This window comes from Chrysochloris asiatica, unplaced genomic scaffold (assembly GCF_000296735.1).
Source record: "Chrysochloris asiatica unplaced genomic scaffold, ChrAsi1.0 scaffold00102, whole genome shotgun sequence".
Classification (NCBI taxonomy): domain Eukaryota; kingdom Metazoa; phylum Chordata; class Mammalia; order Afrosoricida; family Chrysochloridae; genus Chrysochloris; species Chrysochloris asiatica.
The window spans coordinates 5,931,488-5,987,264 of record NW_006408620.1 but is presented as its reverse complement, the minus strand read 5'-3'; the positions used below and the strand labels follow the sequence as shown (position 1 = coordinate 5,987,264).

Below are 55,777 nucleotides of genomic sequence, written 5' to 3'. Positions count from 1 at the left end.
TTTAGGGAAGCCTCCCTTTTGATTTTGTAATTCCAGGTCTTGGCACATTTTCTTACAAGACTTGACTTTATCTTCTTGAGCCACCCTTGGAAATCTTCTGTTCAGTTTGCTTCATCATTTCTTCCATTTATGTTAACTATTGGATATTCAAAAGAAACCTTCAAAGCCTCTTCTAACATCTACTTTGGTCTTTCATTCCTGCCTTTTCAGTGATCTTTGCCTTTTTTTCATATATGATGTCCTCGATGTCACCGAACACTGGCTGGTCTTCTGCCGTTAGTGTTCCATGCATCAAATCTAATCTCAAGGTGGGATAGACTCAAGATTATACTTTGGCTCTGGTGAACTTCCTGTTTTGTTTTCTTTCGCTTCAACTTCAACTTACACATGAACAATTGATAGTCTGTTCCACAGTCAGCCCCTGGCCTTGTTCTGACTGAGGATATTGAGTTTTTCCATCATCTCTTTTCAGAAATACAGTCAATTTTATTCTTGTGCTTTCCATCCAGTGAGGTACATGTGTATGGTCGCCATTTGTTATTTTTTTTTTAAAAAGCTATTTCCAATGAATAAGTTGTATAAAATTCTATCTTGTGATTCCCAGCATTGTTTCTATCACCAAAGCCTTATTTTCCCACTATTAAGACTTCTTAAGAATCCTGGTCTTGGCTATTAACCACAAAATTGGTGGTTCAAACCCACCAACCACTCTGAAGGAGGAAGATGAGGCTGTCTGCTCCTGTAAAGATTTATAGCCTCCGAAATTCTAAGGATCATTTCTACCCTGTCCTCCAGGGTCACTGTGAGTCGGAATCAACCAGATGGCAGTGGACGAGTTGTATCCTTCTTTGTCTCCACCTTTCGCATTCCACTCACTAGTAACTATCAATACATCTTGATCACGTATTTGGTAAAAAAAAAAAAAAAGTCTTCAATTTGTACCTATGGCATGAGAGATTAGTATGTAAATTTGAACAATAGTCATATAAACTGGTTTCACTTATACTCAACCCACTGCCTTCGAGTCAGTTACAATGGTGTTGCATTCATTGTTAAAAAGAACATTTCAAGATCTATCCTAAAGTACAGCAATGTTGTTGTTAAGTGCCACCAAGTTGGTTCCAACTCATATCGACCCTGTATAGAGTTTCTGAGAAGCGACTGGTGGTTTTGAGTTGCTGACCTTGCAGTTAGCAGTCCAGTGCTTATCCTTCTATGCCACACCTGACTACACGCTATCAATGGTAGGATACTATCCATATGCCTACAGAGGTCTTCCTTGTAAGCATATGGATAGTATCCTATCACACTGAGAGCATTGTACTTCAGAATAAACCTTGATAATGTTCTTTTTGATAATGAATGCAATGTGATTTCTCTTCAGTTTGTCCTTCCTGGCATACCAGACCATGTGATTGCCTGATTGAAAATGGCCGATGCCAGTCCATTTCAGCTCATGAATGCCTAGGATATTGATCTCCAAGCGTTCCATTTCAGTTCTGACAACGTCCAATTCTTCTAAATTCATATTTGTATGTTCCACATTCCAATTATTAATGGATGTTTGCAGCTGTTTCTTCTCATTTTGAGGTGTGCTCCATCAGCAAATGAAGGTCCTGAAAACTCTACCCCATTCCTGCCATTGAAGTCAGTCGCCTTTGAGTAGGCAACTCTTCCCCACTCGTACTTTGAGTGCCTTCCAGCCACAGGCGCTCATTTTCTGAAACCTGTTCATCATGGTGACTCTGCTAGTATATGAAATACTGGTCACATAGCTTCTGGCATCACCGAAACACACAAGCCACCACGGTGTAGCAGAAAGCCCAACAGGTGGATACAACCTATAAGCTCATATAATAGATTCAAGTGAGACAGATGTTGGTATAAAGTCAGAAGTGAATCCCTTCTACCCCCAGACATTACCTTCACTCCCAATTTCCCTCCTGTAGTTTGGGGTGCCCACCTAAATCCGCCAAGCTATAGAAGCAGGAAAATTGGCTGGTATGGGCTGCCTGGGTTAGCAGAACCCTGCTTGCTACAGACCCCACGACTTCCCAGAGGGTCCCCCCACTTCTGCTCCCTGGCTCCCCTCCCCCATCAGAAGCACCCCTGCCTGGGGCCCAGCCCAGTTCTCTTTCTGACAGCATCTTGAGCCCTGACTTCTGTAACCCACAGCTATGCTCAGACCTGACCCCTTTCACTTTCTGCTCTGCCTCTTCCGGCCTTGGTGGTTCCCCGACATCCCCTGCCCGCCCCCAGATAATGCCCTGCCCCCCTGGCTTGCCCCTATCGCTCCATGGCCTATCCTGCTCAGCCCAAAAGCTCACGGAGGAGGCCACATGCAGAGTATAGGGATGTCTGGGTTTGAATCCTTCCTCTGTCTCTTTCTGGTTGTGTGACTCAGTGGGTCTCTTCCTGCTGATTCTTAGGATCCTCAGCTGGAAAGGGGTGGCTACTCATCCCTCCTGGTGAGGCTGTTGGGAGCCCAACACCAGGGACCCTCTCAGGTGTCTTAGCCAAGCCCAGGATCCGGCAAATAGCAGTAGGGCAGGTATCCCCTTCTTCAGTACCAAACCCAGAGTAGGTTCCTGGCCCAGCAGGGATGCGGGTGGTCCTTGACGAGGCTGTAGGAAGGGGATACCTAAGTGAGTCTCACAAGGGAAAGAATGTTGTTAAGTCATGGAAGGTGGACCAGCACCATCCCGATGGAGAAATCAGCAGGTGCAAAGGCCTGGGGGCAAGAGTGTGGGGTTTGGAAAGAGCAGAGGGGATGGGAAAGGGAAGGAATGAGGCTGATCTGCAGGAGGAGAGATACAGGCCTCAGACCCTGCTCCACGAGCAGCGGGGAGCCGTGGAAGCAGTAAGCTCCCATGCAGACTGAGAGCTTTCTAGGTGCCCATGTCTAGCATAAGTCATGCACATAGTGGGCAAGAGGATGTAGTCAATGGATGGATGGATGGCTAGCTGATGGACAAATGGATGGATGGCTAGATGATGGCTAGATGGATGGATGGATGGATGGATGGATGGATGGATGGATAGATAGATGTTGGGTGGATGATGGATGATAGCTGGATAGATGGATAGATGATGGATAGATGGGTGGACAGATGGGTGAACTGATGGATGGATAAATGATGGATGATGGATAGATGGATGGATGGATAGATGTTGGGTAGATGATGGATGATAGATAGATAGATGGATGGATGATGGATAGATGGGTGGACAGATGGATGAATTGATAGATGGATGGACAAATGATGATGATGGACAGCTAGTTGGATGGATGGATAGATGTTGGCTAGGTGATGGATGGATGGATGGATGGTTGATGAACAGATGGGTGGATGGATGGATAGATATTGGCTAGATGATGGATGGATGAATGGATGGATGGTTGAGGGACAGATGGATGAATGGATGGATGGATGGATGGACGGCACTTCTTATTCCTCCAAAGGGCCTAGCCTTTAACAAGTGGCATACTGCATGAGGTGGTCATTGTTGTCAACTTCCTGTATCAGTAAGTTATTATTGGGTAACGAACCACCCTGGAATGAGTGGCTTAAAACAATAATGCTTACTGCTTGTGAGTCTGTGTGTCATCTGGGTGGTTCTTCTATTGTGGGCAGGGCTAGGCCAGTCTTGGCTAGGCTTGCTTTTGCATCTGTGGTCAGCTCATGGGTCTTTGCACCTGCTGTTGTCTCTGTCTGGAATGTTCTTTTCAAATCCAGAGATCAGCCAATTTACCTTCTGTACTTCTCTAGTACTCAGAGAGGCCTCTCCTGACCAAATAAAATGGCAACCCCCAGCATCCTTGCCTGCTTTATGTTTCTCCACAGCCCTGATCTTCATCGGACATATTATTTATTATGTTTACTGCTTGCAGTCTGTCCCTCCCCCTCCTAAGCTCTTCAAAGGCAGAGGACTTGATTGGTTGGTTTTAGCTGGAACCCAGTGAGTGTTAAGAAGAATGCCTAGCTCAAGAAATGTTTGTTGAGTGACTAGATATCCCTTTGAAGAAAGTGGCAGTACTGTGCCTATTTTTCAGCTGGGAGGCATGAGCTCAAAGGGAGAGAAATTTCAGACCTGGGTGTTAGTGTCAGGATTGGAGCAAAATAATCCTCACTCCCCGCCCAGACCTAACAAAACCTGTGTTGACCCCTTAAATGAAAAACAGCCCTATTCTTATCCTTCCAGTGGACAATGTCTTCCCATTTCACAAATGTGGGAACTGAGGCCTTAAAGGAGCTTCCCAAGGTCACTCTTGGTTGCTGACAAGAATAATGTGACTCCTGAGGTTAGGTCATAAAAGATCATTGCAGCTTCTAGCGTGTTCCTCTTGGATCACTTGCCCTGGAAAAAGCCACTGGCCATGTTGTGAGTGCTGTCAAGCAGCCCCATGGTCTCTCGAGAGTTCCAGGTAGCAAGGAACTGAGGCCTCCTGCCCACAGCCAGCTAAGTGAGAAGTTGTGGAAATGAATCTGCCAGCCCCAGGAAACCTTCAGATGACTGCAGCCCCAGCCATCATTTTAACTACAACCTCCTGTGAGATCCCAAATCAGAACCAGCCAACTAAGAAACTCCCAAATTCCTGACCCACGGAAATTACGTGAGATAATACATCTTTGTTGTTTTAAGCTGATACATTCATTTTTTATCATCATGTAAGAAATCAACGTAAATTGAGCAGCCTGAAACAATGCAGATTTCTTAGCTCAGTATCTGTAGACCGAAAGTTTGGATTCTCTGCTCAGGGTCTCCTTGGTCTGACATCAAGGTGCTGTCTGGGGTTACATTTCTCATCTGGAGACTGTGGAGAAGAAAAAGATCTGATTCCCAGTTCATTCTTGATCTTGGCAACATTCAGTTCCTGCAGTTGTAGAATTGAGGTCTCCGTGTCCTTATTGGATGTCAGCCAGGGACCGCTGTAGGTTCTAGATGTCACCTGTATTTCTTGACATGTGACTGGCTTCTCCATCTTCAAGCCAGGAATGGTACATCATCTAATTTTGTGTGCTTCACATCTCTGACTTCCTCTTTGGGTACCTGGTGTTGTTAAGTGCTGTTGAGTTGGTTCCAACTCATAGCGACCTTGTATAGGGTTTCAGAAGAGCAGCTGGTGAGCTTGAACCACTAACCTTGCACTTCATACTGACCTAGTGGTTGAGTACTAGCCAGAGAAAATTGTCCGTTTTTAAAGAGCTCTTGGGCTAAAGTGTGACCCATGTGACAAATCCCCCTCCCTTCAAGTCCACTTTGCCATATAATACAACCCCATCACAGGAGTAATATACGTTCTAGTCACAATCCCAGGGATCAAGGATGGTGACAAGGAACCTTTGGGGCCATTTTAGATTCTGCCTCCCACAGCCACTAAGTGCCAAGGTAATGTATCATACACAAATAAATAACTAATGAAGTATTTGGTGAGTTTTCCAAGATGGAAGTTCATGGCCTTCAGGTTTAGGAATTTCCTTTTGTAGACTTTCTTTAATCATTTCTTCCACCCATTTTCTTCCTTCTCCTTTTAATGCCTGTGAGTTAAGCGAATCCTCCAATCTTCTTCTCTTTTGCCCTCAGAGTTTCAATCTTTTTGTTTTTCTGAGAGATTCCAATGCATATGTCAACGTCTTTATTTCTGCTTCATCTTTTTAGTTCTTTTTCTCTGAATGTTTCTTTTGTAGCATCTTGTTCTTGTTTTATGGATGCAACAACTCCTATTTTTCTGAGAATTCTTTTGCTTTTGAAGATTTCTTTTCCTGCTTTGTGTTTTCTTGGAGTTCTTTTTGCCTGTTGGTTTTGATTTCTGATTTGCAGTTTGCAAGTTTCCCTCCTCCAGTGTCCAGTGATTCTTGGCCATGAGTTCATATCTAAGATCTGGGAACTAAAAAGACCTGTAGGCAGGATATGTGCAGAGGTAAGTCTCAGCCAGATGACTAGGCAGGGACCTGGCTGCTGTTAGAGGATTCCAAAGTCAGGATATGAAGTGCTTTCTCCTGGGCAAGAGAAGACCCCTGACCCCACCCAGTCTCTTACCTGGGAAGAAAGCAGGGCTGCCAGCCCCCGGGACCATACAGGGGAACACGGACTGGGGCGTCTCACTGATGGACATGTGCTTTTTCCCTTTATCCTTTCCTTCGGGACTGACGTCGCTCCCAGTTCACCCTGCTGCTCTCAAATTCAAGGTTTTGGGCACAATTTTTATTTAGATTGTATGTTCATGAGGAATGGCTGGAGGAGTGTGTCTGATGGGGATTGAAGGACCGAAAAAACAAAAACAAACCAATGAACCTGCCACCATGGAGTCGGTTCCGACTCATCAAAACCCTACAGGACCGAAGAGAACCATTCTGTAGATTTCCAAAGCTGTAAATCTTTACAGAAGCCAACTGCCACAGAGCAGCTAGTGGATTTGAATTGCCAACTTTTTGGTTAGCAGCCAAACACTTTAACCACATTGCCACCAGGCTTCCTCCAAAGGACCACCGGTTTCCCCAAACTACTTTTCGGCACTGCCTTAATGCTAGGTTGTTGGGTTGTAAAGATGAACCAGACATGTTCTGCCATTAAGAGGGAAGACCTACTATGTGTCTATACCCTGAAAGGCCTTTGGTAATTTCTGGAGATGGTTATGGTTGTCCCAATGGGAGGGAGGGGGTGTGCTACTGGTCAAGGGTGCTATTAAAGATCCTGTAATGCACAGGACAGTTCTCCAGAACAGAAACTGGTCTGACCAAATATCCATAGTGAATCCTCCACAGGGTAGAGAAACCCTACTGGAGAAGATATAGTCCCTGGCTTCCTGAACAAGGAGAAAAGGAATCGTTTTCTCAGCCCCCACTAGGTGCCAGGGACAGCATAAGCTCTTCACCAGCACCCCATTCCTGTTATGATAAACTAGAACTGTCCCATAGGGTTATCTAGGCTGTAATTGATGGAAGCACATTATTAGGTCTTCCTCCCTAGGAGGAGCCACTGCCTGGGCTCAAACTGGCAACCTTTCATTTACAGCCCAGCACTTAATCATTGTGCCCTTAGGGTTCCAAGGGATCAGAGGCTGAACCAGCCACAAGTGGCAAGACACAGGGAAACGGGACACCAGGGGCCTTTGTCAGGGGCCTAGGAGGGGAAGCCGCAAATGGCCAGCTTCCTGCCCCAGCCCCCTCATCCCTTGGGGTGGGGGTGGGGGAGAGTGGTGGTGGCCAGGGGGCAGCAGCAGCTGCCGGGTACAAGCCAGCTCAGACCTGCGGCCCTGCCTGACGTTGGCCTCCACTGAGCCATGTGATGACACCAGGCCACAAGAAAGAAGTTTCAACAAGCGTTATCGCTTCCTGGAACTCAGAGTCGGCTCCTTCCCCGAAGACCGGCTGTGCCTGGTGGGGCGGGCGGTGAGCGCAGGGGACCAGGCTGCCATCTCGTCTGCCGCCCGCAGCTGCCACCTCTCCCTTCGGTCGACTACCTGGAAACACTCCACCCTCCGGCCCACAGCACCCCACGACCACTTGGGCAGGAGACCTGAGGGCGCCGTCCTTCTACCGGCTCTGGGATGCTCATTGAGTGCGTTTGGGTTTGGTCCGGATTTCCTCAGGATTACTCCCAGAAATGAGTTCTGGGGTGGCGCTGTGAGCTAATGCGTCAGACTGCAAAGTCGTTTGAACTGCAAGGTCGGTGGTTCAAGCTCACCAGTTTCTCCTTGTAAACCCTATACAGGGTCGCTATGGGTCGGAACCGACTTTACGGCACTTAACAACAACAACCCCCAGAAAAACGGACACAAACCTCCAATCCTGTCCCATCTGGATCACCAGACAGGATCACGTCATAGGGGGCACAGATTTCTGTCTTTTGCTGGGCTGGGCCCTGAAAATCCATAGAGTTGGGGGAAATCCCATATTTTTGTTTGCTTTGAGGTTTTGTTGTTGGGTGGGAGGCAGGTAGTGGGTGCTAGTGAAGTCCAGAAACTTGGGGTTCTCGGTTGCCATCATCTCTGGGTGGCAGTGATGACTGTGTATAGAATAAGTCACTTTCTGGATTCACCAGCTCACAGAAACCAGAGCTATCAATACAGACCCCACCACAAGGGTGTGGCCTGGGCCCCCAGCAGTCAGGGCAAGAGGATGGGTGAGTGGAGAGGAAAAACCAGCACAAAATATGAATCCTCTGAAAAGGCTTTGTTGTTGTTGAATGATTCCGACCCATAGCGACCCTAGGGTTTCCAAGGAGCAGCTGGTGAGCTTGAATCACCCACCTTGCAGTTCAAACGACTTAGCAGTCTGACGCTTTAGCCCACAGCGCCACACCAGGACTCTTCAGGTAGGAAAAATCTTCTGACCTGTGATCTTTGTGCCTCAGGTTCCTTACCTGTCAAATGGAGGTGCTAGAGGTTGGCCTGTATGAAATTGCCAGTGTTCTAGGGTTTTAACATTCAGGAATGGCTATGTCCACTAACTAGAGGGCACACTAAGGAGCTCTGGTAGCGTAGTGGTTTAGAGTCGGGCTGCAAACCTCAGGGTCAGCAGTTCAAAACTTCCAGCCTCTCCGTGGGAGAAGATAAGGCTTTCTGCTCTCGTAAAGATTTACAGCCTTGGAAACCCTGTACAAGGTTGCTATGAGTTGGAACCGACTTGACCAGGAGGTCAGACACATATGTGTGGGTGACAGGAAAAGTAATATGCAATGGGGGTGGGGGTGGGGTTACAACAAAATATTGAAGGTTAAAGAGCACACTGGGTGAAGCACAAGAGTTAAAGGCAACAGAGGTCCATGTTCCTACCTACCCAACCTGCAGTAATAGTGACAGCAGTCATGTGTAAGTGGATAGGGAGTCCTGGTGTGGTGCTGTGGGTTAATGCGCTGATGTCCAAAGTCAGTTTGAACCGCAAGGTTGGCAGTTCAAGCTCACCAGCCACTCCTTGAAAATCCTATACAGTGTCGCTATGGGTCAGAACTGACTCCATGGCACTTAACAACAACAATGAGTAGATACATAGGCACATACAAGCTGAACAGGGGTGGAGAGGCAAATGGAATTGTGCTCACAAATATAGAGATTTGACAAGGATATTCTATATATGTACTTATATGTGCTGCAAATCGATCCATGAATATGATACAGCACACAGAAGGTAAAGTTATGAAAACTTAGCCCTAACCAAACACCTTGTGGGAGTAACTCGGTCTGAGGCTCAGAACCATGGTCTCAGGAACATCAAGGCCAATTGGCATCATTCACAAAGACAGACATTCATACTTTGGTGAGTAGACTTTGTGACCATCTAAGTGTTGGTCTCTACTTGTCTGGAGCAACAATTAATCCAAAGGACTAATGGACCACTAGGAACTCAGTGTCTCCTGAGATCAGAAGAACTAAATGGTGCCCGGCTTCAACTGCTGATCACTCTGAAAGAGATCACAATAGGAGGTCCTGGATAGAGTGAGAGAAAAATGTGGAACCAAATTCAAAAAAATGTGGAACCAAACACACACAAAAAAAGTGGAACCAAACTAAAAAAAAAAAAAACAAAAAACAAAAGACGAGGCGTACTGGTCTGATGGAGTAGAGACTGGTGGAACCTCCAAGACTGGGATTCTTGTTATTGAGGGCTATTTAGTCAGTTCCAACACATGGACAACAACAACAACAACACATAGCAAGACTGTATAGAGTTTCCAAGGAGCAGCTGGTGAGTTTGAACCGCTGATCTTGCTGTTCGAATGGACCTTGTGGTCCAGTGCATTATCCCACAGTGCCACAGCAGAACTCCAAATGGCCCTTGTTGTTTGTTGTTGTTAGGTGCCATTGAGTTGTTACTGACGCATAACGAACCCATGCACAACAGAACAAAACACTGCCCAGTCCTGGGCCAACCTCACAATTGCTGCCACGCTTGAGTCCATCGATGCTGCCACTTGGCCAATCCATCTCGCTGGGGGTCTTGTTCTCTTTCTCTGACCCTCCACCTTACCAATCATGATCTCCTTCTCCAGAGACTGGTTCCTCCTGACAATCTGTCCAAAGTATGAAAGACAAAGTCTGGCCATCTTGGCCTCCAAGGAGCACTCTGGCTGCACTTCTTCCAACACAGATCTGTTGGTTCTTTTGGCAGCCCATGGCACTTTCAATATTCTCCTCCAACACCATAACTCAAAAGCATCAATTCTTCTACAGTCGTCCTTATTCACCGTCCAACTTGCGCATGCATATGAGGTTACTGAAAACACCATGGCTTGGGTGAGGTGCACCTTAGTCCTCAAGCTGACATCTTTGCTCTTCAACACTTTAGAAAGGTTTTGTGCAGCAGATTTGCTTAATGCAGTATGTCGTTTGATTTCTTGACTGCTGTTTCCATGAGTGTTGATAGTTGTTGATCCAAGAAGAATGAAGTCCTTGACAACTTCAATCTTTTCTCCGTTGATAAGAATGTTTATTGATCCAGTGGTGAGGATTTGTGTTTTCTTTACATTGAGATGCAATCCATATTGAAGGCTGTGCTCTTTGATCTTCATCAGTTAAATATTTTAAGTCCCCCTTTAGCCTTATAAGCCACCGCTGTGGCTCACCTTTCAGCCAAAAAATAGGCCTGAAAGATGAACAATAATACAGGAAGAGGTACACACTCCCTAAGACAACCAATCCTACGGGATCAAAGGGAAGACTTTGCCCAGGGATAATGCTTGGAAGACATGAAGGGATACGGGAGAAAGACACATAGAAAAGGGGAACAAACACAGGGAGGAAGTGGGAAGAATGCTGATACATTGTGGAGATTGCAATCAATGTCACAAATCAAAATGTGTAGGAATTGTTGATTGGAAAACCATTTTGCTCTGTAAATAAATTTAAAAATCATAGTAAGACTACCTTGTTGCACACCAAGGCCCATGCCTTCTCCCACACTTGCATGAGTCCTGGGGAATTTTTTTTTAAATAAAAAAGAATGGTGATTTCATATGATTCAGCCTAACAGGATGGACTTCTTTTAGGGTTCAGTGGGAGCAATGTGAACCACTTAACACAGCACAGTGCTTGTGTGCATTAAATGGTCAATACAGAAGAGCCCTTACGTTATATTATACTACACATGGTTCTGCGTCATTGCTGACAATTTACCACGAGTGACAAGAATGACATGAAGTATAAGCAGTTTTTTCATTATTCTCAGAACAGTGTCCATTTGTTGCGCTCGTACTGTGTGAGGCAGTGAAGACTCTAGGGTGAAATTCTTGTCTTCCATGGCAGAAGATCTTGGCTCAATTCCTGGCCCATGTTTCTCATGCATAGCTACCTCCTATCTGCTAGAGTTTTGTATGCTTAGTAAAGTAGAGAGCAAGTAAAAATGAAGACATCCCCTCCCAACGAGATGGAGCGGCTGGGCTGCAATAATGGGCTTAAACACTGTGTGGTTGTGTGGAGGGCGCAGGGCTGGGCCATGTTTCCATAGGGCCACTGTGAGTCAGAACCAACTCGGCGACACCAAATAACAATGATGCTGAGCCTTTTAGTGGAGTTTCCAGATTCCAGGTGGACTAGGAATTAAAGGCCTGGTGAACAGCTTCCAAAAATCAGCCAATAAAACCCTATGGATCGCAACAGTCTAATGCAGGTTCCAAAAGAGTTATGTTCTGTTGTGTGTGGGGTCACCATGAGTGACTTGACAGCAGCTAACACCTTTGTGCTCCGGATGCGTGAGCATTCTGCATTCATTCCTCCACACTCAACATCAGCTGTGATTTCTGAGCACACACCGTTGGCAGGCATGAGCGTGGAGTGCTTGACCTTCATCCGTCTCAGGCCAACTCGGCCCAGTTTGCTCTGAGCATTCTCATTGGAAATGTCCTGATGCTACTTTATCATGCATAAGCCACACCATGCTGATGTTTAATTGTGAGCTTACCCCCTTCTATCCCACCGAGGGAGGAAGTCAGCCTGCAATGGGGCAAATGATTTCTTGAACTCCCATATAGGATTTTACATTAATGTCCTAGGTTTTACCCCTGTAGCAGGTCAGGGTTGTAACCCACAGGTCACTTGGGATCCTGACTCTATTGTCCAGAGGGTTCACGGTCCTGGCCCGTAGGTTGTCTGGTTTCTCATGAAGGAAGCAGGGAAGATGGAAGGATGGAGCTGAGGGTAGAGTACTGTGGTACACCACCCAAGACAGTGCCCCCGGATGCCATACATACAGAGTTAACAGTTTCTAAGTCAAAGCCTGGAGCCTGGATGTGGGTGCTTCTGTCTGGACTCAGACCTCACAAAAGTCTAATTTTGGCCTTGCCAATAGTTTGCTAAGTGACCCTGGGTAAGTCGTTTCATTGCTCTGACCCTCAGTTTACTCATCTGAAAAATGGGGATAATAACATGTCTGCACACATGAGTATTAAAGATGGTCATTAATTTCTGCATTCTGTTGGATCTCCTTTCCTTGGACTGGGCACAAATATGGATCTCTTCCAGTCGGCTGGCCTAGTATCTGTTTTCCAAATTTCTTGGTGTAGATGAGTGAGCACCTGTTTGCTGAAACATCTTGATTGGTATTACATCACTTCCTGAATGCCTTCAGTGAAGTTTGGACTTCGTCCATCAGTACCGCGGGGTCTTGATCATATACTTCCTCCTGAAATGGTTGAATGTCAACCAGTTCTTTTGGTACCATGTCTCATATATTCTTTCTACCTTCTTTTGATGTTTCTGTGTTGTTCAATATCTTATCCACTGTTGTTAAGTGTCATCGAGTTGGTTCTGACTTATAGCGACACTGTATAGGGTTTCTAGAGGAGTGGCTGGTAAACTTGAACCACCAACCCTGAGACTCAAACCAACCTTATGTTGAGTGCTTATCCTACAGCGCTACACCAGGACATCATCTTACCCATGTTGTTGTTAAGTGCCGTTGGCTTGGTTCCAACCCATAGTGACCTTGTATAGGGTTTCCGAGGAGCAGCTGGTGAGCTTGAACTGCCGACCTTCCAGTTCAAGCCAACTTTACCATCCAGCGCATTAACCCACAGCGCCACACCAGGACTCCACATCTTACACATAGAATCCTTCAATATTGCAAGTCAAGGTTTGAATTATTTCTTCAGTTTTTTCAGCTTGAGAAATGCCAACTGTGTTCTTCCCCTTTGGTTTTTTAACTTCAAGTCTTTGCAGATTTTGTTAGAATACTTGGCTTTGTCTTCTCGAGCTGCCCTTTGAAATTTTCTGTTCAACTCTCTTACTTGTAATGTGATTTCTGTCATTTGCTTTAGCTACTTGATGCTCAAGAGCAAGATTCAGAGTCTCTTCTGACATCCTGGGTGTTCTTTTCTTTCTGTTTTGTCTTTTCAGTGACCTTTTGCTTTCTTCATGACTGAATTCCTTGATGTCATCCTGTTACCGGGAGTGCTAACTACATCTCCACCCTTTAAGAGAGGTCTCTTGCCTTCTACTGAGTAAGAAGAGTCAGATGAGGCAGGGTTTCCATATGAGCAAAGATTTATTATAGGAAAGAGACCTGTGAGTGGAGAAGGGGAGGGCTTAAGGCAACACTTGACTCCTGTTTCTCGAACAAAGTCTCTGCTGGGGTTTAAAAAGTTTGGGGTGGAGGGAAAAAGGCATCATATGTACTCCTAGGGACAGGAGGGGATTTCCAGTAAATGGCCCATTTAGGAGGGGCCATGCTAATTGGGTTTGTGCTCAGCATTTCTTCAAGATGGATTCCACTACAAAAACCTCTGGCAGGAGCAGACAATACTTTTGGGATGGTGCATGTGTGTGGTTCTTCGGGAGCCTGGCTCAAACTGCTCTTAGCGACTGGTGTCTTCACTCCTCCAGTAGCAGGTTTGTCCTTTAAAATTGTGTCTAAGACACTGAGTAAACCAGTCCAACCTGTAAAATATCTCACAAGGAAGTAAAATCACAGAGTATTTTTTATGGATAGCTTTCCTTAATGGCATGTCCCATAAAATAAGGAATTTTTATGGGTGGTCTTCCTTAATGACATGGCTCAGGATTCGGCTGCTAAGCTATAAGCCCTGGGCATGTCCTGCACATTTTTACAATTGCCCAAGCAAGGAGAGGCCTCAACATTCCTCAAGACTTTGATCACGAGATTTCAGTCACTAAGGAGTTCATGCTTAATCCTGATTTTTGGACCCTTTTGCCTCCTGTCTCAATCCCCAAACTCATGTTCAATGAGTCAAATGCTCTTGAGGTGGTCTCTAAACCCAGGTGCTATAGAGTCATGTTGTTTAGTGCCATCGAGTTGGTTCCAACTCCTAGCAACCCTGTATAGGGTTTCTGAGGAGCAGCTGGTGGGTTTGAACTGCTGACCAGTGCTGATCTTACATCGCCACACCAGGAGTCCTTTGAAAGGATTAAGTGAACCCATGACCATGGTGCTTTTGGCAGTACACAGAACCTAGTAAACACTTAGCATTTGTTCCTGCCAAGACATGTAGCTTTCCCACACCAGACACATCTTGGAAAATGAAGCAGTGAGATTTCCAGGGGTGGCAGTTTGGCCAAAGTGAAACAATTCTATCCCTCAAGGGCAAGATTCCCAGAGCCCCTGGCATGTCTGATTTCATGAAGGTTAACCAGGGGCCTTCTCCATCCTGCCTAGGACTGGGGAGGGAATCACTGTGGGTCTCTGCTCCTGGCAAAACTAGCCTTGGCTCTTATAGACTGGAAGGTCTTTCATCTTTTCTTGACTCACAGCTCCATTTCACTGGCTTACCGTTCATTCCAAGGAGCTCCGGTAGCGTAGTGGTTACAAATCAGGCTGTGAACCTCAAGGTCAGCAGTTTGCAACTACCAACCGTTCTGCGGGAGAAAGATGAGGCTTTCTGCTCCTGTAAAGATTTACAGCCTCAGAAACCCTGTACAGGGTCGCTTTGGGTCGGAACTGACTCCATGGCACATCACCACCACCACTCTTCATTCCAGCCTAACGTGACCACCCCTGCTGTTCTTCAAACACTTCAAACACAGGACTCTTTGGGTTACAGATGACAGAAACAACTCAGATACCCATAAGCAAAGAAAGGAAGGCTGTGGTATGTGTGAGGAACTGCAGAGGTGGACTTTAGGCCCGGCTGGATTCAGGAGCTTGAACAGTGCATCCATGCCCCAGATGAAGCACCTTCTGTACAAGCCCCTGGCTGCAGTGACTCCCGGTCTGTCCCAGTGGAGAGGAAAGAGTCAGCCTTCAGAAAAGTCCCAGGAAGGACTCTGGTGGGTACCTGCGTGAACTGTGGCATGGGGGACTCTAACTGGGTCTGATCCATGCTTACCTGTCCTTCAGGGCAGGGCAGGGCAGGGCAGTTCCCTAGAGCCAAACAGGATGTTGCCCCCAGAAGCTCAAACACAAGCCACTGAGTCAATTTCAACTCATAATGACCCCTATAGAACAGAGTAGAACTGGCCCATAGGATTTCCAAGGTTGTCACCTTTATGGACGCCAACTGTCACATTTGTCTCCTTTGGAACAACTGGTGAGTTCGAACTTCTGACCTTTTAGTTAGCAGTCCAGCACTTGACCTGCCGTGCCACCAGGCCTCTTTGTTCTGCAGAAGGGCCCTGAGAAGGTATATCAGGCGTCACCGCACCACACGTAGGTCCTGTTATCCAGCCACTGAGCCTTTGTGCTGTCGGTCTCCTCTGTCAGCTGAGGTCTGTGTTCTTGGGGCCCAGAGGTCAGGTGCAGAGGAATGTGTGGACACCAGACAAACCTGAGTGTCTGCTCCAGTTTTGCTGTGTGACCTCAACCGGTCCCTCTACCTCTCTGAGCCCTGCTTTTCCTCCCCACTGTGTCTCTTCCCAATGGGGCAGTGCCAAGGGATTTAAACAGTACATTGTGGGTGAGTGGGGCTCAGGGCCTGGTACAGAGGGGCACCCCAGCTGTGCCAGCAATGGTGAGGATGTGGAGGCTGGTGTCCTGTTTGGGACAGGTCATGTTTGATTCTACACTCTAGCTGTGAGATCTTTGGCAAATAAGTCACTTCATTGCTCTAAGCCTCAATTTCTCCACCTGCAAAAAATGGAGAACTAGGTCTTGTTTGTGAAGTAGTCACATGGGTTATGTGGCATAGGGAGATGGCATAGGTCAATGTCCAGAGCTCCAGTGGGCAGTTACCTCTGTTGTTGTTGTTAAGTGCCATGGAGTCCATTCTGACCTATAGCAACCCTGTATAGGGTTTCCACCGACCTTGCAGTTCAAACTGACTTTATAGTCTGATGCATTAGTCCACAGTGCCTCCTTCTAGGTCTTCATGCCTCTTGATCTTTGCATATTCTGTTCCCTGTGCATAAAATGCCCCTCCTTTCCTCCCACCAATGCTTGGAGACTCAAACAGCCTCTCCTCCAAGGAACCTGCCTTCACAGTTCCATCCTCCTCCCCATTCTAAGGCCTAATTAGTTGTTCTTTTCTCTGTGGACCCCACCAACACGCCAATCAACTCCTTGCGCAGGTGCTTGGATAATTTCACTTAAGTCCTTTTCTTTGGATTCATCCACTAATTGAGGAACTGGCCCACAAGGGGGCCACTGAATAAACATTTGTGGAGGGAATGCATGACCTCCAAGCTTTCTAGGGGTGACCCAAACTCAGCTCATGCTAATTCACGTTTCTCTAAACTCTCAGCCCCCCAGCCCAGTGACTCAGTGCCCACCAGGAGGATGGAGTCTTTGGCTGAGAGGAGGAAGTTCAGGTTGCAGCTATAAACCCAGGCAGCTGATTTCTAAGAAACCAGCTGAGGGACGCTCGTGGCTTTTGCTTTCAGTTTTCTGGGGCTGGAGCAGGCAGGGACCCTGGGTTCATGACTTCCAGGTAAAGGGTGTTGCAGGCCCAGGTTCCTGTGGTCAAGGAGGTCACCACCACCTCAGGCTGTGGACCAGGCCTTGAGCCCAGTTAGGTTCTGTGTGGTCCACTCCCAACCTTACAGGGGGTTTCCAGGTCGGAGGGCTTCCCAGGCAGGGATCAGGTTTGGGCACCCTGCTTCCTCGTCATTCGCATCTGCCTTGAATTATTTACTTGTCTATCCATCCAAAGAGCTCTGGTAGCGTAGTGGTTACGAATCGGGCTGCAAACTGCAAGGTCAGCAGTTTGAAACTACCAGCTGTTCCGTGGGAGAAAGATGAGGCATTCTGCTCCCGTAAAGATTTATAGCCTTGGAAACCCTGTGCAGTGTCACTATGGGTCGGAACTCACTCCACGGCACACAACAACAACATCCATCCATTCATTTGACGGTCCCCTATGTGTCCTTTCTTTTTGTTCGTAGATTCTGTTTTCCGTTTCCTTTTCCCTTTAACTTTCCCTTCCCTCCCTCTCTTCACTCCCTGCCTCCCTCTGACTTTCTCCTCTTTGTCCATCTCTCAGTCTCTTTCTCTCTCTCATTTTTCTTTTCTTTCATTCATCCAGCATTCCTCAAACTTCATCAGTCATCTGTAACACTTTTTACCAGTTACAGATACCCTCCCCCAACAGCTTTTTTTAAAATTCTGAAAACCTACTTGAGTTTTGCTCCAGGCAACACAGCCATAGCAAATCAAGTTAGAGGTGAAACGTTCCCCCTCCTGGAATAACAGGGATAAATGCACAACCTTTGAGAGAATGCTTTCTGGTCTATGGTTACCATAGGCCTGGGCTCTGGGGTGGCAGATCTGCACATCGGGGGAGGGCTGCATTTGAAATGCCTCCTTCTTCTGCAGTACCTGGTACATCCATCTTGGTCATCATTTCTCATCATCCCCTGGACCTTTCAAGTCCCTTCCTCGCCACCACTTCCTCCAAGGGCAAGCCTTTAGTGCTCCTCCAACATGTCTCCCCACTCCCATCTATTATCAGGACTCCAGATGGGATTAGTAACCCACTTTTAGAGCACTATCTTCATACCATGGATGCCTCAGGTGGCGCTGCGGGATAATGCACCTCAAGGGAGGTTTGAACTCCAAGGTCTGTGGTTCAAACTCACCAGCCACTCCTTGGAAACCCTATACAGGGTCACTATGAGCCAGAACCAACTTGATAGCACTTAACAATAATAGCAACATTTTCATCCCAGGAGTCCTAGTGTGGGGCTGTAGGCTAAGCACTGGGCTGCTAACCACATGGTTGGTGGTTCAAACCCACCAGCCACTCCTCGGAAACCCTAAGTGGGACCACTAAGAGCCAGCACTAACTCAATGGCACACAACAATTTTCTTGCCTTAGAAACCAGGATAGCGACACTTCCTCTCTCTCATACTTTGGACGTGTTATCAGGAGGGGCCAGCCCTGGAGAAGGACATCATGCTTGGTAAAACGGAGGGTCAGCAAAAAAGAGAGAGACCCCCAATGAGATGGATTGACACAGTTGGCAGCACCAATGGGCTCAAACGACCGCTGTGAGTCAGAACCGACTCGGGGCACCTAACAACAACAACAACCCCTATGGGACATTTGTAGAGTGTGGATTATTACTGTCTTAACTTCCTAGGATTATTGTTGATGTAGGCTGTCAAATGGATCTCAACTCGTAGGACAGACTAGAATTGCCCCATAGGGTTGTCTAGGCTGTAACTCTTTAGGGAGCAGGCTGCAAGGTCTTTCTCCCATGGAGCCAATGGGTGGATTCGAACCACCAACTGTATGGTTAGCACCCAAGTGCTAACCACTATGCCACCAGAACAATTCAAGGGAGTAAATGTGTTAATACGGACAAAGTGCTTGGAAGCACATCTGGCATGAAAAGTTGCTGTTGTTCCTGTTGTTAGGTGCTGTTGAGTCGATTCTGACTCACAGTGATCCTATGCACAACAAGGAAACGCTACCAGGCCGATGTTGAACAAAACACTTAACAAAAAGGAAAACTGAGGTGCTCTAGAGTAACCATGGGGGTCCTGGTGGGGCACTGCGAGTTAATGTGCTGGACTGCAAAGTTAGTTTGAACTTCAAGGTTGGCAGTTCAAGCTCACTAACCGCTCTTTGGAAAGCCTATACGGGGTCGCTATGGGTTGGAATTGACTCAAGGGCACTTAACAACAACAAAGAGCAACTACATGACTTGCCTAGATCACACAGCTCACAAGATGGCCCTTTTTGGCGCTTACAGCCTAAAAGACCTAACAACGTCTTGGGACTTTGTGGTGGGGGCTTCAATAGAGGCACAGGCAGAGCAGTGAGGGTCCAGTAGAGTAGTCAGGAAGGGCTTCCTAGGGAATGCGATGGCTGTGTTGGGCTTTGATAACTGAGTAGGAGTTTGCCAAGAGAAGAGGAAGGAAGTAGGGGAGCATCAGAGACTTTCCCTGAGGTGTGGTGCTTCAAAGGCCAAGGGGATGATGAGAAATTGGGGGTGAATCCAGAGCAGAAACTAATGTGAAGGGAATGCCATGGCACTGGACTTTGTTGTGAGGGTCAGATGGTTAGCATTTAGCAGTTGAGAGCAGGTGGAACACTCTGGAACCACCTTGCTTGGGGGAGCCCAGCGTTACCCCTCCTTCCCTTCACCCCTGACTGATAGTTTCATTTTGACCTACCTTCTGGGAACTGTGGCCTTTCCTTTCAATTGAGGGATTTAACCAATGGGCACTGAGGAGCCAGGGGCCAATTCAGCTATATACGGTGGTTTCATTTTCAGTGGCCCAAGCTGATGGAGGCCCCAGCTTACTCTGGGAACACCATGTGTACCTCTTATTCTGTGATTAACATAATCATTTCCATTCAATCCTCCATACCCCCAGGAGCTCTGGATGTTGAATCCATTTCACAGGTGAGGAAACGGAGGCTCAGAGTTCAGGAAGGGAATCACCCACCTCACATACAAACTGGGTAGTGTTTCCCCAAGCATGGGCTAGGTGCTCTGGAGAATGTCACAGTGGCTCTCGATGGGAGATAGGCTCAGGATTTTTATAAAACATGGAACCCCCAACACCCACCCCAGCGATCTCATATTAATTATAGTTTTTGTGCTTAAACCAAGGAGAACATCTCCTATTGTATCTTAGCATTTGCTAAGTGTATGTGTGTGTCTCAACCAAACACAGAACAAACCTTCCTCTTAGAGCAGAGCAAGGCACCAATATCTAAGCTAGAACTTAATACCACTGTTTGGATTTCATAGCATTTTTTCAGGGTTACCTCTTTGTGGCAGGGGATTCTGACTTCCCATGTATGGTAATGGTAAGGCTGCCCATTTGAAAAAAAAAAAAAAAAAGTTAGGAAATCAAGTAACTTGATTTGAAGAAAGTATTGGCTATGAAAGCTGGATTTTGGATAGATCTAGCAAAAACCCAAAATGTATAGGCCAAGTGACCAATGGTCTGCCAACCTCAGCCTTGAGTTTAAAATAAGGAAATGACTCAACAGCCTGCCCATGTTTGAAACCTGCCCTACTTCTGCCCTATAAATGCTGTGTAGCCCTGAGAATTCTATTAACTTCTCTGTGCCCTGGCTTCCTCATCTGTAAAATTAGAAGAAGAAGAAGAAGAATTATCCCTACTTCATATAATTTTTATTAAACCTAGATGAGTATGAATTATAGTCCCTGAGTGGTGCAAGGAATTAACACACTTGGCTGCTAAACAAAAGGTTGGTGCTGCGAGTCTACCCAGGAATGCCTTGGAAGAAGGGTCTGATGATCAGATGGAGGACAGTTTTCCTTGGACACACAGGGGGGTCACTATGTGCCACAGTAACTGGTAGGAGTAGTAGATTTGTGAATTACTTAGAACAGTATCTGGCTTCTAGTGAGTATTCCACATCAATGATCAGATAGCAAACAACAAACTGAGACTGGGACTGAGTCTGTCTAATTTCATGGCTATGCTGATTTAAATACACCAGGGCAACCATGTGGTACATAATTATGATCACAGTTTTCCATTTGATTGGTGATCAATGTTCTTTCTACTTACATTAAATCATTTGATCCTCAAACATCTCTCTGAAGCAGGGAAAACCAGGCAAGACAGAGTCCAACTCATGTTGTGTGAATGTGGTCACAGGCTGCTGGGTCAACAGGAAGAATGGAGCCCAGGTACCAGAGTCCAGCTCTTGCTGCTTCTCTTCACTGTCTCCCACAGCGAAACAAGGGTAGGGAGGAGCCCTATGAAAGCCCTGGTTTTGCCATCTCCCCTCCATCATGCCTCTGTCTCCTCCTCCCTGTTGTCCCTGGGTGTGAGTGAAGAATATCTGTCTCATGGCACAGGTCTTCAGGTAGAGCCAGCCCTGAATGCCACCCTCCAGCCCTGCTCTTGCAGAGGACCCAACTTTCTGGCTCAGAACTTCTATAACCCTGTATTCATGGCTGGTGGCTGTGTGCCGAGGAGTCGGTTCCAACTCACAGCGACCCTGTACAGGGTTTCCGAGGCTGTAAATCTTTACAGGAGCAGAACGCCTCATCTTTCTCCCGCGGAACAGCTGGTAGTTTCGAACTGCTGACCTTGCGGTTCGCAGCCCGATTTGTAACCACTACGCTACCAGAGCTCCTTCCTGTATCCATGTTGTTGTTGTTGTTATGTGCCGTCGAGTCGGTTCTGACCCATAGCGACCCTGTACAGGGTTTCCGAGGGTGTAAATCTTTACGGGAGTAGAACGCCTCATCTTTCTCCCGCGGAGCAGCTGGTAGTTTCGAACCGCTGACCTTAAGGTTCGCAGCCCGATTTGTAACCACTATGCTACCAGAGCTCCTTATCCATAATCCCCATCAAATGTCAAGGCTCCTGGCTGTCCAGGGCCACTTCTCCAGGGTTCTTTCGCACCAAGCAAACCTGGTGCTCTTCAAAGTTGAAGCCGAACACAGCCTTTCAGATAAGCCCAGGGCCTCTCCCAGCTTTGAAATCTATCCTGTGGGAAAAGGGCAGGTTGGGTGACATGCCCTGAGTCCCGGCTGGTTCTGTAGTTTTGAACATCCTTCAGGTGGTTTTTGGTGTTGGGAACAAACCAGCGCGAGAAATGCAGTATGTAAGACCATGGATATTAAACTCTGACTCGGCCATTTACAGAATGCAATGGAGTTAATGCCTTCAATTTCTGAGCCTTGGTTTCCACACGAAGCAGCCTAGGCAAAGTATCTCATGCTCCTTAGGTGCTCAGCAAATCCCATTATTTTCTAACGGCACAATGCCAGAGTCATCCGAAGCAGAGAGTATAGAGCCAGTTATTGGACATCTATCCTGGAGTCCTGTATGGCACTGTAGGAAAAGCCATGTACTGTTAACCACAAGGTTGGTGGTTCAAATCCACCAGCTGCTACTTGGAAACCCTATACAGGGTCACTATGAGTCAGAACTGACTCGATGGCACTTAATAATAACATTTCATGTGCAGCGCTGTAGATGAAATACTAACCGCAAGATCAGAGGTTCAGACCCACCGGCTGCTTCTTGGAAACCCTATGTAGGATCACTGTGAGTCAGAACCTACTCCATAGCACTTCACAAGAATAATATCCCGTGTTAAGGGGTCTGGGTAGTGCTAATGGTTTGCTCTTGGCTACTAACCAGAAAGACTGGCAGTTCCAACCACTCAGCCAGCAGTGCTGAAGAAGAAAGGCCTGGTGATCTGCTTCTGTAAAGATGACAGTCCAGAAAACCCTATGGAGCTCAGCTCTGGTCTGTAACTGATGGGTTGCCACAACTCGGAATGGTTGTGTTTTCTGCTTCCCGTGTTAAGCATTTTAGAGCGTTCTTCCACCAGATCTTCTCCCATGGAATGGGAGCCTTTGCCAGAGGTGGAAAAGACTCGGACCTTAGGGCTGTGAGTTGAGGAGGCAGTCTGTGAGGACCAGATCAGGTTGGGAACGTTTTGAGGTATCTGAGAACTGAGGGGTCCACTGTGACGGCCTTGACCTAGGATGTAATTGAGACACCTCTGTGGGGCTCAGCTTCCTTTGAGACTAGAGTGCTCAGGTAAACAGCAAGGAGCAGCACACACTCGGCGGGTTTAGGACCCCGCGGAGGTGACAGGGGTCCGGGAGTCAAGCAGGAAGAGTGGACGTAGGCGGAGCCATGACGCCATCAGCGTACAGCACGTGGGCTAGAGCGCAGGCGCGATGGGGGTGGTGAGGAGTTCCCCCACTCCCACCCCGGGCACTGGCCAGGTCTCCTCAGTAGGACCCCTGCCCTGGCTCGTAGTCAGCTGGGAGTCACCACTTAGGAGGCATTAGTCGAGGGGACAGTTCGTGCAAAGGCCCTGTGGCTGGAGGGAACACAGTGAGTATTGAGTCTCTCGTGGGTCCCAGTGGAAGGTGGGTCTTCCAAGAGAAGTAGGGGAGACATTGAAAAAGGCTGGGGCTTGATGACGCCCGACCTGGTCCGTGCGGGGAGTAGGCATTTAGAGAACCTGGCCCCCCAGTTTTCCCTAATGGTTCTGTGAAGCCCCAGGGTCATGACCCGGGTACGAAGGGGCAGTCTGAGCACGCACTTTGTTGAAAACTACAAGTCTCTCTGAGCAGTCTTGAGACCAAGGCCCAGCCTTGGGGAGGCACTGGTCAGATGGATAAGGGGCTGTCCCAGGTGAGGATGCTAAGCGCGTATCCAGGTGTTACTGGCCACATTCTTCTCCTTCAGATCCTATGTAGCCTTCTCCACCTACTCTAGACCTCAGGTAGGTGACTTCTGCTCCTTCCTGGGGCTCTGTTCAGGATAAAGGGTTTGATCAATGCCTATACCAGGGCTGGCCCCACTAGGTCTGGACTACACTGGGGATCTGTATGCCCCACCCCCCCCAGGCATATCCCTGCTTCCCTATGGCCTGATTGACTAGGATGAACAGTTCCACCCCCACCTTCAAATACACATGTAACCAAGGCCGCTTCACAGGCCTCCTGGTCTCTTTGTCTCCACACAGAGCCAGAGGGATCTTATCACAACACAAAGTAGGTCAGGTCACCCCAAGGGTTCCTATTACAGTTAGGATCCACACTCATGCTCCTCAGCTTCCAATAAGGCCTGCTGTGCGCCCCTCTCCCCCTTCAGTCGCTATGCCTTCACTCCCTAGTCCCAACCCACCAACCCCCAAAACCATTGCCATCCCCATAGCAACCCTATATAAGGTTTTGAGATTAAATCTTTACAGGAGTAGGCAACCTCATCTGGTGGATTTGAATTCAGTTAGCAGTACAATACCTAACCCACAGTATCACCAGGGCTCCTGCCCCAGCCCTCGTTCATGGGCTGAACTCCACAGCTGTGTTGTGTTCTTTGTATGGAATGCCTGCCTCCCTTCTTCCCTGGGCTGACTCCTTCCTGTCACCTCAGGGAAGCCTTGCTCATGGCTCCTTCCAAAATAACCCCACCCACTAGCCAACCACCCATTGCAATTTAATTGATTACTGTCACTACCTTCAGTTTCCTATTTAGTTGTTCCTGTCTGGGGCCCTGGATGTGTGAACATGAGAACAGAGACCGCCCACCTCTATTTGGTTCATTCCTGTTTTCTTTGGACTTAAACAGTGCCTGGAATCTAGTAGGTGCTCAGTGAATGTTGTAAGAACTCCAGTTGACATCTATAGGGCATCTCACCATTGAGATATCTCTTGAGCACCTGCTGTGGGATAGAGTCTTGTGGGTATTTTACCTGCACTGTGGTATAGAAGAGGTTCTGAGGTCAGATTCTAACTCTCTGCTCTCTGACTGAGGGGTTACAGTACCCATTCACAAAGTTGGAAGCATCAATGGAGGTCTGACATGAGGTTTAGGAATATGCATTGTCACGAGATTTCCCCCAGACCTTTCCTTGAGGAGAACCCTGGCCTAGTTTATAGGGTGGGATGGACCTGGGGGGAGGCCTGGCCATCACTTTTGAGCTGTGTGAGCTTGAGTAGATAACTGTGTTTCTCTGAGCTCTCATCTCATCTCTAAAATGAGGGTCAAAGTCCCCAGCTCAGGGACCACTATGACACCTGGCACACAGGCCCTTACCTCATTCTGCACACCCGCACTGCCCCAGCTCCCTCACTCCTAGAGCTGGGAGGCCTCAGCCACCTCTGGGCCCCTACTCCAGCCCTCATACACACACACACATACACATAAACCCTCCTCTCACTTTTCATTCTTGTAAATTGACGTCAGCACTGCTGAATCATGAAGCTGAGGTTTGAGAGATACGGAATCTGCACACCCCGGGAAGCCACATGCCACCCCCAGCCCAGCCCTTTCCTCTACAACACTGGCTGCGCTGGGCTGTACTCACGACTCGACTCTAGCCCCTCCACCCCTCTGGGTGCCTGGAGTGCACTCCGGGGTCTTTCAGGGTACTGTCAGTATGTCAGTCTAGACTTACAAAAGAGGACACCACTGGAGTGAAAAGTGACATCTCTGGGGAAAGTGTTCAGAAGGGTCTTTTTTCTTAGCTGTGTTGCTCTGGGTTTGATAAAAAGAATGGGTTTGTATACCTAAAACTTACAGAATGAAAAGGTAACTCTTAATGAAAGAAAGGGGAGTGGGGGAGGAAAGCCCTTAATAATATTGTAATGTTTGCTTTCTTTTCCTGGCAAATTCATCTCTTTTTCTCAGAGGCCATCTGTCAGAAAGGGGATGTTGATAGTACATAAATCAGAGGGCTAGGGTGAAGGTTAAAAACTTTAGTGTAAGTAACTAGGGAGCTTGGCTAGAGTCTGGTAGTGCAGTGGATAAGCACTTGGGCTGCTAACAGAAAGGTCAGCAGTTTGAACCCACCCACCACTCAGAGGGAGAAAGAGGTAGCCTCAGATCATAAAGATTTACAGCCTCAGAACCCCTGTAGTCTATCTGTAAGGTTGCTGTGAGTCAGAATCAACTCCACAAGCTCCGTGTAAATGTAGTTGCTGGTGGTACTATTACTGCAAATGTTGGCCCCTCAAGGGAGGTTGCATGGTTTAGTGGTACCCAGGCTGTGAGGCAGTCTTGTCTGGCTTTGAAAATCTAGCTCTGCCATTTGCTATGTGCTGTCTGTTGCCTCTCAGAGCATTCCTTTCTACATCTGTAAAATCACACAATCACGTAGTTTGAGTCTTCCTATTGTTGTCATCAGATCCCCAAGCTCTACCTTCTTGGATCTCTCTAGGCACCGCCTATGGGGATAGGAGACCCAGGCATCAGTCCATAACAGCAGAGAGCAAAGGGCAGGGGGTGGTTTAAAAAACGAAAGGTAAAGCCCAGCAACTCCTTGGAGGCCGAGAGGCAAGCTGGCACCCTTTCCCTCCCACCCCACCTTATTAAGGGATGGAGCTGCCTGAGCCTTCAAGATCCTATGTCTCCTGAATCTTGAGGTCTGGGGCTGATTTTATCCCCCAGACTAGCCTGGGTGCACCAGATCTCCACTGTATGTTAATTTTATGCTACATGGTGTCATCTGAAAGGTGATATTAAGCATGTCCAAGGCTGTAGAGGGCTGTTTCAACTTCTAAAAATGAAGTGCGGCTTAACCCCAAAACCTGAAAATGACTCAATTCACCATGCATAGCGGGACAGCCTGCATGTTCCCGGCATGGCCAGAAAACCTGTGTCCCAGTCACTTTCTGGTACTCTAAGTTAGCTAGCTCCCTCACCAGCATGAAACAGCCTTTCCCACTGTTGAGAACACCACCTCCTCCAGCCAGCCCATTTTTGAGGTTAGCAGCTGAGGCCCACAGGCAAAGGGAATTGCCCAAAGTCATCAGCAGCATCTCCTGCCGCAGCAGACCACAGAGCCTTTTTCTGGCTCCAGGTTTTAGGTACAACAAAAAGTACACAAGAGCCAACAAGGTAGGCAAGAGGAAGTCAGACCTACCCTTGCACCTCCTTTCCATCTGAAATATATCTCCCTGGACGCTACTGCCTCAGAATGTGCCACTCCTAAAAACTCATCAAGCCCCAACCCTCTTCCAGGAAATCATTGGGGGCCTACAAGGACAGACACTTCTTCTCTGTCATCCATTTCTAACAGACTCTTGTTGGGCACTCAAAAGAACCAAGTGTCTTCTTTGACAAGAGAATTGCCACAGGCACATTTACCTCTTCTGAAAAATGGATCTAAGATCCTGGGGCTCACAGGTTATTCCTATCAGAAACCTGAAGCATGTTAAGCACTGAACAGGGCCTGTTAATTAAGTGCTCCTATTTTACCAGACACACACCACCAAGACACCAAAAGGGGGCCAGTCAGCCGTCTCCCCAGGCTTGTGGGTAGAACCCAGCAGTCTTCACAGCCACACATCACCAGCTGCATTCCACCTCCACCCGGAGGCTCTCCAAAACCAGGGAAAGCCTGGGATCAAATCACGCGCCCTACAAACCTTTTTTCTTAAAAAAAAAAAAAAAAAAATTCATAATAAAGTTTATTATCTAAACTGGTTGTAAAAAATATAAAATATAATTCTGCATAGCAGAAAAATCAAGCCAGAGACCCTCCCCCAACCCCTGGTTTGTGCAAAGATACAGAATATATGTAAACATGAAGAGGTAGGAGGTGCGAGTTCAACTTCTGGTCCCGCTGTAGTTAAGCTGCTACAACAACCAGGGGGACCCAGAGGGAGCACCAGGATGGGGTGCACCCCCAAACAGGTGGGGAGGGGGCTGTGGCTTCATCTCCAGCCTAGAGTGGGTGGCGTCCTGCCTCCTCCCCTAGGCCGGCTCCCTCTAGCCCAGGTGGGGAGGACATCCATGTAGTTCCAGGCAAATAATAATAATTAATAATAGAAAATAAAAACAAGTCGCCCCAGTTAATGCTGCGTGCTCGGCGGGCGCGGCCGTTCAGATCTGGAAGGGGAAGGAGCTCAGGTAGTCAAGAAGGACAGGGTTGAGGGGGATGCGCGCCAGGTTCTCGCGGCCCACGGTGGCCACGATGCGCTGGCGGCACAGCTCCTGCAGCGGCCGCACGCGGCGCTGGCGCAGCGGAGCCCCCAGCATGCGGCGCGGCGCCGCCACGTAGTGCTCCAGCAGCTCGAAGAGGCAGCCGAAGCTCTCGCGGCTGCCGTCCAGCTGGAAACGGCCGGCCTGGAAGTGCACACGGATGCTTGTAGGACCCGAGGCCATCTTCACGCTGAGGGCGAAGAAACAGTTTCGCTGGCGGCTGTCGCGCACCAGGAAGGTGCCCACGGGTTCGGCGCGCAGCCGCTCGTGCGCTCCGTGCACGCTCAGGGGTCCCCAGTAGAAGCCGCAGGCGTCGAGGAGCGCACTGGCGCGCGTGATGAGCCGATACTCGGAGTGAGATCGGAACGTGCGGAAGTGTGTGTCGCCAGGGGTCGGGACCACCGGGGCTGCTGGGCAGGGCCTGGGGCGCACCGGGGCCGGGGGCGCGGAGGAGGAAGGCTCTGGCCGCCGTCGGGGCTCTGCTGCCGCGGAGATTGCATTGTCGGCTGCCACCTGGTTGTGTGCTACCATCCTACACGCGGGGCCAGCCGGAGGGGTGGGCCATAGCGTCCGGGGGTTCGCTGATGGGGGAGACAGAGCAGTGAGCAAGAGTGCCTCGGAGGGGTGGGATCGGACTCTAAGCCGAACAGACAGACCCAAAGGGGTCGAGGTAAGTTTCAAGTTTCCACAACCCCTTGGAGTCTCAGTGGACTCAAAAAGAAAATGGGCTTCCACACCGCGGAACACTTCCAGGCGGGTGGTGGATCATGAAGGCAGAGCCCAGGTTCCCGGTCGCCTGGAGTTTGGGTCGCAGCAGGGACCGTGGAGAGGGGTGCCGGGGAGAAACCTGCTAGACACCAACCGCCCGCCCTCGGCTCGCCGCCTGCTGGCCAAGGCAGGGATCGGCGCCTCGTTAGGGGATTTTGGCAGAGACCAGAGAAAAGCCCCACTGCGGGTACCCCTCGCGCGAAGGATGGCCTGGGTGGGGCCGGCGGGGGCGTGGTGGCCACGACCCCACCAAGTAGCTCCCGAGGCCGGTCAGCTCGTTTTCTTTCCTCCCCTCTCCCTCTTCCTGGCCCAGAGACCTGCTCACCTGGCGGCGGGGCGCTGGGCGCCGCAGGCGAGGGGCTCCGGGGCGGTTCTCGCGCATGCTCCGGGGCGAGGAGCCGTGCCGCTGCCACGGCCGCAGCTCGCTCTGCTCGGCGCCGAGCTGGAGTCCCATCCTTTTAACTGAACTGCTGAGCCGAAGCCAGAGACTCCGCCCCTCTGGCTCCACCCCTTAGAGACCCCCGCCCTTCCGCACCACTTTCGGTTTCTTTTTTCGCGGCAGCGGGCGGCTAGGGAGAACTGGTGCATAACTAGAGAATCTTCTCATGAGAGCCTGGGAACCCCCCCAAACTCGGCTTAACCTTGCACCTGGGCTGCGATTCCTCCATTGCGGGTCTGTGCCTCCGCTCCTGAGTCTTTCGGCCACTGCCTTCGGCACTGACACCCCTAGTTTGCCCCCACTATCTCTGGTCCTAGGCGTTTAGAGCTAGGTCCTCTAAAATGCTCTGGACTAACCCTGAGACTCTTCTCTACCCTTCCAAGTGTCTCAGACCTCATCCCAGTACTTCTCTGCCCTCTATCCCTCTCCAGCCATATCTGCCCTGGGAGATAGAGCCTAGAGCATGCATGCTCCCGCCTCAGTCCCCCGTGAGCTGCGGCCCGGGGACCCTCCGGATTAATTCCACTGTCACCCTCCTCACTGTCTCAGAGCCTTAGGCATCTCCCCCCCCCCCGCCCCCCGCTTCCCTCCGGGCCAGCTGCCGCCCCAGCCTTGGTTTGGGCTTCCCAGGAAGCGGTGACTTGACCGCAGGCTTTGGAGGAACCCTTCAGCGGCGCGGGAGGGCCGGCTGACGGGGCGTTAGTTCCTTGGAAACCGGGCGGGGCCTCGGGTCACACCGTACGTGCCCACTGCGCGGCAGCTGGAGACACTTAAGGCCCAGGGAGACACTGTGATTCTGTGTCTGAGATTCAGCGCCCCGAAATGGCTCATGCGCCCCCCAATTTTATTTTGGGGCAGCTAGCTGATCACATACTGCAAAATTTTGGAGCCTGTTGAAAAAAAAAAAAAAAAAAAAAGGTTCATTCTCACATGTGATGATCCCTTAAACTGACTTCAAGCTTTCTAGCCATTCTGAATTCTCCGGTGGCTCGATGGAGGATCTGCCCCATCCCCACCCCCACCCCCACCCCCACCCCAATGGAATGGTGCGGGCTTTGGCGGTCGGAGCGTTGGCTGAGAAGCCCCGCCTCCCGGGGGGTAGGTGCTCAACCGACGCCCCTCCCCTACCGTTTGTAAGACGCTCCTCACAGCTGTCATTGGTATGTTCCTGTGTGATCCTGCATGTTGGGCTGAGGGCGGGGCCCACGAAGTAGGCCTGATACACGTCTATTTGAAAGAAAAAAATGAGAGTTAAAGCTGGCCCTTTGGGTGCCCCTGGGTCCGGTATGGTCGGAAGACACCCCAGGCTAGGGGCGCAGGACTGGCCAGACGCTAGCACACACTGCCCTCTACAGACAGCTCTGGGATGCAGCTGCCGGTGTCTCTCCCGGAAAGCCTGACACCAAATGCTCTTTCCCATCTAGCAGTTTCCCTCCCTGGCCGGAGTGCCTCAGTTTCCCCTGGCAAGGAGGTGACCCCATCGGATCCCTGAATTCTTGTGCGTCAAGGGCTGCTGGTGCTCCAGGGTCTCGTGTGTGTGTGTGTGTGTGTGTGTGTGTGTGTGTGTGTGAAGGAAGATGGATAAAATAGAAAGTTATGGTGAAGCTATACTGTAGTTACTTTGAAGCTAGAATGTAGACTGTCTGGGATATAATTCCAGTTCTGCAACGGTCTAGCCTCTTGGCCTTTGGTATGTGGTGCTATTGTATCTAAGGCCAAAGTTATCTAGTGCTGTTGAAGCTGAGGCCAACGTTGTAACAGCACAAGTAGGTGGTTTTAACATACAGATTTATTTTCTCATAGTTTAGGAGCATAGAACTCTGAATTCAGGGCTTCCAGTACTAAGGGAAGGCTTTTTCTCTGTGAGGACTCTGGGGGGGAAGCCATCCATTTTACAGATAAGGAAACTGAGGTTACCCATGCCTATTAGACAATTAATTAGCTCAGAAGGAGCAAAGGCAGGAGCCATACCCAGAATAAGCTTTCTCCCTTTGTCCACTGTGCTTTAATGCCCTTCTTCCCCAATCTTCAGGGCCTCCCACTCTGCTCTGTCTCCAAGAAAGACAGTTGATGCCCAAGAGATGCCACGGCTGGCCTGTATGGCTTTGGACCCTTCTATACAATGGGCCTGACCCTCTCCTGCTCCGGGAAGTCAAGAGTCATGCTCAGTTGCTAGTACACGTGAGTTTTCCACTCAGGCAGCAATGACAGTTAATACATCTTTCGTTTCATTTTCACAAGTTCTGACTTCAAAATGAAACCAAATCCAAACGCCAAGAAGGGAAAACACGATATGCTGACTGGCAGGCATTGTGGATTGAATAGTGTTCAACTTCAAAGTATGTGTTGTTGGTCCTAACCTATGTACTTGCGGTTATAATTCTCCCGGGAAAGGGGTGGTCTTTTTTTTAATGAACGAAGGCAGGATTACTGTAAGGGTGTGTGTCAAATCCATCTCTTTTGAGCTAGAAAAGAGATTAAACATACCAAGCCACATGAAGATCACCCAGGAGCAAGCAGCTCAAAGAGATGGCCTTCCTCCAGCACCAGCCTTCCCTGAGAGCCCCCCACCCCCATTACCTTCGGGTTGATTCCAATTTTGTGATGCTATCGGCAGCACCCTGAATTAGAACTCCCAACCTCCTGAATTGTACAGAAAATCCATTTCTGTTTGTCTGCACCACTACATGTGGTATTTCTGTTCTGGTAGCTCTAGCTTAGCAACGATTGTGAGGTTGGTGCAGGACCAGACAGTGTTTCGTTCTATTGTGCATTGGGTCACTGTGAGTTGGTACCGACTGGATGGCACCTAACAGCAATAACAAAAACAGTTCTAGAGAACTAAGACAATAGCAGCCCCCGCTCACAGAGCAGGGAGAATGATTTACAGAATGACCGGAAACTTGGAGAGGAGTGCAAGATTGAAAGTGACTAGAAGTAAATACCGGTAACCGATGGTACATGGAGGGCATTATAATCATTGTAATGAAACACAGTTACATGGTTTGTTGAATGTAAGACTGCTCTGCTCTGTAAACCTCCACTCAATTCATAACACAAAGTTTCAAAAATTAATTATAAAAATGAAAAACAAAAAGGTGACCAGAAACTGTAACTTGGTCCAGAGCAGGGGCTCAGCCAATGTGTCCTTTCCCAGGGTCTTCTGGGGAGTGAGGATGACCCCAGACTCAAGCCTTGGGGTCCTCACGCAGTGCTCTCTCCTATAAAGCAAGAATGTCCCCCTCTCCAGAGGGTCCTTCTTTATGCCCATTTCAAGGACTAGTGGGGTGACACCTGGGGTCCCAGGGCAGTCAGTCATGAAGTTTGTTTCAGGGCCTCTTCTGTAGCTCTTTTTAGCTAAAGCACTCACTGCCTGGAAGGTCAGCAGATTCTGGGTACGATCCAAAGGTCTCCAACCCCCGACTAAGGTCCTGCCTGAGCAGACCCTGCCAATCCCTAGGCCTCACCTCTAAACCCACATCTTCATATTCTGCACTACCTCTACCAGCTCCTTTCTGATCCTCAAGCATGCCAATCCTGCTACAGGGCCTATGTACTGACTGTTCTCTCTAGCTGGGGTCCACTTCATGACCTTTTAGAAAGCCTGCCTCCGCCCATTCTCCAGGCCTCAGCCAATGTCTCCACCTCCAAGAGCTTTCCCTGTGTGCCATCTCTACGGAACAGTCCTCATCCCTAGTCACTCCCATTCTCCTGAAGCACTGGGCAGGATTTGAAATGACGCTAACAGTTCATTGTGTCTCTCATATCTGTGCTCAGTGTTTAACACCTACAGATCAAATGCTGAGGGAGTAAATAATGAATTCAACTTTAACACGCTTGCCAGACAAAACGATTTTTCAGACCTTAAATGGATCAAGGACCGGATATTCCCCACTCGTGTTTTAGGCAAAGAAACTGAGGCACAAGGAAGCTAAATAATTTGTCCTAGGCCACACATTCCTACAGTGTAATTTTTTTGTAAAATACAAATAGAAGACTAAGTCAGTATCTTAACTGATAACCATACTGGAGAGTTAAGTTACCTAATAGCTTTTTAGAAAATACCATAATGTTTTGGCTAAGATTGAAAATTGTGATTCATTACATAGAGCGATTAAAGTGATAAGGAGCTCTGGTAGCTAAGTGGTTACGAGTTGGGCTGCTAACCTCAGGGTCAGCAGTTCGAAACTACCAGCTGTTCAGTGGGAGAAAGATGAGGCGTTCTGTTCCCGTAAAGATTTACAGCCTCGGAAACCGTGTGCAGGGTTGCTATGAGTCGGAACCGACTCCACAGCACATAACAACAACAACACATTCCTAAAGCCTCAAGAGTAACAGCTGAAAATGAAATCCAGGCTCTAAACCCTACTGTGAGGAGCTTCCTGGGGAAGCTGCCAAGGCAGAGGGCAGTTTATGAACCACCCTGGTCCTGGCTTGGCCACTCTTGCCAGCAGGATATGGCGAGAGCTGGAAAGAGAAAGTGAAAAATCTGAGCTCTGGGTCAGGATCTTAATTATTGTCTGGACCCTTCCCTTCCGGGCTGCCGAAGCCAGAGTGAGCCCTACCATTTGCCTATCTGCATGTGGCCTGAGTGAACAGTACACACAAGCCTGCCTCATCTACCGTGAGACCAGGAATCACTTTGTATCTCAGAACCCATTGTGTAGACAGGGCAACTTAGGCCCGGAGAAGGCCAATTGTTTGTCCCAAGGTCCAGATGCAGCTGGAAAGCAACAGATCTGGAGTCCAGATACAGCTTGGTCACATGGCAGAATCTACAATCCTGAGCTGTCCTTGAGTGCAGCCTTCTCGGGAGAAGGGTCCAGAAGCAGATGCCTGGTGATTTAGTTAGCTAGTGCCATGTCATAACAGTCCTACAAGGTATGTGTGTGTGTATGGGGGGTGGGAGGCGCGCGGGGGGCAGGTTACTTTAACAAATCGACATAGATTTTCTCACAGTTTAGAGGCTGGAAGTACAAATTCAGGGCCTGGCTCTGGGGGAAGGCTTTCTCTCGTTGTCAGTTCTGGAGGAAGGTCCAAGTCTCTGCTGACCTTCTGCTCCTGCGTGATCTTCATCACATCTCTCTCCCCTCTGTCTCGCCTTCTCTCTTTGGCTTGTTTAATCTCCTTTATATCTCAGAAGAGATTGATTTAAGACACAGCCTGCACTATATATAACCACATTATAACCACAGGCACTGAGACCAGGATTGACAACACACATTTGGGGGGCTACACCAGACTTGGCTTGGAGGTGTCTGTCAGAGAAGTCACTTTCTTATATGGGCTGGAACCACCCCCGTCCCTGAGCTGCAGAGATTCTTTGTGTGCTTCTGTGCATTGCTGGGGAGGGAATTGATGGTACTTAGATCCCAGAGCGTGGTCCCCTCTTGGACAGGCTGAAAGGCCGGGGAGTGATGACAGGTACCACTGGCTGAGCTCCAGAGTCGTGGCCGGCCAAGCCTGCGGTGGGGGTCACTGTGACAGGGAAAGAAAGTTGCTGAGGTCAGAAATTCTGTGGAGTCTGGTTTTCAGAACGCAGTGTTAGGTCCACAACAGATGGAGAAGGAAAGTGGGTTGCTGGCCTGCCTGCCTCAGCGGGGTGGGTTCTGGCGCGTTGACTTCATCTGAGTGGTCTCAAGAACTGTCCCAAAGCTAGACAGGCCCTGCTCCCTCAGGAGTTCACCCATGTGGACACTATTCTGATAGGCTGATTCCCACCCGCTCAAGCCTCATCCCCTAAGTGGCAAATTAGGTGGCTGTCACTGGGAACAAGCAGCCGCAGTCCTCTTGGTCCTTGTCCTGGTGGTAGTGGTGATTGTGTCCCACCGAGTCGGTTCTGACTCACAGGGACCCTGTAGAGGGTTTCCAAGGCTGTTAATCTTTGTGGAAGCACAAAGCCTTGTCTTTCTCCTGCGGAGCCCAATGGTGAATTCGAACTGCTGACCTGACGGTGAGGAACCCAGCTCGTAATCCACTGTGTAACCAGGACTCCTTGGTAGTGTCCTAGAGGGAAAAAAAAATTTCCAGAAGCTACGATAACAGACCCCAAAACTAGCTGAAAAACAAAAAGCCAACTCAATGCCATGGAATCCATTCGTCTCTGTGGACAGAGTGGGGCTGTCCCATGCATTGGGTTTTCCACACTGTCATTTTTACAAAGTCAGGCCGCCACATCTTTCTCTCCCCGAGTGGCTGGTGGGCTTGAATCCACGATAACAACTAAGCACTGTGCCGCCAATAACCAATAACATTCTTATCAACGGAGAAAAGATTGAAGTTGTCAAGGACTTCATTCTTCTTGGATCAACTATCAACACTCGCGGAAGCAGCAGTCAAGAGATCAGACGACGTATTGCATTGGGCAAATCTGCTGCACTGGAACTTTTTAAAGTATTGAAGAGCAAAGATGTCAGCTTGGCCTGACCCAGGCCATGGTATTTTCAATAACCTCATATGCATGTGAAAGCTGGACAATGAATAAGGAAGATCGTAGAAGAATTGATGCCTTTGAGTTGTGGTGTTGGAGGAGAATACTGAAAGTGCCATGGGCTGCCAAAAGAACCAATAGATCTGTTTTGGAAGAAGTGCAGCCAGAGTGTTCTTTGGAGGCCAAGATGGCTAAACTTCGTGTCTCACACTTTGGACATATTGTCAGGAGGGAATAGTCGCTGGAGAAGGATGTCATGCTGGGTAAGGTGGAGGGTCAGAGAAAAAGAGGAAGACCCCCAATGAGATGGATCGGCCAGGTGGCATCATTGATGGCATCGAGTGTGGCGGCGGTAGTGAGGTTGGCCCAGTCGCTATGAGTCAGTTCCGACTTGATGGCACCTGACAACAACGACAACAACACTGTGTCTCTAAGGCTCCTCGTAGTATCCAGCAGGTAAAGGTTGTTTTGAGTGGGGGGGGGGGGGGGGGGTAGGTCGGCCTCCCACTTCAGTCGTCCCTCACTGTGGTGAAGCTGTGAAGAATGACTGAGCCCTTTTATGACAGAAGGCTGCACCTGGACCAGTTTTGTGTGATGAGGCATCTCGCTCCACGACAGTCACATCTACAAGGGCAAGAAGGCTCGGGCAGAGGTGGTCCTTGGCCTGAGTACAAAGGACAAGTGGAACACAGCTAAGCCACTCAAGGAGAAGGGAAAGGGAGACCCCCTGACAAAGAACTCAACACACACACACACACAGGCTGGAGACAGACTTGGGGAGCCAAGTGGTAGTTACTAGGGAGGAGGCTGAAGGTGTGTGAGATACACAAAATGTTCCTAAAAGTCTGGTGGAGGGGTTGCCTGGAGACATTGCACCTTGCTGTGGCCTCTCCCTGGCCTGGGGTAAAGAGTCCCTTGTAGGGAGTCTTCTGGGTCACCTTGGCCAGACCAGCAAGCCCAGACATCACTGGCTGACATCAGTGGAGCCAGAAGATAAACAGCACACTCGGCTATCAGAGAATTTGCATTCCAAGTGCCTGCACTATCTCTTTTCGGCTGCAACCCAGCTTTGCTGAGCATCTTCTCGAGGCTTTCCCTTATGTGCCTGCCTCTTGTCTCTTTCATTATTCTTCATTGTCTCCTGTAAAAGCATGAAGGCTGGATCATCAATTTTACATTCAACAAGTCATATACTTCATTTCATTACTAGTAATGGTCTGCTCTGAAATCTTCACTCAATTTACAATAAAAAGTTTTAAACGAGAGAGAGAAAGAGAGAATGAAGGGTACCTTCAGCCACCAACTTGGTCTGTGCCCTTAAACCTGTTGCCATCCAGTTAGGGAAACCCCATGTGTGCCAGTGTCTGGTTTTTCTTCCAGGGTGCGTCTGGGAGGCTTGAACCTCCAACCTTTTAATCAGCAGCCAAATGCATTCATTATTTCCTCCAATGTGTTGTTTGTCCATGAAAATATATTATTACTTTGTGTCGATGTTTTTTCCTCCAGACATAGTGTATTTTCTGCACATTCTTGTTGTTGTTAGGTGCCATTGAGTCGGTACCGACCCATAGCAACCTTATGCACAGCAGAATGAAACACTGCCCCATTCTGGGCCAGCCTCACTACTGTTGCCACACTTGAGTCCATTGATGCTGCCGCTTGGCCAATCCATCTCGTTGGGGGTCTTCCTCTTTTTCTGTGACCCTCCACCTTACCAAACATGATATCTTTCTCCAGCGACTAGTCCCTCCTGACAATATGTCCCAAGTATGAGAGACGAAGTTTGGCCATCTTGGCCTCCAAGGAGCACTCTGACTGTACTTCTTTCAAAATGGATCTATTGGTTCTTTTGGCAGTCCATGACACTTTCAATATTCTCCTCCAACACCATCTTACCCTGTGTTAATAACCCACTTAGGTCAGTTTCATTCTTTGTAACAATTGCCGGCTATTCCTCCATGGGAACTTCCTGCATTCTCATTCTTTTAGCCATCACCTGCTGATGGACACATAGGTTGTTTCCAGTTCTTTGTTCTTGCAATTAGTGTGACCTAAACTCCCACAACATCCTCTGCACACGTGTGAGAACCCCTTTGAACTGATAATGATGCTACCTGGGTGTCTGCAGCTTGCCATGTGAATGTGTGTGTATACTTGGTATGTCATTTGACAATGCTTATTTCCGCACGCCTTTGCCAATACTTTCTATCATAACTCTGCTGTGTTTGCCCATTTGCTGGATATACGAGCCATATCTCTTTGTTGCCTAAGTACCAGCTCATTCTTTCCTTTGTTCAACATCTATTTCTTGAGCTCCTGGATTAAGAACTGGAGCTGCCTTGAGCAAAACAGCATGGCCCTTAGGTCCTCGCCAAAAGGGAGACATAACTGTCTCATTCTCATTTGGCAAATACTTCTCAGAGAGGTTGAAGCAGGCCTAAAGTCACCCACCAAGGACTTAGGTCTAGGCCTCCTTCCAGAACTGCTGCATCCTCTTGATGACCATCAGGGTCCACAGGAGCCACAGGTCCCCAGGCAGTTGATAGAAGCCCCACCACAGGCCCTGCAGTGAGTGAGTGTTTCCTAGACTTTACTTTGCCCTCAGTGTCCCGCTTCAGGGAAATCTCTCAACCAGATAGGCCACCGTGGCTGACTTTACCATCTGCTGCTCCATTTCCTGAACTTGGGTTTCCAGCAGGTCTGCCCCCAGCCTGCTGCCGCCCCACCACAAACCAAGCATGTGAAAGAATGAGTTTGTGCTTTGATGATTTTTCCTCTTGTCACTGGTGTCAGGCAAGTTTGCTGTATGTGTGTGTGTGTGTGTTTCTGTCGGGGTGGGGGGTGGGGGGCTGGCACACTGGGAGTGTGGTGGGCGTGTCTATCTGAGCGTCCACATGCCTTTCTGAGTTTGAATGTGACTGTGTGTGTTGCTTCTGCCTAGTGTTGATTTCATTGGAACGTGGGGCTAAAGATGGGTCCAAGGAAGTATTGCCTGCAGTGGTCAGCTCATAAAAGGACATCACAAGGTCAGTAATTCAGACCCACCAGTTGCTCCTTGGAAACCCTGTACAGGGTGGCTGTCTGTTGGAACTGACTTGACAGTGCTTGGCAGAGCAGCATAAATAGAGAGGCCCTGTGGTGAGTCCAAGTCCTTTTCAACCTCTGGCCTCTGACCTCTGACCTCTCTCAAAACAGGTGGCCCAGAAAGACCTCCCAGACTCTTAGACTGAAGTGTAAAAGGCCATCACAGTGTAATGTGGCCTTTCATATTTGATAGGAAAGTCTGAATCTCTCATCACAGGCCTGCCCATGGGGAGACCTTGGCCAAGTCATTTCACCCCTGAGTCTTGGTTTCATCTGTCACGTGGGAGCAGTATGCCTCCTGTTGCCTGTGTGTGGATGTACTCCAGACATTTATGTCCCAGCACCCGGCACATAGCGGTGGTGGTGGTGGTGGTTGTATGCCGTGGAGTTTGTTCCGACTCATAGCTACTCTGCATAGGGTTTCCATGGCTGTAAAGCCTCATCTTTCTCACATGGAAAGGCTGGTAGTTTTGAACTGCTGACCTTACGATTAGCAGCCTGCCTTGTAACCACTATACTACCAGAGTTCCTTGCCACATGTTGTTTTTAAGTGCCATAGAGTCAGTTCCAACTCATAACGACCCTGTACAGGGTTTCCGAGGCTGTAAATCTTTACGGGAGCAGAGTGCCTCATCTGGAGTAGAGAGCCTCATCTTTCTCCCACGAAACAGCTGGTAGTTTTGAACTGCTTACCTTGTGGTTCATAGCCCGATTCGTAACCCCTACGCTACCAGAGCTCCTTGGCACATAGTAGGTGCCTAATAAATGATAATGTTCTGGTCCACTAAGGCCCCTCACCGTTCTTACAAGGTGCCTGCTAACAGCCTGAGCTGTGAGGATTTCCTGAGGAAACGAAAGGGACCTGACCCTTACTGAGTGCCTACTGTATACCAAGCCCCCTGCCAGACGCGTTCCCATGCATGAATTGAGTGAGCCCCGCAGTGACCCCACAAGGTAGGCAATGTTAGCCTCTTAAGGGGAAGTGATTCAGGGTCACACAGCCATTCCACGCTCCTGTCTGGAGATGGGGGTGGGGGTGGTTGAGCTGTGTTTCCAAGCCTTACACACCTCAGATTTCTGCCAAGCCTTCCCCAAGTGTTGATTTTTAAAACGTTTTCTTGTGAACTGGGTGAAGGTTTACAGAGCAGCTCATCTGTTTTCTGCTCAGTGTTTCAGACCCATTTTGTTTCATCTCCTTGACTGCCGAGACCTCCTCAGTGTGGGTGCTGTTGGTGATGATGTGCCGTGGAGTCAGTTCCAACTCATAGTGACCCTGCTTAGGGTTTCTGAAGCTGTCTTTACGGGAACAGAAAGCCTCATCTTTTTCCTAGGGAGTGGCTGGTCGTTTCGAACTGCTGACCTTGAGGTTCGCAGCGCGACTCACAACCACTAAGCTACCAGAGCTCCTTTGCAACATCACTTTCCCCACTTCCTCCCTGCGTTTCCTGTTTCCATTCCTCCTTCTGTCCTAACCCATTTGGACTTTGTCCTTGAGTAAATCCTGCCAGTTTTATCTGAAATGGTTGATGGTTCTAAGGTGTGCATACCACTTTCCCTAGTGGTGGTGTTCCTCTTATAGACCTGCCTATTGTTTGAAACTTGAGCAAGTGGGAAAATGACTAAATTCTTTGCATCCCGAGTCTGTCTCTTAACTCTCTGGAGGCTTCTTTTTGTCCAGAGCCTGTGCCAGGTGACCCTGGGAAATGGAAGGAGGACTGAGGAAGGCAGAGCTCAGGGCACAATCTTGGAAGAATTTGTTCCCTCCGGCCCTTCTGTGTCCATCTCCGCTCCTCCTCAGTCCGGGCCATTGCCTGCAACCCAGTCTCCATCCAGTGACTTTCTCATCACTCCCAAAATCACATCTAACTAAGCTCCTCTCCTCTTCTCCCACTGCATGTCCTGTTCTGGCTACTTGAGCCTCTTTCACCTGTGTCCTGTGCCTGCCTGGCCAGTCCAGGCTACTCTGGTCACCAGGAGCACAAGTTCTTTCCCTCCTCAGGGCTCTCCAGACAGATCAGAATGCACTGGAATGTTCTACCCTTCGTCTCCACAGGGCCTTTCCTAACCTCCCTCCACAGCCCTGTCTGCTCTGCATTCTGTCACTGTACTCCCTTGAAGGATTTATCCTGACCCCCAAGCCTTGTGTTTATAAGTTTATTTAGAGCTTGCGTTTTCTTTTCTGGACAGCAAACTCCCCAAGGGCAGGGCCCTGGATCTTCTATTTCCAGCTCTGGGAACACACTTGGCTTCTTGGAGGTTTCTATGTCCAGCATTTTTGAGTTCCATACTCATTTTACAGAGGAACAAGGGAGGCTTAGAGGTTGAGTTCTAGCCCAAAGTCACCCAGCAAGGAAATCCTGGGCTGCTAACTGCAAGGTTGGTGATTGAAATTCACCATCCACTCTAAGGGAGAAAGATAAAGCTGACTGTCTGCTCTCAGAAGCCCTTAAGAGCAATTCTGCATGTGCCTGACCCAAGCTATGGTATTTTTCAATAACCCCATGTGCGTATAAAAGTTGAGCAGTTGATAAGGAAGACTGTAGAAGAATTGATGCATGAGTTATGGTACTGGAGAATATTAAAAGTACCACGGACTGCCAAAAGAACAAACAAATCTGTGTTGGAAGATGTACAGCCAGAATGTTCCTTGGAAGGCAAAATAGCCATACTTCGTCTCTCTCTCTCATACTTCGAACATATTGTCATGAGGGATCAGTCTCGGAAGGATTAGGAAGATGGAGAAAAAAGAGGGAGATCCCCAAAGAGATGGAATGGCATAGTAGCAGCAACAATTGTGACGTTGGCACAGGACTGGGCAGTGTTTCATCTGTTGTGCATAGGGTTACTAAGAGTCAGTACCGACTCGATGGTACTTAACATAGGGTTGCCATGGAGTCTTGGCGTGACACTGTAGGAAAAGCACTGGAATGGAAACCAACCACAAGGTCGGTGGTTCAAACCCATCAGCCACTCCTCAGAAACCCTCTACCGGGTCAATATGAGTCAGAACTGACAGTGACATTTAATGTAGGGTCGTGATGAAAAAGCCCACTCAATAGCCATGGGTTTGGTGGATTTTTTTGTTTTTTAAAAAGCTTTTATTGTGCATTGAGATAGTGGAGTTAACATGGGAGAACATCAGTTTTGCATTCATCGTATCATATTTTATATCATTGCAATGGTTATAATCTCCTCCATGCATCAACGTTCAACAGTATTTGCTTTGGTTCCATTTTGTTTTTGTAAGTTATTGTGAACTGGGTGATAGTTTACATGGGAGAACATCAGCTTTACACCATTTCATTGCAGTGATTACAATCTCCTCTGTGCATCATTTAACAGTATTTGCTTCCATTCTGTTTTTTGGGGGGTGGGGGAAATGTACATAGAAACACTCAGGAATATATATTTTAAACAACCAAAGGGCACATTCTGTAAGCCTGCCTCCTGGCCCCCAGCACCCAGTCCATCTCTTTCCATGAGTCTGGAGTCTTCAACTGGTCCCTACATGTCCTCATCTCTGGTGTTGCTGCTTCTCTGGATAGGGTCCCGCATTCCGCTTGTGCTCTTGTCCTAGGGTCCTCTGTTTCTGGACTATTATCACCCATTTTTGTTACAAAACTGCCTTTACAGTTGTGGCGGTCTGAATTAGTCATGATAATTACTATTAAATCATTTTTCACCAGACTTGTCTAGACAAGATGAAAACTATTCAGTGGGAACTCTATCTTCCCTCACACACCCTTAAACCTCTTGAAAACTTGTAAGCCAGTCACTTTGTGCCTTTATCGCCTCTTCATTCTAGGTAGCCAACATCTAAGTTGCCTGTCCCTATCTACCCTGTATAGAGAGGGGATAACATTGATAGCTGATGTGAAGACTCCTTCCCTCTCGATAATTTGACCATAAGTATAGGTCAGATTGTAGCAATTTACACTGGTTTCCTTTAAATTTAAAAATCTTCTAGCTGAGTTCTGATTAAGCCATTGAGGCTTAGGTCAAATGGGTTGGTGTTGACTTTTAACCCTTCTTCCTGCTACATACGTGAGCTCACTACTGAGAAGACCACATGACTAGCATATGGACATCCTGTGTGTGCGCACACAATGAGAGTGTTTGTGTGGGATTCTCTGCCTGAATACTCCCAAAGTGTTGGCCATAAGCAGAGTTGGCCATACACTTCTAAGACTTCTTGGCATCTCCATTTCTTTTATGAAGTCCCTCATAAAAGCTCTGGTTGCGTAGTGGTTACGAATCGGGCTGCGAACCACAAGGTTAGTAGTTCATAACTACCACCTGCTCTGTGGGAGAAAGATGAGGTTGGAACCGACTCGATGGCACATAACTCACTAAGCACATCTCTTGCCTCTTAAATTCTGTGTCCTGGGCTTCCAGATATAGGACCCCTTTATTACTGAAATCACAATGACGAGACAAAAGCTAAGTTAGTCTTCCAGGTGTACAAGCTTTAATCAATGTTGCATAGAACTCATTGTAACATGTTCCTGCAATAAGATTGACTTCTAGCATTCCTCATCTGGATGAAACTGACAGGAACAGGCTTGTAGGGATGTCATTTCATCCATTGTATTTGTGCTTCCGCCCTAAGGGATAAGAATGGGAAAAGCCCTTTAATAGCAGACTGCTTCAGGAAATTCACCCTCTTTCAATTTTGGAGTGCCTTAGGACCTGGAAGGAAGTTTAAGACTATCTTAGGTCTCTTGGCCAGTCCACTCAACCACCCATTCCACCCATTGGCAAACTCATTCCATCCATTAATCCACTACTCAATTCAACCATCTTCCATCCACTCTAGTCCAAACAAGCATCTAGTCTCCAGGTAGCGAAGTGGTTACAAGTCGGGCTGCCAACCTCAAGGTCAGCAGTTTAAAACTACCAGCTGTTCCGCAGGAGAAAGATGAGGCTTTCTGCTCCTGTAAAGATTTACAGCCTCAGAAACCCTGTATAGAGTTGCTATGAGTCGGAACCGACTGCACAGCACATAACAGTTGCATAGCCAATTCATCTATCCAACCATTACCATTCTTCCAAGTCAGCTATCTACCCAATCAATTCACCTAGCTAACCTACAATCCAATGTATCCATTCAGCTAACCAATCAGACATTCAACTTTACACTCCCCTGATGCATCCTTCCCATCCACCCAAGCAACCATCATACCCTTCTATAATCCATTTACCACCTAAGTGTTCTGTTGTGCATAAGGGTGCTGAGTCAACCAACTCAACAGCACCTAACAATCTTAATTCTCCACCCAGCCATCCCCTCAGCCACTTATTCATTCACCCATCCACACTCCCATCTGGCTAGTCTTACCTGTCCATCTTGCCTGGTTCTGCGGTCTCCTCCCCCATCCCACCCCCTGGGTTGCTGCCCTCATCTGTGAGGCCCTGTGGCCCTTTCTCACCTGCATGAAGGCCTGAGCTCCGCCTCTTGGTTTTGTATGCCTGCCTGTTCCTCTTCACCTTCCTCTTTTTCACCTTCCCTCCTGCGGACTTCCTGTTCCTGGAGTAGCTGCAGCCAGGAACGGAGAACCTCGCAGTTGCGTGGTGGGAATGCATGGTCTTTTTGGGGTGCCTTGGGGACAGGCCAGGGTGTGGACTGTGGCTTTGTTGGCCCGGGCTGTGGCTGGTCCGTCTCTTGCTGGAGCTCCGGCTCCAACTGTTGCCTCCTTGGCGGTGGTGGGGACAGTTGCACTGGCTGCAGGCGTGGCTTTGGGAGTGAGAGTTGCTATGGGGCTGGGGTTGGGTGATGAGAAGGTTCTGTGTCTTGGTGTCCATGGAGGCCACACTTGGAGAGGCAGAGGCCGCCTCCTCCACCTCTGCCAGCAGGCCCAGCTCTCCAGGGGCCCTGCCACCTGCCCTGCTTTTATACTTGGGGCCTATTGTGATGACAGCAGCTTACAGAGGATGCAACCTGGGGGGCCAGGACCCCCGCCCCTCTAGGCAGGTCTCACAGGCACTCTGTTAAGTATAGGGGCCCCAGGCCAGGCTGAGCCAAGGATGTTCCTCATCCTCAGACCTAGGCCTTCACTTCTGCTGGCCCCGTCTTCATAGTATTGGCGCTTTCTCTTTTGTTGCCTGCATAGCTTGTTAGGGTGTCAGGAGCACAGCTGTGACCCCAGTAAATGGCTGGCTGGCTGGCTGGGCAAAGGAGTCCCCTGGGTGGAGCAAATGATCAACACATTCTACAACAGAGCCACCCAGAGGTGTCTCGGAAAAAAGTTCTGGTGATCCACTTGTGAAAAACCAGGCATTCAAAACCCTACAGAGCACAGCTTGATGCTGACACACACGAGGTAGCCATGAGTCAGAGGCAATTCATCAGTTAGGTGGGCAGATGATCAGTGATCAGATAGAGAAGGCTTATCTAATAACGTTAATTGAACGACCTGATGGTTGGTGCCGAGGTCTGCCTATCATGGCCACCTCCCCATTTGAACCCAGATCTAGGTTCAAATCTCAGTTTAGACCGACAGTGATCTTGGGCAGTTCCTTTTGGTTTCCTTCTCTGACAAAGCCACACCATTGGAAACAGCGCCAGTCCTTCCATCCCTGTCTCCGCCCTCTTCCCCTGGCTGTAGCCAAGCCTCACTGGTGCCTCACACAGCCCCTGATTCATGACCCCGTGCACAGTAGGACAAGACTGGCCAGTCCTGTGCCACACTACATAGTACTTGTGACGCCGTCTTCTGCTTAGATACCCCAGCACCTCAAACAGAAGGCCCAGACCTCCCGTCTGTACACAGGACCCTATGTGATGACCCCCTTCCCTGCTCAGCCTTTGGGTGCCTCTAGATGCCTAGCCCACCCTCTGCCTACGTTGGGGCTGGTGCTCGATCCCCTGTTCTCTCTCTTCTCCCAGCAGGCCCCAGCCCACTGCTGTGCCCACATGTGCCTCTTGTTTTAAGTTGTTTTGTTATGCGTTGTTAAGTCGGTTCCGACCCATAGCGACCCTGTATAGGGTTTCCGAGGAGCAGCTGGTGAGCTTGAACCTCCAACCTTGTGGTTCAAACTGACCTTGCAGTCCAGCACATTAACCTGCAGTGCCACACTAGGACTCAGTTGTTGTAAGCATGATACTTATATCTTAGTAAACATGTCCAATTTTATACACAGTAAGGGCCTTGGTTAATGAGGATGCCCATGGGGGTTAGGTACTGAGCCCCACCTTTAATCCTCACAATGAGGGTTAAGCGATAGCCCCTAAACATGTCCCAGTCTTAACTCTAGGACATGTGAATATGATCATATGTGGGAAAGGATCTTTGAAGGTGCCTTTAGGGCTCTCCAGATGAAATCATCCATTAGGAGTCTTACAAGAGATAAAAGGAGAGAGAAGCTAGCAGAGCTCAGAGGGACCCACCACCACCAAGAAAGGAGAGTGGGCAGAGTGGATTCCTGGGGTCCGTGCACTGTGAGGGTCCTAGATGGAGGGAAAGATTGATTCTGAGATGCATGGTGAGCTCCAAGGAATGCCGGGGGTACAGAATCTTTCCCCTGGAGCCAGCGGTCTGGATTTAGACTCCTTGCCTCCTAAAGTGTAACAGAGTAAATTTCTGTTTGTTCAAGCCATGCACTTGTGGTCTGTCTGCTGTAGCAGCTCTAGAGAATTCAGACAAGGATGCAGTGTGGTGATCAGGGCCTTCTTCCTCCGCACAGGCCTCTTAACCGTGCCTCTATAGTCCCAGCCCGTCACTGTTCAGGACATGTATTCATTCCAGGAGGTTGGAGAATGCCATTGTACCAGCTTGTAGCAGGGGCTGCTTGCTGAGCACATAGATGGGTGAGTGGTAGCTTCACTCTTGGGACCACTCATCCATGAGGCACTTAGCCACCCAAAAGCAGGTGCTTTCCACAGTATGGTACCATAGTAGCTCTGCTCAAGGCCCTTCTGGGGCCCAGAGGGGTGGTAGAGGGGGTCACTGCTGAGAGCAGAGCAGCGTAGGGAACATTTGTCGTGGAAAGAAGATGGTTATGGGAGCTGGGGGCAGATGGGGAGCCCGCACTTGGAGCTTTGTCTCAGGAAGAGCGCTGAGCTGAGAGTCAGAAGCAGCGGGACCTCCAACAGCTGCTCTGGGCTCCCGTGGTTCCCTGCTGCCACCTGTCCCCCAGAGCTTGTCCCACTGATAAAGCAAGACTCCTGTGGAGTGTCGGTCTGAGGGTGTCAGGAGAAGATTCTACAGCTGAGATGGATCCAGAGCCCCCTCACCCCACACTCTGACCCCAGAAAGGAGGGTCAGCGAGACAGAGAGCCCCTCCACATGACCCCGTAACAAATGAATTACAGTCTACATGTCAGACCTGATCCTACTCAGCATTTCTGTTCTCCCAACAGACCAGCCTCACCCTTAATCAGGGACAGACAGTGATTTGCTCAAAGTCACACCGCTAGTGGAAAAGGCATGAGGTTCCAGGTCTGCCGCATTCCCACGCCAGGTCTTTAGGAACAAACAAACCACCCATGGCTAGAGCAGTGCGGGGGCTGCCTAAAGGAGACCACCTTCCCCCTGGTTGCTCTCAGTCCTAGTGTGCTCAGATTCAGGAGGCCTGCCGCCACTGGCGGGCAGGACTCGCTGAGGGGACCTTCCAGCCCAAGCCACCCTGTTTCCCACCTCTTTGTGAATGGACTTGGGAAGAACCTGGAACTGAGTGCCTTCACAGCCCCTGCCCCCGTCCCTCCGCCACCACCACCCTGTGCCAGCTCCCCTCTATACACACAAGCACACGTACACACCACAGGCGCTGGGGACCACGGACCAGAGAGGACTCATTTGGAGAATCTTTTATTGACTCTTCTCGGAACCTTCTCGGTACTGGAGCGTCGGCTGATGCCCTCCCAGGTCTGTCTTCACCGGTCAGGAGTGTGCCGGCTGGGGCTCACTGACAGCTTCACTCTGCTGGACCTCGGGCTCGTCTACAGTGTCCACCTCCTGTTGCTTGGCCTCCATCAGCTGTAGCTTGCCCTGGACCGGGATCTCTTCTTCCTCCTGCTCTTCCTCTTGCTCCTCCTGCTCTTCTTCTCCCTCCTCCTCCTCCTCATCCTCTGATGACAGGGAGAAATTGTCCTGACTCACACAGGCCACGAGCTTCTTCATGGAGGATTCGTGGCCCCGGCCGTGACCAGTGCTGAGCTTGGCACAACCTGAACCCATTGTGCTGGCTGCCTCTCTGGACTGCAAGGAAGCAGCTGGGAGGAGGGCTAGGGCCCACCAAGTGCCAGGCAGGCTGCTGACATCACAAAGGGGCTTCTGAGCCCCCCCACCCCCACCCCTTCGTGTGCCTGAGTTGACAACTGATTCAAGCCTTAGCCACCAGCAGGGCACCCCCCAGCTTTCGCATCCACGGGCCCCCTTTGTCCCAATTTTGTCATAGTCACATAACATGTATACTTTGAAATAGTTGGTTCTGCGCTATGTGAAGTTCATCTGGATTTTTGTAATAAAAATAACAAATGGAAAACACCAAATCCTCTTTATACCTGGGGTCAGAGATGGACGGAAAGGGAAAAGAAGAGCTTTTGAGAATCTGACATGGAGTCAGAATGGAGGTTAGTTTCTGGCAGGGGGCAGGATATGAGGGGCCTGCTGGGGGCTGGGAAAGCCTCCTCGCTTGAGCTGGGTGGTACTGCCCAGATGTTATTAGAAAGAATAATTTCGGTGACCATGTCACCGATAAGGGGAAGTGAGGAAAAACCAGCAATGAAGCTGCGAGCTAAGCCCTACCACGTTCAATAAACTCCTGTGAACCTGGGTGGAGACCTGGTTGGCTAGCAGTGTGGCAAGACCTGGGGACTCCTGGGCCCAGAGTCAGTGACATAGCCACAGAGGATTAGAGTGGAGAGTGAAGCGTCCAGCTGATAAGAGAGGGCATATATGCACAAGAACACCCACACTTGCAGATAATACCCACTTGACCTGGCTTTAATGGCTGGATGATCAGAGCTCAACTAGAAGAAGAAAGAAGAGGAAAAAATGAGTGATATGATACAATTTGATGAACTTGACCTACACCTATGGATGAAATAGGTCAAAAGAGGGAACAAATCTCTACAGTGAGGATCATTCCCACCCCATCCATACACAGAGTAGACAGTGATGGGCAACTTGGACATTGGCTACTCAAAATGGGGGGGCTACAAAGGCAAGAAGTGACTGACTTACAAGCTTTCAAGAGGGAGCTTAGATCCAGAGGGTATGGAGGAAGGTAGAATCTCCACTGAGTAGTATCCAATCTGTCTAGGCAGGGCTGATAAAATGAAATGTGGATAGGTCTCTTATGGGTACAGTAGTGAATAATTGTTATCAGGACTGCTTGTGAGGGTTGGAAATGTTAAGGTTGACGTTTTGTAGCAAAAGGAGGGGAGTGATTAACTTTGCAGTCCAGGAGCGGAGGTTCCTGGGACCATAAATGGAGAAGAGCAGAGTGCAGGACCCTGGACCCAGAGAAGCAGTGACACCAGAGATGGAGGCAGAGATGATGACGTGGAGAGATGGAGTGGCTGGGGACTCTTGGCCCAGAGAGGGAGAGGGGCTGTGTGCTAATGACCAGGGGGAAGGCTTGCAGGGTGTACCCTTTGGTTGGTTGATGATGCATGGAAGGGATTGTAACCATAGCAATGAAACAATATACAATGGGATGAATGTAAAGCTAACATTCTTCCATGTAAACTAACACATAATTCACAATAAAAACATTAAAAAAATAATGATTTCACATGTCGCAACTCAAAGGGTACTAAACCAAGCTCTTATAATTCTAGTTCAGGGGCCTGACAGTGTGGTCCCCTAAAACCACCCTCTCAGGAATCAGAAACTTTGGGGGCCATAGCTCTATGAGGACTCACGGACTGCCCCTTTTCAGGGCTGTGTGTACCCATACCCGCATTAAGGTTGGGAAATGTCCAGCCTGTGGGCCATGCAAGGCCCACTAAGTCATTTGGTTTGGCCCTGCCATCACTTCCAGCCATGTTAAGTACTGTTGAGTCAGTTCCAACTCCTAGTGACCCTGTATAAGGTTTCCAAGGAACGGCTGGTGAGTTTGAACTGCTGACTTTGTGGTTCAAACCAACTTTGTGGTCCAGGGCCATCATGTTAGGGAGGAGCTAATTAAATGTTTGACCAAATATTGCTATATTTGATGACTGTATGGCCCGTGAATGATGTTATATATTTGGCAGATAAAAGGTTCCCCACCCATTTTAGAGGGATTTGGCCATTTCCGAACACAGTTCCCATTCATAGCAACCCCATATAGGGCTTCTGAGGAGCACCTGATGGTTTTGAACTTTTGACCTTGTGGTTAGCAGTCCAGTGCTTATTCAATCTTTTAAAAGTCAGATCTTGCCAATTTTCCGTCCCCTATCCCCAAAGATGTGCATGCCCATATCCGGAACCTGGGAGCTTTATATAGCAGACTTTAAAATATGATTCAAGATTAGAGGTCTTTGCACCTTGGCCCAGTACATTCACAAGTGTCTGAGAGGGAGATGGCAGACTATGTGACCCAGAGGCAGACATGGGGTGAGAGGCAGCCACAAGCCCCGGAACACAAGCAGCCACCAGCAGCAAGAAGGGATGGGTTTCTCCTACAGCGTCCGGAGGGAGACCTTGCTAGCAGCTGCTTTCAGCACTGTGCTGATTTCAAATGTGTGGCTCGAGACCAGGAGAAAACCGGAGTCAACTTTATGGCCCTGGGAAACTCGCACAATATCCCACCTCAGATCATTGCGCAGCTGATAGGGTCTCATGCTCTAGCCTCTTCCTGCCCCCATCTTTAGTTCCTTCTGCTTCAGCCATTGACTTCCTGGAGCACACCAGACCTGCTTCCCACCTCGGCCTTTGCTGACAGATTCTCCCAGTTCCCTTCATTCCAGCCTCTGCCCAAAATGCCAAACCAGCTCTGCTCTCACTGGCAGGGACCTGTTTGCTCTCATTTTAGACCTATATTGAGCCTACTGTGTGGTTCATATTGGCCACAAGGGGACTTTTTTGGATGCCTGAGACAAATCCAGCCCCGTGAAGTAGGGCAAGGTTCTTCAGGTTGAGCCCGGTCTTGGTTAAATACCCCTCATGATAATACCCCGTCCAACCCTGGCTCCTGGCGACTGCGGGTGTCAACTGTCCCCCCACCCACTGCCCCCTCTCCAGTCCTGTGACCCCCAAGCCCATGCCCCACGTGCGCAAAACAAAACCCTGACAGACACCACTTTCTTGTCAAGCTTTATTTGGCAGGTGACTTGTGCTCATTTTACTCAGATCTTGTGGGCTCCTTGGCAATTCAGGGCTTGTGCATCCAGTGTGGGGGAACGATGACTATGGCCTCATGTGGTGGTTCTTGGGTTGATGACGATGACTTGTCGTTAACTCTTAGCCAGGGATGATGGGCCCAAGAAGGTTTAGTACCTTCTGCATCTTCTCCTCCTCCTCATCCTTCTGCAACCTGTTGGGAAAGACAGGTCATGAAGGGGCAGCCCAGAGTTGGGGTGGGGTTTGGGGAGCTTGGGGTCTGTGCAGAGGGTTGGGTGGGTTGGGGGAGCCAGACAGCTCACTTCTACGATGCCTGCGTCGGCAGCAGCGTCTGCGACGTCTGCGGCAGGAACGCCGCCGCCGTCTGTGGATGCGGTACAACCTCCTCGGGGAACAGTGCCTACGCCGGTAGTAGCGGGTTCTTTGGGTCCTGCCGTAGTCCTGGACACGTTCCGGGCTCATCTCCTGCTCGGGCTCATTGTCTTCGCATCCTGGCTGCTGCCTGTGGCCCTGCTGTGGGTGCTGGCTTGGGCTCCTCACGCGGTATCGGACCATCTTGTTCAGGGATCAGGCCTCTTGGCAGAGGCTGCAGCTGGTCTAGGAGGGGAGGAGGGCTGAGGCCTGCCCACCTGCTCTTGGTGTTAATGTTGGTCTGGTGTGTGGGGCTGCTCGCTGGCTGGTATATAAAGGGAGCCCCCCACTATGACCCGGCAGCCCCACCCTGTCACTGCCCCCACCCTGTCCCACCCCCTCTATGATGGAAACAGAGGGTACTGCTGGGTGGGGGCAGAGCCAGCGGCCCTGGCACCCAGCTGGAGGCTCCTTGGCTGATCCCTTGTATCCACTGTGTCCAAGCCCTTCTAGCAGGTGGAATTTTGGCCACGAGAAAGAACATCAGCTTTTTCTCTCCCTCCCTGCCCCAGAGCTATACCAGTTTTGGGGGGGCCGTATAAAGACAGTGGCAGTGTGTTAGGGACAGGTCTCTTATTGGTTATCTACCAACACGTTGACTATTGAAAGAGAATTGTTGTTACATGCTGTTGAGTCAGTGTGACCCATAGTGACCCTGTATGGCAGGGATCGGGAACGTCCAGCCCTCAAAATCATTTGGTTTGACTCTACCAAGGCAACCACAGTTCCAGCCATCATGTTGCTATTGTTAAGTGCTGTGAAGTTGGTTCCAACTCATAGCAACTCTACATAGCATTTCCGAGGAACAGCTGGTAGGTTTGAGCTGCCAACCTTGTGGTTCTCAGTCCAGTGTTGATCCTACAGCCATCACGTTGTTAAGTGCCGTCAAGGCAGATCCAACTCATAGCAACCCTATATGGGGTTTCCGAAGAGCAGTTGGTGGTTTTGAACTATCGCTCTTGGGGTTCACAGTCTGGTACTGATTCACAGTGCTACACCAGGACTCCCAGCCATCATGTTAGGGGTGAGTTAATGTTTGACCAAAGATAGCGGGCTAATTTTCATTGTTGTTGTTGAGTACCGTGGAGTCGGTTCCAACTCATAGCGACCCAGCACAGGGTTTCCGAGGCTGTAAATCTTTACAGGAGCAGAAAGCCTCATCTTTTTTCCCATGGAACAGCTGGTAGTTTCGAACTGCCGACCTTGAGATTCACAGCCCAATTCGTAACCACTACGCTACCAGGACTCCTTACCTAAGGTCTCCCAAAAAACAGTGGCAAAAGAGGGCGGATTTAGGACCGAGTTAATTAAATGTTTGATCAAAATGTTAAGTGTCGTCAAGTCGACTTCGGCTCATAATGACCCTGTATAGATTTTCTGAGGAGCTGCTGGTGAGCTTGAACTGCTGACCTTGCAGTTCAAACCCACCTTGCAGTCCAGCGCATTTATCAACAGTGCCACACCAGACTCCTTGAGTAAATATAGCAGGCTTAGTTTTTTGTTTTTTTTTTTAATAAACATTTGGAATTTTATTTAAAAAAGAAAAAAAACGACAACAACAACAACAACAAAAACACCACAACCATGAACATTGTTACAGTTAGAGGCCTTCTAGAGTCTCCACAGTGACACTGAGCATGCTCACAAGGGTCCTCATTGGTTTAGTCTTAGTTAAACCACCATCTTATTTTGAAAAGGAAAACCAAAAAAACTCGGCACACTACCATTTAACTTGTTTTAATGTTTCTCCACAACTGGTGAAAAATACTAAAGTACAGACAAGGAATAATCATAATGTTGTGACCAACATTATAAATATGGAATTATAAATTTAAAACATTTTCTGGTTTAAAAAATAAATCTGGTGGTCAATGCATCTAACGATCTCTGCGCTCCTGGTGGTGTTCGCCTTTTATCCATTTTCCCAGGTCCACTGCGTCCACCTCTTCTTCCTCCCATCTGTTTTATTAAAGGGCCAGGGGGGCCCCCAGGACCACCTCGTCTTCCTCCATCAAAGCCACCTCAGTCCATGCCTCAGCCACCATGGAAACCACCTCTGTCTCCACCACGTCCCCCTCTGAACATTCCACCAGGACCGCCACGGTTCATGAGGCCACCTCTCCCGCCCCGCATGCTGCCAGGGCTACCTCTGCCTCAGTCACCACCCGGGGGCAGGAAGGGTGGCGGGAGGAAGCCTTCAGGTTTAGGGGCCTTAGACTGGTTGCATTCTGTTCTCCAGGCGAAGTTCTGGTTTCCACAGCCCGGATTAGGGCACTGCCAGTCCCCAGCTCGGTGTTGGATGTTTCCTCCTCCAGATGGGTTCCCTCGGGAACCACAGGGTCTCCTGGGGCCCCTGGACCTACTCAGAGTGGTGGTGGCATCCCTCTGCCTTTAAAGGGTGGCATTCCACCCCACATGCTGTTCATGGGAGGCTTCTTCCAAGCAAGAGAGACTTTAAGCTTGCTCCCTTGGAAATCTTTTCCATCAGACCACTCCATGGCAGCCTTAGCAGTTGGTGGGTCTTCATAGGACACAGTGGCATCCTCTTTGGGCTTCCCGGTTTTCTTGTCCAGGTAGATATGAATCATAGGCTGCCAGTTCTCTTGTTCATCTTAACAACCCCACACTGCTTAAAGAGATCCGTAAGGTCATCTAGGGTCACATTGTCATTTAATCCTTGCACATAAAACACACTGTTGTCAGAGTCTCCATCTGGATCTACAGGTGGGCCTAAATCAAGATCTGGTCCTTCATCCATGGGTCCACCAGGCTTATTGAAGCCACCTCACTCTCCAGCACCCATTCCACCACGTCTTCCTTCCCGCCCACCTCTGCTCATACCTCCACGATCAAATCCCCCTCTTCCCCTGCCCCGGTTATCAGGGCCACTCATGCTCTGGTTCTCTTCTGGTCCGGAAAATCCTCCAGACTCCTGCCCATAAACACCTATGCTACTGGGGTGGGCCTGTCGGAATGAACTCTGCTGCCCATAGCTGCTGCTCTGTTGACTATATTGACTTGGAGCCTGGCTGTAGGATCCAGTCTGAGCGGGGTAACTAGTGGGCGGATGCTGCCCACAGCTGCTCGGCTGCCCATAGGTGTTCTGCTGAGAGTAACTGCTCTGATCCTAACCAGTCGTCTGCGAAGAGGCATAGCTGGTTGGAGGATAGAATGGAGGTGCAGTGACTGGCTGCATGGGGTAGCTCCCAGGACCCTGGGGATAACAGTAGTTACTCTGTCCATACCCCATGCTGGGCTGGTTATCACCTCCTATGCTAGACTGAGGCTGACTAGTCTCAGCTGGTTTGCTACCATCCTGTGGTCTTGCAGGTGTGGTGGCTGCTGGCTGCTGCCCATATGTTGGATAGGCAGGTTGAGTGCCGTAGGCAGATGAGCTGCATAGGAGGCCTGGGTGGTGGTCCCTGTAGCAGTGGTGGCATCATCATAAGCACCCATGCCACAGCCGGAGCACTATAACCAATAGGAGGCTGTCTGTAAGAAGCTACATAGGCCGTCTGCCCATAGGCTGCAGTGGCCGGAGCCTGGGTGTAGCTGACATCAGTGGGTTGTCCATAGGCCCCCATAACTTTGCTGCCCATATGCCTGAGTGGTTTGTGCAGACCCTTGAGTGGTCTGGGCGGTATAAGCCCGTAGCCTTGCTGGGCTGCGACTTGGCTGTGGGGACTGTAGTCCATGGACGCCATTTTCTCTCCTTCCTCCTCATTCTCTCAATGTCTGCCTCCCTCTCGCTTTCCCTCTAGCAGGCTAATTTTTTTTTTTTTTTAATGTTTTATTGTGAATTGAGTGATAGTTTACATGGGAGAACATTAGCTTTACGTTTATTCTATCGTATATCGTTTAATTGCTGTGGTTACAATCCCCTCCATGCATCATCAACCAACCAAAGGGTATATACTACAAGCCTGCCCACCCCACCCCCCTCCCCACCCCCGGTCATCAGCACACAGCCCCTCTCTCTGTCTGAAGTCCCCAGCTAGCAGGCTAATTTTTTTTTTTTTGTATTTTCTTTCGTCATTTTTTTTTTTTATGTTTTATTGTAATTTATATGATAGTTTACATGAGAGAACCTCGGTTCCATATTCATTCCATCGTATATCATTACATTGCCATGGTTCCAATCCCCTCCATGCATCGTCTTCTGACCAAAGGGCTTATCCTAGAAGCCCTTGCTCTACACTACCCCCTCCTTCCTCCCCCCTCAGTCTTCGGCCCACAGTTCCTCTCCCTCTCTGGATCCAAAGTCCCCAGCCACTTCATCCCTCCTTGTCATCATCTCTGTCTCCATCTCAGGCATCCCCGGTTCTCTGGGTGGGGTCCCGTTCTCGGCTTTTATCCGTTGGTGGTCCCAGAGACCTCCGCTCCTAGACTGGAGAAATAATCGCGCTCTTCCTTCCTACAAAACATCTACCCTTGCATTTCCAACCCTCATAATCTGTCTTGATAACCATTATTCACTACAGTATCGCACATAACCCATCTGTATTTCATTTCATCAGCTCCACCTAGACAAATTGGATAGTACTCACTGGTGATTCTGCCTTCCTCCATGCCCCCTAGCTCTAGGTTCCCTCTTGAA

At 49.1% G+C, this 55,777-nt stretch overlaps 2 protein-coding genes and 1 pseudogene across 2 annotated transcripts; all 3 read right to left on the bottom strand.

Moving 5' to 3' along the window:
• Nucleotides 1-27,245: 27,245 nt before the first annotated feature.
• SOCS1 (suppressor of cytokine signaling 1) lies at nucleotides 27,246-28,952 on the bottom strand. The gene is made up of 2 exons (XM_006867215.1): nucleotides 28,873-28,952; nucleotides 27,246-28,360 (listed from the first exon to the last, which is right to left on the bottom strand). Exon 2 carries the CDS (start codon nucleotides 28,308-28,310, stop codon nucleotides 27,681-27,683), a length of 630 nt encoding a protein of 209 aa, XP_006867277.1. The 5' UTR covers nucleotides 28,311-28,360; nucleotides 28,873-28,952; the 3' UTR covers nucleotides 27,246-27,680.
• A 106-nt stretch (nucleotides 28,953-29,058) lies between these two features.
• TNP2 (transition protein 2 (during histone to protamine replacement)) lies at nucleotides 29,059-44,302 on the bottom strand. Its single transcript, XM_006867242.1, has 3 exons — nucleotides 43,930-44,302; nucleotides 30,115-30,213; nucleotides 29,059-29,126 (listed from the first exon to the last, which is right to left on the bottom strand). The coding sequence occupies exons 1-3, from the start codon at nucleotides 44,300-44,302 to the stop codon at nucleotides 29,059-29,061; spliced, it is 540 nt and encodes a 179-aa protein (XP_006867304.1).
• An 8,912-nt stretch (nucleotides 44,303-53,214) lies between these two features.
• Nucleotides 53,215-54,884, bottom strand: LOC102825509 (annotated as a pseudogene).
• Between the last annotated feature and the right edge of the window lie 893 nt (nucleotides 54,885-55,777).

Bases quoted from the DNA above. Each gene is read 5' to 3' on its own strand.
- TNP2 (XM_006867242.1), bottom strand. From the start codon at position 44,302: ATGGACACCAAGACACAGAACCTTCTCATCACCCAACCCCAGCCCCAT. The intron at 30,214-43,929 runs GTGAGAAAGGGC...TCTTTCAAATAG, and splicing joins GAGCTCAGGCCTTCATGCAG to ACGTGTATCAGGCCTACTTC. The intron at 29,127-30,114 runs GTAGGGGAGGGG...GTTATGCACCAG, and splicing joins TGAGGAGCGTCTTACAAACG to TTCTCCCTAGCCGCCCGCTG.
- SOCS1 (XM_006867215.1), bottom strand. From the start codon at position 28,310: ATGGTAGCACACAACCAGGTGGCAGCCGACAATGCAATCTCCGCGGCA.